Here is a 72,089-nt window from a genome sequence, read left to right as displayed (position 1 = left end):
GATGAATATATAAGGACGATTAATTTTTTTTTTGATCAAAGAAGGGCTTGCCCCTTCCGATTTTCATTACTGAAAACCACCACAATTCACAAGAAGTTCAGCACAACTCCAGCCTAACACGAAGGACTAAAAGCTACTAGATTGAAATCGCAACATCCCAAGAGGCCAACAAAGGCCAAACATCCGCTCTAGAACCCATCATTTCACAACCGACGGCACAATCCACATCCTAAACCGATTATTACATCAAAAGAAATCAGGAAACTAGTCTCCGCGGCGAGCGGCGATGATCTCTTTCGCGTCCTCAAGATGCTGCTTGAGAACATCCACGGATTCCTCCACCAGCCTTTGGCGCTCATTGCGGAGCATGTCATTCTCGTCCATAAGTTTCTTGACGATGACGCCGGTCCTCTTCAACAAGGCACTGGTTGATACGTCTCCAATGTATCTATAATTTTTGATTGCTCCATGCTATATTATCTACTGTTTTAGACATTATTGGGCTTTATTATCCACTTTTATATTATTTTTGGGACTAACCTATTAACCAGAGGCCCAGCCCAGAATTGCTGTTTTTTGCCTGTTTTAGGGTTTCGAAGAAAAAGGAATATCAAACGGAGTCCAAACGGAATGAAACCTTCGGAAACGTGATTTTCTCATTAGATAAGATCCACCAGACTTGGACCCTCCGTCAAGAAAGCCACGAGGTGGTCACGAGGGTAGGGGGCGCCCCCCCTAGGGCGCGCCCCCTACCTCATGGGCCCCTCGAAGCTCCACCGATGTACTTCTTCCTCCTATTTATATCCACGTACCCAAAATGACCGGGGACGGAGCCAAAAACCTAATTCCAGCGCCGCAACTTTCTGTATCCACAAGGTCCCATCTTGGGGCCTGTTCCGGAGCTCCGTCGGAGGGGGCATCGATCACGGAGGGCTTCTACATCATCATCCAAGCCCCTCCGATGAAGTGTGAGTAGTTTACTTCAGACCTACGGGTCCATAGCTAGTAGCTAGATGTTTCTTCTCTCTTTTTGGATCTCAATACAATGTTCTCCCCCTCTCTCGTGGAGATCTATTCGATGTAATCTTCTTTTTGTGGTGTGTTTGTTGAGACCGATGAATTGTGGGTTTATGATCAAGTCTATCTATGAATAATATTTGAATCTTCTCTGAATTCTTTGATGTATGATTGGTTATCTTTGCAAGTCTCTTTGAATTATCAGTTTGGTTTGGCCTACTAGATTGGTTGTTCTTGCCATGGGAGAAGTGCTTAGCTTTGGGTTCGATCTTGCGGTGTCCTTTCCCAATGACAGAAGGGGCGCAAGGCACGTATTGTATCGTTGCCATTGAGGATAACAAGATGGAGTTTTTATCATATTGCATGAAACTATCCCTCTACTTCATGTCATCTTGCTTAAGGCGTTACAATGTTTTTATCTTAATACTCTAGATGCATGTTGGATAGCGGTTGATGAGTGGAGTAATAGTAGTAGATGCAGAATCATTTCGGTCTACTTGTCTCAGACGTGATGCCTATATACATGATCATACCTAGATATTCTCATAACTATGCTCAATTCTGTCAATTGCTCAACAGTAATTTATTCACCCACCGTAAAATACTTATGCTCTTGAGAAAAGCCACTAGTGAAACCTATGGCCCCCGGGTCTCTTTCTCATCATATCAATCTCCATCACTTTATTATTGCTTTGCTATTAGTTTGCTTTTACTTTATTTACTTTGCATCTCTATACCAAAAATACCAAAAAAATATTATTTATCATCTCTATGAGATCTCACTTTCGTAAGTGACCATGAAGGGATTGACAACCCCTAAGCACGTTGGTTGCGTTGAGCTATTGTTTTTGTGTAGGTACGAGGGACTCGAGCGTAGCCTCCTACTGGATTGATACCTTGGTTCTCAAAAACTGAGGGGAATACTTACGCTACTTTGCTGCATCATCCCTTCCCCTTCGGGGAAATCCAATGCAGTGCTCAAAAGGTAGCAAGAAGAATTTTTGGCGCCGTTGCCGGGGAGTCTGCGCAAAAGTCAACATACCAAGTACCCATCACAATCCCTATCTCCCGCATTACATTATTTTCCATTTTCCTCTCGTTTTCCTCTCCCCCACTTCACCCTTGCGGTTTTATTCGCCCTCTGTCTCTATCCTCCCTCTCTATTTGCCTATTTTGCCCGTTTGCTCTTTGTTTGCTAGTGTGTTAGTTTGTTTGCTTGTCGTCATGGCTAGTCTCATATCTTCTCCGTTGTCTCCAAAGAATGAAGTTCTAAATTTTAAATAAAGGGAGGGAGAAAATCTAAAAGATGCTTGGTATAGAATTTGCAATGCTCAAAATAGATCTACCAGGAAGCAATCTACTTCAGTTCTTCTCTGCAATTTTTATGCAGGTGTTAATCCTTGGTATAGATATATCCTTGATACCATTACTGGAGGGAATTTATTGGGTAGCCATACTTTTGATTCTTATAATGCTATGTTAGATTTATTTGGCTCACCACCTCTTTTGGTTAATGGAACTATGTTAACTTTGGAGCATGTTATGCAAAGACTTGAAATTATTGAAAATAAAGTTGCTACTATTGAATTAATTGAAAATCTAGATAAAAAGATCCACAATCAAATTACTCAATATGGATCTAAGGTAGGAATGACTTTGAAAAATATTAAGGAAAAGGAACCCATAGTTAATGAGAAGATAAACTTAGATTCTACTAGAATTGATAAACTTGAGGGTATCATTACAAACTTGGGAACCCCTTTTTCTTCCGTAAAGAATACTCCAAGTCCTCCTACTAAAATTTCCAAGCTTATGTATGTTCCTAAAAATAAGGGTGAATCATCTAGTAAGGAAACTTCGGATCTTAAATCTATAAGTATTCATCCCAATCTTTTTGCTATCATTAAGGAACCAATTGCTACAAATGAATTTTTCGATCTTGTGCCTAAGAGTTTGATAATCACTAGAAAGAAAGAAATTCCTAAGGGAAATAGATGCCTCATTGAAGAATTGCCTACCAAAGATGGCAATACCTAGATCTATTCTTGCTTGTTATGCCTAGCTAGGGGCGTTAAATGATAGCGCTTGTTGGGAGGCAACCCAATTTTATTTTTTATTCCTTGCTTTTTGCTCCTGTTTAGTAATAAATAAATTATCGAGCCTCTGTTTTGGTTGTGCTTTTGTGTTTAATTAGTGTTTGTGCCAAGTAGAACCGTTGGGAAGACTTGGGGAAAGTCTTGTTGAACTTGCTGTAAAAAACAGAAACTTTAGCGCTCACGAGAACTGCTGTCATTTTTATTTGGAAAGATCTATTTAGTTAATTCTTTTTGCAGAGGATTAATAGATAAATTACACACGTCCATAAATTTATTTTAGAACTTTTGGGGTTCCAGATCTTGCGCTAGCTACAGAGTACTACAGACTGTTCTGTTTTTGACAGATTCTGTTTTTCGTGTGTTGTTTGCTTATTTTGATTAATCTATGGCTAGTAAAATAGTTTATAATCCATAGAGAATCTGGAATACATTAGGTTTAGCACCCATACAAATAAAGAATGAGTTAATTACAGTAACTTGAAGTGGTCTTTTGTTTTCTTTCGCTAACGGAGCTCACGAGTTTTCTACTTTACGTTTTGTGTTGTGAAGTTTTCAAGTTTTGGGTAAAGATTTGATGGATTATGGAACAAGGAGTGGCAAGAGCCTAAGCTTGGGGATTCCCATGGAACTCCCAAGATAATCTAAGGACACCTAAAAGCCAAAGCTTGGGGATGCCCTGGAAGGCATCCCCTCTTTCGTCTACTTCTATCAGTAACTTTACTTGGAGCTATATTTTTATTCACCACATGATATGTGTTTTGCTTGGAGCGTCTTTTATGATTTGAGTCATTGCTTATTAGTTTACCACAATCATCCTTGCTGTACACACCTTTTGAGAGAGCCATACATGATTTGGAATTTGATAGAATACTCTATGTACTTCACTTATATCTTTTGAGTTATATAATTTTACTCCATGTGCTTCACTTATATCTTTTGAGTTATATAGTTTTGCTCTAGTGCTTCACTTATATCTTTTAGAGCACGGTGGTGGATTTGTTTTATAGAAACTATTGATGTCTCATGCTTCACTTAGATTATTTTGAGAGTCTTAATAGCATGGTAATTTGCTTAAAATCCTAATATGCTTGGTATGCAAGATTAATAATAAAACTTTCGTATGAGTGTGTTGAATAATAAGAAGAAATTGATGCTTGATAATTGTTTTGAGATATGAGGATGGTGATATTAGAGTCATGCTAGTTGAGTAGTTGTGAATTTGAGAAATGCTTGTGTTAAAGTTTGTGATTCCCGTAGCATGCACGTATGGTGAACCGTTATGTGATGAAGTCGGAGCACGATTTATTTATTGATATTCTTCCTTATGAGTGGAGGCCGGGGACGAGCGATGGTCTTTTCCTACCAATCTATCCCCCTAGGAGCATGCACATAATACTTTGCTTTGATAGCTTCTAGATTTTTGCAATAAGTATATGAGTTCTTTATGACTAATGTTGAGTCCATGGATTATACACACTCTCACCCTTCCACCCTTGCTAGCCTCTCTAATACCGCACACTTTTCACCGGTATCATACACCCACCAAATACCTTCCTCAAAAATGCCACCATACCTACCTATCATGTCATTTCCATAGCCATTCCAAGATATATTGCCATGCAACTTTCCACTGTTCCGTTCATTATGACACACTGCATCATTGTCATATTGCTAGCATGATCATGTAGTTGACATCGTATTTATGGAAAAGCCACCATTCATAATTCTTTCATACATGTCACTCTTGATTCATTGCATATCCCGGTACACCGCCGGAGGCATTCATATAGAGTCATATTTTGTTCTAAGAATCGAGTTGTAATTCATGAGTTGTAAGTAAATAAAAGTGTGATGATCATCATTATTAGAGCATTGTCCCAGTGAGGAAAGGATGACAGAGACTATGATTCCCCCACAAGTTGGGATGAGACTCCGGATGAAAAAATAATAATAAAAAAAGAGGCCATAAAAAAGAGAAAGGCCCAAATAAAAAAATATGAGAGAAAAAGAGAGAAGGGACAATGTTACTATCCTTTTACCACACTTGTGCTTCAAAGTAGCACCATGATCTTCATGATAGGGAGTCTCTCATTATGTCACTTTCATATACTAGTGGGAATTTTTCATTATAGAACTTGTCCTGTATATTCCAATGATGGGCTTCCTCAAAATGCCCTAGGTCTTTGTGAGCAAGCGAGTTGGATGCACACCCACTTAGTTTCTTTTGAGCTTTCATATACTTATAGCTCTAGTGCATCCGTTGCATGGCAACCCCTACTCACTCACATTGATATCCATTGATGGGCATTTCCATAGCCCATTGATACGCCTAGTTGATGTGAGACTATCTTCTCCCTTTTTGTCTTCTCCACAACCACCATTCTATTCCACCTATAGTGCTATATCCATGGCTCACGCACATGTATTGCGTGAAGATCGAAAAAGTTTTGAAAATGTCAAAAGTATGAAACAATTGCTTGGCTTGTCATCGGGGTTGTGCATGATTTAAATACTTTGTGTGGTGAAGATAGAGCATAGCCAGACTATATAATTTTGTAGGGATAGCTTTCTTTGGCCATGATATTTTGAGAAGACATAATTGCTTTGTTAGTATGCTTGAAGTATTATTATTTTTATATCAATATGAACTTTTGTCTTGAATCTTTCGAATCTGAATATTCATACCACAATTAAGAAGATTTACATTGAAATTATGCCAAGTAGCACTCCGCATCAAAAATTCTGTTTTTATCATTTACCTACTCGAGGACGAGCAGGAATTAAGCTTGGGGATGCTTGATACGTCTCCAACGTATCTATAATTTTTTATTGCTCCATGCTATATTATCTACTGTTTTAGACATTATTGGGCTTTATTATCCACTTTTATATTATTTTTGGGACTAACCTATTAACCAGAGGCCCAGCCCAGAATTGATGTTTTTTGCCTGTTTTAGGGTTTCGAAGAAAAGGAATATCAAACGGAGTCCAAACGGAATGAAACCTTCAGAAACGTGATTTTCGCATCAGATAAGATCCAGGAGACTTGGACCCTCCACCAAGAAAGCCACGAGGTGGTCACGAGGGTAGGGGGCGCCCCCCCTAGGGTGCACCCCCTGCCTCATGGGCCCCTCGAAGCTCCACCGACGTACTTCTTCCTCCTATATATATCCACGTACCCCCAAACGATCGGGGACGGAGCCAAAAACCTAATTCCACCGCCGCAACTTTTTGTATCCACGAGATCCCATCTTGGGGCCTGTTCCGGAGCTCCGCCGGAGGGGGCATCAATCACGGAGGGCTTCTACATCATCATCCAAGCCCCTCCGATGAAGTGTGAGTAGTTTACTTCAGACCTACAGGTCCATAGCTAGTAGCTAGATGGCTTCTTCTCTCTTTTTGGATCTCAATACAATGTTCTCCCCCTCTCTCGTGGAGATCTATTTGATGTAATCTTCTTTTTGCGGTGTGTTTGTTGAGACCGATGAATTGTGGGTTTATGATCAAGTCTATCTATGAATAATATTTGAATCTTCTCCGAATTATTTTATATATGATTGGTTATCTTTGCAAGTCTCTTCGAATTATCAGTTTGGTTTGGCCTACTAGATTGGTTGTTCTTGCCATGGGAGAAGTGCTTAGCTTTGGGTTCGATCTTGCGGTGTCCTTTCCCAGTGACAGAAGGGGCAGCAAGGCACGTATTGTATCATTGCCATCGAGGATAACAAAATGGGGTTTTTATCATATTGCATGAAACTATCCCTCTACTTCATGTCATCTTGCTTAAGGCATTACTCCGTTTTTAACTTAATACTCTAGATGCATGCTGGATAGCGGTTGATGAGTGGAGTAATAGTAGTAGATGCAGAATCGTTTCGGTCTACTTGTCTCGGACATGATGCCTATATACATGATCATACCTAGATATTCTCATAACTATGCTCAATTCTATCAATTGCTCAACAGTAATTTGTTCACCCACCGTAGAATACTTATGCTCTTGAGAGAAGCCACTAGTGAAACCTATGGCCCCCGGGTCTCTTTCTCATCATATCAATCTCCATCACTCTATTATTTCTTTGCTATTACTTTGCTTTTACTTTATTTACTTTGCATCTCTATACCAAAAATACAAAAAAATATTATTTATCATCTCTATCAGATCTCACTTTCGCAAGTGACCGTGAAGGGATTGACAACCCCTAAGCGCATTGGTTGCGTTGAGCTATTGTTTTTGTGTAGGTACGAGGGACTCGAGCGTAGCCTCCTACTGGATTAATACCTTGGTTCTCAAAAACTGAGGGAAATACTTACGCTACTTTGCTGCATCATCCCTTCCTCTTCGGGGAAATCCAACGCAGTGCTCAAGACGTAGCACTGGTCTCCTCCTACTGGTCTGCACTTCGGACGATCTTCTCCCTCAGCAGGTCGCGCTCGGCCTGGAGCCTCTCATTTCCCTCCCTTAGTTGCCGGATGACGCCGGTAGCCTGTTCAAATGAGGCTATCATGTCTTCCTGCAACCTCGCCGAGCCGGAGATCTGATCCATCTGGCTATGGACGATCGCATGCATGCGCCTGTAAAAGTCGTCGCCTGCCCGCAAGAAATTTTCCCAGGCCGCCGCAGCGCGGTGGGACATCTCTGCTGCATTCGTGGCGCGGCGGGACATCTCTGCTGCTTCCGTGGCGCTGCCGGACCAGTCTGCTGCATCGATGGCGCGGCGGGACCTCCGTGCTGCTTCAACGGTGCGGCAGGACCTCTGTGCTGCTACTTCCGCATGGCGGGACATGTCGGCTGCTCTCGCAGCGAGGCAGGACATCTCTCATGCTTCCGCTTCCATGCTCGCCTCTCCCTGGTGGCAATCTCTCGAACTAGAACTCACGCTGGCCATGGCAGACGCAAGGGAGGGATGCTGAATGACTTGTTTGTTTTTGTGGATGAGGAGTTGAGGAGGAATGTGCAGTCATCTTGGCATACTAGTATTTATAACCGAGTACTAATACGCTCCTATGTGGGAAACCGTTTAGGTTGTGATCGGTGTGAACATGTTTGCAATTCAATATACTCTCCTTTTGTAAGGCCCCGCTTTGGAAAGGTGCATGCATGCAACCATTTCATTGGTTGCATTGAAAGCCATTGTTGTTGCTGCCATGGCTGAAAAATTAATATACTTCATGCGTGCTTTTTCATTGGCTGCATGCATGTGAGAGAGTGCATTGGGAGTGAAATGGAAGAATTAATGTGAGCAAATTACTATGTGTCTTGGTCTAAGAGAAATTGTCTTTAGGCCTAATAAACCTGGACGGAGGGAATAGCGTGGTACTAACACACTCCTAAGTGGGAAACCGTTTAGGTTGTGATCGGTGTGAACAGGTTTGCAATTCAATATAATGTGGTACTAATATGCTCCTAAGTGGGAAACCATTTAGGTTGTGATCGGTGTGAACAGGTTTGCAATTCAATATAGCCTGGAGTAATTTGCAATTCAAATTTTAGTTTTTCCATTTTATAAGGCTCAATTTGGTTGTTCCCCAACACATGTTAAGATTCCAAGGTGCATTAAATCATTGCATGCAAGTATTAAGAGAACATTGACCAACGCATGTACTTTATGCATGCATGCATTGCAATTAATGCATTGATAAACATAATTTTTTGAGAAAAACAAGAGAATTAATTAGGTGCTTTTGCAAACTACAAAAAATATTCCACCACTCACCATCTTGGTTGGTGAGATTTTTGAATTAAGCCCTATAAACCGAAAAGGAGGGAGTACTGCTGTGTACGTGCAATAACTGGCACCGTCGTATACATATCTTATGGTTAATGGGGCGTTCGACAGGAATAGTCACGTGGCGAGCTCTAGGCTAGTCTTTTTTCAGACACATTAAACCTATCTCTCGAGAATTCTCGCACGCACCATCGTGCCACCCACAAAAACTTGTACTCTGAGTTTAGTAGTACGTTATACAGGAAGAGAAGAGGTGCACGCACGCACTCGTCCTCTCACACAAGCGTCTGTTTTTTCTCGAAAAGGAGGATGATGACCCCCGGCCTCTGCATCTGGGAGTCACACACGCATCTGTAGCTACGAATTTTAGTGTTCTCAACCATCCGATTGTCTCTATCATGGATGTACCCATATACTAAAACATGTCTAGATACATCTATATTTTGACAAATGGAAGGCATGTATTGTGGAACGGAGGGAGTGCTTGTCATCAAAATGGATAAAAAGGGACGTATCTAGAACTAAAATACGTCTACATACATCTCCTTTTATCCATTTTGATGACAAGTAGTACTTCTTACCCAAAGGAACTTTATATCCAACAGACACAAAAATATCCGTTCGACTGTTGGAAATTACTGATATGATGTCGAAGTAATTGCTGCATCGCCACCAAAACCCACCATTTCTTAAGCTAAAGTAGACCAAGGTAATCCCTATATTAGCATATTACTAAGATAAACAGAAGGCACTGTAGAAACATTTAGGACGTGAGCTTGTTAATCTGAATGTGGAGGGACGCAAGCTTAGCCCCGGCCAGCAGCTTGGGCGGAACTGTCAAGAAGGTCAGATCCTGCACGTAGACGTCGTCGGGATCCTTGCTGCTTGTCACCTCCATTTCCACCTAGACGGCATCGGTCGTGCCTTTGGGCTCCCCCGGTGGGCCGTTCGCCCATAGCTTGGCCACATAGTGCGGCAGTGGGGATGCCCCCGCTCTGATGCAGACGACCGACACGACGATAGGCGCGCCAATTATCGAGCACGCCGCTGACCACGAAAACGCGCGGCAGTCCTCCTCCGCGAACAGCAAGAGCCATGGCTCTGACAGTGGCACTTGCAGCTGGAGCACGTTGTCGTACAGGATCCTGTGCACGGGCATGGGATGCGCAGTGCTGATGTGGTGGTAGAGCGCCGGCGGCGGGCCTTCGTAGCCGCAGACGGGCACGGGGCATTTGCAGGGCGCGAGCGGACACACGCTCTGGTGATCGGCGAGCTTGTGGTAAGTGACGTAGAGCCCACATCCTTCGTGCGGGCACTCCACCCTCATCGATGAAAGGACGGAGTCCACCTTCGTGTTCCGCACGTCGAAGCCATCGCCGCACTCGCACTTCTGGCACTGCCGCTGGTTCCCAGGGCGCTCGACGTGACAGTCCGCACAGGCCTGGTGCCCTCCCTTGCATTGCAGAAATCAATCGAACAACACATCAATCAAGAAACTTGCACCTTGCTCAATCAGCCGAATGGACGAGGTGTATTCGAACCTCATACACTGGAGGCGTCAAGGGGCGGAGGCACAAGGGGCAGTGGAGCACGGTGAAGTCCATCGAGACCTTAGAGAGCTCCATCGTTGGGTCCTGTTCGGTCTGCATGATCTCGCCCTCCTCGTGCACAACCATCTCTCGACTTGGGCCGGGGTATTACAAAGCTTTACCGTCACATATTTTATACTACTTCAAGGTGCATTAAATCAACACATGCAAGTACTCCCTCTGGTCCTTTGTACTCCGCACATTAGCTTTGTCTGAAATCAAAGTTTGCTAAGTTTGACCAAATTTATATTAAAAATATTAACATCTATAACATCTAATAAATATAATATGAAAATATATTTCGAGATGGATCTAATAATAAATATGTTGTTATGTGAATTTTATTAATTTTTTGTATAAATTTGGTCAAAGTTGGATGAGATTGACTTCACACAAACCTAATATGCAGAGTAAAAAGGACCGGAGGGAGTATCAAAAGGAGAGTCACGGCATGCATGCATGCGTTGTAATTAATGCATCGGTAAACGCAAATTATTGAAATATATCAAGTGCAGTGCTTTGATGTGTCGCGTCAACTCGTACATCAATGAGAAGTTTGATTGTCCTCTCCCTCACAGACTTAACTACACCTGCCTTTGGCTGTATGACAGGTTGGCCACACACCTGTCGGGCCCACCTGTCATACACGTAAAGACAGGAGCGTCCCTCCCTCACCCATGAGCGTGGTGGCTGGCAAGACTAGGAGAAGCTTTCGCTACACGCTCTCCCTCCCGCATGGGTGGACATGCAGCAGTTCAATCGGTGTCAGATGGCCAGAAGCGTACTGTACTCCTCCTCCAGTGCATTAGTACTCCATCATTGTTCGACTTCCCGAAGAGGCGAAGAGCCAAGTGCAGCCCGGACGCTCATGTGGCAGTTTCATGTGTAGAGTAGTCTAGGATAGCGTGTGCCGTGCCTGTAAGCTTAAAATCGTTGGGGTCGGCTCCATGCTATGTGGCCGTCTTGAAGTTTTTAAAAAAAAATTGAAATAGTCTTCTGGCCCTACCTGACACCCTGGTGATTGTAGTTTGCACGCTCATCTGGTCAAGATAGGAATATATATTTTAATTTGTTTTTTTCGAAAAGGGGGGACTCCCCGGCCTCTGCATCAGAACGATGCATACAGCCACATATATTTTAATTTGTGGTGGGTAAATGTTAGAGGTTACAGCAAATATATTGTACACTGCGGGTCTTTCAGCCAAGTTTAGAGGCAAGCATGTGGGGCCAGTGCTATGAAGTGTCGCGTCAACTCGTACAACGAGGAGAAGCTTGATTTTACTACACGCCTTCTCCCTCACCCATGCGCGCAATTGCTCGCAAACGAGGACATGCTTTTGCTTAGTAGTACTTCTACAACAAGCTATCCGTCCCGCTCGCGGTGGACGGACATGCAGCAGTGGATTCGACACTGTAGAAGCAGTAGTAGTAACATCATTGTTCGTCTTCTCAAAGAGGCGAAGAGCCAAGCGCAAACCGAACGTTGCAGTTGCGAACATTGGAGCACGCATATAGCCAGGCTCTTGCATGATACAAAATTGCTATGTGAGCCCACTATTGTACTAGTACGTACAACTACTTGCTAGTATTACCCCACCGCTCCAATCCATCTACTCCCAAGTCTCTGCGCAACACTGCTCACTCCAATCCAAGACCAAGTGACCAGAAGCCACAAGCACCTATGGAGGCAATGGACGCGACACTACTAGGAAAAGGGCTATAGATGATATGGCCACTAATGGCGCACCAGACATGTGGTGCGCCACTACTATATAGCAGTGGCGCACCATGAGTTGGTGCGCCATTAGTGTGATAGACACTAATGGCGCACCAGACACATGGTGCGCCACTAGTAACATTTTTTTATTTTTCCAATAATACCAATGGCGCACCAGGGCACAGTGTGCCATTACTAGTTTAACTAGTAATGGCGCACCTGCCACACAGTGCGCCACTACTATATTTTTTTGCAAAACTACTAATGGCGCACCTCAAGCTGGTGCGCCATTAGTAACCAGGGTTACTAATGGCGCATATGTGGGTGGTGAGCCATTAGTAACCTGGGACCAGCTAGATATTTTGGACAGCCACACCTACACACTCACTTTCCCCACTTTATTCGCTCCACCTCTTCCTCCAAGCTTGTGTCGGCTGCCTCCTCCTCCTCACCGCATTTGCACCATAGATTCATCCAAATTAAGTGGTTAAATTACCTATTTTTGATAGGTAAGTAATGGGAAAGCTATCTTTATGTTGTAGATCTACTTTTTTTTCTCCCTCCAACAATGTGCACATGCACTTTTTATGGCCTAGCTAGATCTATGTATGTTTGTGGTGTTGCATATGTTTGTGGTGTTGCATATATGTTTGTGTTTGCAGTTGCCAATATTTTGCCGGAATGTTGATTCATTTCTGTTTCGGCGAGAATTTTGGCACTATGCATTCTTTTTGGTCCTATTTTTAGGGAGAGTCATGCCAAATTTTTTGTTGGTTCTAAAATATTGTTTTGCTCCAGCCCGCAGGCGACCATGGTCCGCACAATGACCGACGGCATCGTGAATAGGTTTTGAGCTCCATGAAGGCCGAGATGCTTCAAAAGAAAGAGACGGAGATAAGATGTCCGTGTCGAAGATGCAAGCTGAAGAGCCTTATCGCGGACCCGGATTCCGGGCAGGTGCGAGGCCACCTGCTCTTGTGTGGTTTCATGGATGGCTATCGGTGGCAAGGTGATGAAGATGACTATGAAGTCGTCCATGGGGGCCGGGCAAGAAATGAGGAAGGGCAGCAAGATAACCACCACGGCGAGGGCGAGCGAGAAGACGAAGAATCTCCAGGACATGATCACGACGGTGATGCTGTACACAGTCATCATGTAGAAGATGCCGGACATGATGATGAGGAAGATCAAGACGAAGGGCATGATCATGAAGATGAAGATGCCGGAGCAGACGATGATGGAGGCTGGGTGCAGGACCCTCATATTCAAGAGCTGCTTCTCAAGCAGACGGATAATGCAAGAGCTGCCGCCCGAGAGAAAGCCAAGCTGGATCAACTGGAGATAAACGCGGTTACTCCATTGTATGAAGGATGCAGGCCCGAGGATACCCGCCTGAAAGTAACGCTCATGGCTCTGGAGATGAAGGTAAAACACAAAATGACCGACGCATGCTTCGACGAGAACATGTCATTCTAGCATGAACGTCTTCCCAAGGGGAACAAGTGCCCGACTAGTTTCAAGGAGGCGAAGAAAATCGTGTGTCCTCTGGATTTACCGCACGTGAAATACCATGTGTGCATGAACAATTGCATCATTTATCGGGACGAGCACACAGAGTCTACCATATGTCCGGTGTGCGGCGTCACTCGATACAAGAAGAGGAAGAAAGCTCCTCGAAAAGTTGTGTGGTACTTTCCGATCACTCCTCGTCTGCAGTGGTATTTTGCGGACCCTAAGCTAGCAAAGCTCCTGCATTGGCACGTGGATAGGGAGGAGAAGAAGCGAGAAGATGACAGAAATGATCCAGAGATAAATAAAAAAGACAAGATGCTGAGTCACCCTAAGGATGCGAGCCAGTGGCAAGCGTTGAACTTCGAACGCCCAGAATTTGGGGATGATCCAAGGAACATCGTGCTGGGCGCGAGCACCGATGGAGTCAATCCGTTTGGCAGCCAGAGAAGCACACATAGCACCTGGCCTGTGTTTGTGTGGATGTACAACCTTCCCCCTGGTTGTGCATGAAGAGGAAGTACATTCACATGAGTATGCTAATTAAAGGGACGAAACAACCAGGGAACGACATCAATCTGTATCTGGGGCTGTTGAAAGAGGAGCTAGACACGCTGTGGAAAATGCCAGCCAATACGTGGGACGCCGCAGAGAAAGAATATTTCCCTATGAGAGCCGCACTGCTCACGAGGGTGCACGACTATCTCGGTTACGGATATCTCGCGGGGCAGGTGGTCCACGGATTTTCTGGATGCGTCAGGTGCATGGATGACACAACGTATCACCAGCTAGATAGAGATCCCGGGTCTTCGAAAACCATGTTCATGGGACATCGAAGGTGGCTTCGCGACGATGACCCATGGAGAAAACGCAAGGATCTATTCGATGGTGAAACCGAACCCCGAAGACGCCCGCGTACGAGGAGCGGCAAGGAAATAGACGAGTTGTTGAAAAATTGGAAAGATTGCCCACTGCCAGGAAAGAAGCAAAAGGCGCCAGAGCCGGGAAAGAAGCGAAAGGCGCCAGAGCCGCTGCTGAAGGTATGGAAAACGAGGTCTGTTTTCTGGGACTTGCCGTACTGGAAGATACACCGTGTGCCTCACAGCCTTGATGTCATGCATATCATGAAGAACGTGTGCGAGAGTCTGCTTGGTACCCTGCTCAACATGCCAGAGAGGACCAAAGATGGGCCGAAAGCAAGGGCAGACTTGAAATCAATGGGCATCAGGGAGGAGCTTCACGCTAATGATGATGATGATGATGATGATGATGATGATGATGAGGCGAAGCAGGACACGGAAAGTCGTCGCAAAGGCAAAAAGGCCAAGAAGACTGGAAATGACTACCCTCCCGCGTGCTTCACTCTAAGTCAGTAGGAGATCGAGCAGTTTTTCACCTGCCTCGTAGGAGTAAAACTTCCTTACGGTTACACAGGGAAGATAAGCAGATACCTAGACCCAGCGAAGCAGAAGTTCAGCGGGATGAAGTCTCACGACTGTCAGTGCTGATGACACAGATACTTCCAGTTGCAATCTGTGGGATCATGGACGCGCACGTCCGTGAAACGCTATTTGGCTTATGCAACTTTTTCGACGTCATCTCTCGAAAGTCGGTTGGCGTGAGGCAACTCAGAAGGCTACAGGAAGAGTTTGTGGTGATACTATGCGAGCTTGAGATGTACTTCCCGCCCATATTCTTCGATGTTATGGTGCATCTGCTGGTCCATATCGTGGAGGATATCATCCAACTCGGGCCGACATTCCTGCACAGCATGATGCCGTTCGAAAGGATGAATGGTGTCATCAAAGGATACGTTCGCAACATGTCACGTCCAGAGGGAAGCATAGCCAGGGGCTTTCTGACCGAAGAGTGCATCTGCTACTACACGAATTATCTAGGCATTGAGAACCCCATTGGTCTGCCCGTCAACAGGCACCTCGGCAGGCTCGCTGGATGGGGTCACTGCGAGGGTCGCCACGAAATGCATGTCGACTTCGAGGGTCGACTTGCCGACTTTGAAAGAGCAAACCTAGTCGCGCTACAACACATAGACGTGGTCGATCCTTGGGTGGTAGAGCAAAAAACCTTTATTGAGAAGACGTACAATGACCGAGGCTAACAGAGGACGAACGGAGATATAATCAAAGAGCACAACTCATGTTTCACGCGTTGGTTCTAGCAGAAGCTTCTATCGTACCCTTTACATGAGGATTCTTCCGCGGAAGAACAACTCATATTCGCCTTGTCACAGGGCGCCGAGCACAACCTGATGACCTATGAGGCGTATGATATCAACGGCTACACATTCTACACCGAGGACAAGGACATGAAGAGTGATGGTTATTAGAACTCCGGGGTAACGATGGAATCCTATACCAGTAATGACAAGGACAGATACTATGGAAGGAGCGAGGAGATCTAGGAGCTGCGCTACGCTGGAGAGAAGGTCCCGATGTTCCGTGTCAGATGGGCCAAGAGCGTCCTAAAAGAAGACCGGTATTTCACCACCATGGTTATACCCGAAGCCAAATCCAAAACCGCGGGTGCAAACGTCTCCGCGAAAAATGAGCCATGGGTACTGGCTTCCCAAGTGGACCAATGCTTCTTCCTTACCGACCCGTCAAAGCCCAGTCGTGTTGTCGTGAGGAGAGGCAAAAGGAAGATCATCGGAATGGATGGAGTCGCCAATGAGCAAGACTTCGATAAGTACGGCGACCCGAAGATGGAACATGACGACGACGATGAAGTAGCAGCATACACCACAAGAAGAAGGACCACCCTACCTAAAGGACGTCTGTTCCACAGAAGAACTCCATTTGCGAAAAAGAAGGGCAAGAAGATTGTGAACAGATAGCTAGCTAAGATCGATTGTATTTAAATTGTAGCCTTCATTTCTCGATTGTATTTCATGGGCACTTTTTGAACTCATGAATATTTTTAAATTTCTCGATTGAATATTCATGAGGACACTCGATCTCGATCCCCCTCCATCTCGATCGCTATCCCCCCTCGCCAGATGCCCCTCGCCGCCGAGCACCCCCCGGACCCTCTCCCGCTCCACCGCCGTCGACGACCCCCCGCACCCTCCCCCGCTCCACCGTCACAAATGAATGCAACTAAAAATCCAAAAAACAAATTTGATTATATTTTCAAATAACAAATTTGATGATATTTTTAAAAAAATTATTACTGTTTTTATAAAAATTTATTACTGTTTCGTATTCATATGCATTTTCTAAAAAATTATTAGATGCAACAAAAAAAAAACAATAATAAATTACTTATGGCGCACCGCTGGCTGGTGCGCCATTGCTATGCAAAAAAAGTTACTTATGGCGCACCTCTGGGTGGTGCGCCATTGCTATCTAAAAAAAAGATTACTTATGGCGCACCGCTCTGGGGTGCGCCATTGCTATCAAAAAACATTCTAATGGCGCACCGCCAAGGGGTGTGCCATTAGTAATTTTCCCCCTAACTAATTCGCCCGATCCCTTCATCCTTCCCTCGCCAGATCCACTTTGATCCCCCCCTCGCCACACCCTCACACGCGCCCCCTCCTTCCGCTGCCCGGTCGTCGTCCCCGGCCCGACGCCATAGCCGCGCCACTGTGCTTGCCCTCTCGCCCTCTCCCCCGCTCGCCTTCTCCGCCAGATCCCGAGCCTCGCCGTCGTGTTAGCCGCGGCCATTGTCGTCCCCGCACCTTGGCGGCAAGTCCACGAGCTCCGCTTCGTCCTCCCCGACCCCGGCCTCGAGCTCGTCTCTGCTGCATCACCCTCATCTTCCCCCTCGGGCACTGCCACCCTCTGCTGCTACTAAGCTCTCGCCGGCCTCCTTGTGCCACCCGGTGAGGTTCCCCTCTCCCCCTGCCGCTCTCCTCTTCCACCCTGAAAATCATTTCTTCTTCCTCCCGCTGGCCGACAATGCGTCCTCAGTGTGGTGGACTGCGTCGTCGAGGTTTCCACCTGGTGCACCGTCGACATTTACAATTGAAACATGTTCAACAATTGACACAAGTTCAGAAATGTACAGTCTTTGCTAAAGTAATTCAGATGTTTGGGCCTGAACTTGGAGTAGAAAATCTATTGTAAATTCAGATGGTTACTGGATTCAGTTTGAGTTTGCTATTGTACATTGTTATTCACAGTAATCTTCAGTTTTTCCTCTTAAGTTTGCTACTGCATTCGAGCAAGATCTATAGGCTTCCTTGCAGATTAACTGAAGCAAGATCTATAGACTTTTCTTAAACTTGTAAATGCATGCCTTATTACTGTCCTAGTAGATTGCATTGACTGTTCCAACCAAGCTAGTATGGGTGACATCTGTACCTAAGTGTGCTTTGAAATATTCAGCTAACAACTAAGTTTGATAATTGGTGGTGCCTGGCTAGCTAGTACCCCAAATAACTATTCTGCTCTTAGTTCCATGTTACTAAAGTTGCGCTATTTATTTAAATATAAACCAACAGAATTTGAAATTCAAGTGCTCTTGAAGTGTTCCAGGATTCTGTTTTTTGACTTGGGGATCTGTTGTTTCTAAATAAACCAGCAGAAATCAAATGCCATTGTTATTCATTAAAAAAACTGATTATTACTCCTGATAATCATGCTTACAGTTTCTTGTACTGCATGCAATTCTAATTTTTCAACTGAGTACTGCATACAATGCCATTTTTTAAGAAACAGCAGCAACAACAAGTCCTACTCCAAGAACTACTCTTAAATTTAATTTACTGAAGAGAAGAGAAGAGAAGAGAAGAACGAGACACTAAATTCCTACACTACTGAACAAGACGAAACAAAATTTTATGTTCTATTTCATGAACTAAATAGTCTTACCTTTGAAAATATTCAGCTCAGCTTGGAGTATTACATTGTAAATCACAGTGCTATTTTGTTGTAAGGGAAAAGTATATTTAGGTCGCATCAATTTGTAGTTTGTGTTTTTATTTGTTCCTGATTTAAGGTTGTGGCCTGGGCATTGTTCTGCTCCTTACATCTATCACTATCGTATATGTCAAACTTGAGATCAAGCAAATAACTATTCTGGATACTCCTGTTTACTTCATGCTGAGAACTTCAGCTTCTTCAAGTTGCTGGACTACATGTTCATTGGTACTACTTGTGATGCTGCTCCTGTACTACTTGGGATTTTTGTCAACTTGTGATGCTGCTGCTGTACCCCGAGAGGCCCTTGAGTTTGCCGGAATGTCGATTAACTTCCGTTCTGGCAAATTCCGGTACTCCATATGTCCTATTTTCAGCAAAGGTCATGCTGAAATTTTCCGTGAATTTTAGCATGACTTTGCTAAAAATAGGACATATGGGGTACTTGCGACTAATGCATGGGCCGGGGTATCTTAGTACTTAAATTAAGTAGGATCAACTGCCCCTTTATTCTTGCTACATTAAACACATATGATGAATTCATGTGTGGACAGACGAAAAAGCAACTGCCATAGGTGGCAATAGAGCCAAGTGATTAGGCCCAACTTAGAATTCTCCTTCCCTTTTCTTGATAGGGTATATTATTAGAAGATACCCATATATATCAGTCAACCAAGGATGCCTCGGCATCGATAAACCGTAAATGATGAAAACTTAACTTAGCATTTAGGGTGCCTCAGCGTCGACAAACCCTAAATGATAAAACCTTGGCTTTTAGGGTGCCTCGGTGTCGATAAGAACCTAAATGATGAAAGCTTAGGCTTTTAGGGTGCCCCGACGTCGACAAACCCTAAATGATAAAACCTTAGATTTTAGGATGCCTCGATGTTGACAAACCCTAAATGATGAGACCATGATAATTCCTCACAAACCCTAAATGATGAGATCTTGTTCCTTAACAATAACACCTTTTTGACCAAACCTTTTTCCTATTTAGAGCGAAACATGGCCCACAACGATGAGGCCGGCGGTTCGGGCGGCAAGGCATTCTGGGAGCTATCCCATGAGATGGAGGAAGAACCTCACCGCTATGAGGATGCCGCGGAAGACACCAATCCTGACTACACAACCCCTAGTGGCGTCGGGGATGACACCACTGATGGTGCCGTCGAGGATGCCACCACTGATGATGGCAGCGCACGCACAGATGGCAGCCAACCGAAGAGGCAACGGAAGGACCGGCGCCCGAACGTGATCCTCACCGTCAAGGAGGAATTTACTGAAGTGAACTCCGATGGGCATCCAACGACGCCCAAAGAAATAGTCAAGGGGTACTCGGTTCAGCTCGGGTGCATTCTCCGGAGCACCGTCTCAATCAACACCGAGAACCTAAGGCATAAGGACCGAGGGAATTTGCGCAACCTCCTCTTCACGAAGCTGCACGAACAATACAAGTTCCCCGCTGAATTTGAAAACACACGCCTCTCAGGGAATAAAGGGAACAGTGCTGCCCTCACGACGATGAAAACGACCATGTCTACTTGGAGAAGCGCGGTGAAGAGAATGATTGACAAAGGTGATAGTTATGAGAAGATCAAGGCGAAAAATCCTTCGATCGGCGAAGATGACTACAAGGAGTTCAAGATCAGGTGCGAGAGCAGCGCAACCTCTGAATCAAGTCAGTGGGGGAAAGAAATGCAGGAGTTGAACTTAGGGGAACACAAACTCGGTCCCAGCGGTTACAGAGTGGCGGAGCCTATATGGGACAAGGAGGACGCGAAGCATGCTGAGCAAGGCCTACCTCCCCGCTTCGAGAAATACCGTGACAAGCAGACCAGGAACTATGTCAGGGCCCGGTACAGGGAGGACCCGGTAACAAAGGTGCTTACCACGGATCCGAAGACCAGGGTGCTTGAGCTTGTTCTGGTAAGGAATACACCCCTGCGTAATTAGCTCCATATGGTTGCATTCTAATTAATGAAGCCAAATTTCTAAATGGTTCACATTCCTTCCACAGGAGACTGAAAGCAGTAGCGCGGGGTCGTCTCAGAGCACCCCTTGGGACAACACTCTAAATAGGGCGTTGAACGTAATGAAAAACAAGGATAAGCTCAGTAAGCCGTCGTCAGCTGGTCGTGTGGCCGGCAAAGGCTTGTCCACAAAATGGTCGTCATACTATAACGCTGGTGGGCGAAAGGAGAGAAAGACCAGCTCGGAAAGCCAGTCGCGTGAGGTTCAAGAATTCAAGGCACAAGTGGCGCGGATTCCGGAGATTGTCCAAGAGCAAGTGCAACAACAACTGGGATCGACGCTCACCGCCATTGTGCCTACCTTGATTCAGGGGCTGACGATGTGGATTGCGGGCGGCTAACAGGGGCCGCCCCCAGTTCCCAGCTTCACGGCCAGCAACTCGCACAACGCACATGCGGCGTCATTAGTGTCTCCGGCGGAGGCGGTATTGGTGTCTCCGACGCTGGCACGGGCATTGGAGCTTAATGTACCCGGGTGTACGCCGGTCGTCACCTCGGCAGCAAGCGGCCCCTCCGTCAGTTGCACGCCCGCTGTTGGCGGTGCCTCGACATTAGCCGAGCTCGACGCCATCACGGTAACTACTTAAGCCTCTCGGCCGATGACTTCATCTCCTTGCCTTTGACTGGGCATCCCTGACGCCCTACATGTTTTCGCAGGGCGCCGCTGACGTTCCACGCACTCTCCTGCACTTCATGGGCGGCGAGTTGATCGATGTCGCCAAGGGTAGAATCGTTCAACCGGGCAACCCCATGTTCCATGGTAATCCGATGCCACCCACCGTGTATAGGGTTGAACTGGTTCAGGTGCTGCTAGGCTTCGATGAGTTGTTACCTCCGATTCGACCAGCTGGGGCCGACGAAGATGATGTGATGACCCTCAGCGCCTGCGTAAGCTGGCCCCTTCTTTGGCCGAAGAGCCAGATTCGTTTGGGGGCGCGGGACACCACCCCACAGACAACACCGCTAGTCGTGCCGGCGCCAAGCCATGGCAAGGCCGCCGCAACGCTACCGGACATGCCGGACATCCCTATGGCACAGGATCCGGACAACAACGACAACGATGATGGTACATTTACCAACGTCGATAAGTACTTTGCCGAACATGGGTACGGTGATGAATTCCTCGGGCCTCCTTCTCAAGAACCCAACCCTGAAAAAGACGACCGCGATCATGCTGGTGCCGTGGAGAAACCAAATTGCAACAGGCGTCCTCTGGCGTTCAGTTCTCAGGAGATGCCTCTAGCTGCCGCCTTCACCGAGCCTCAGATAGCCGAGGTGCCAAATATTATCAGCCCCAACACACTCAAGAAGGCGGTCTGTGAGCAGAACTCGATCCCATTACAACAGAAGAAGAAGGGACGGAAAAGAAAGAGTAACAAGGGTGCCAGCCAGCCGGCACCGAGTACGATTCATGCTCAAGACGGTCCACCTTCACCTAAGGATATCTCGAGGAGGGTGCATGTGGCGGGTAGGCCGATGCTACCGACTAATCTGCTCAATGCTGCAACCGGTGCTATGCGGAGTCTGCATGACATTGTTCTTTCTTTGGAGAAGCGGTGTCTCTCCGAGAATGATGTGGAATACCCGGTTTTCGTGGCCAAGGTGCCATAGGGCAAGGGCTTTGTGGATAACGCCATCGGGGGTACGATCGTCCTGTGGTTTGATGACATCTTCTCTATGTTTAACCTTCATCCGCTGCACTACATCTTCGTTCGGCTATTTTCGCTGACTATGGAGATGCGGATCATTAGAGACAAGACCCCGGACATCGTGATAGTTGACCCCTTGTACATGTGTGCCAAGATCTTGGGCAGCGCTAGGGACCGGCAAGTCGCGAGTTCTTACCTCGAAGGCGTCATTCTGGCAAACCTAGATAAGGATAACTTCCTCGTGCCTTACTTTCCCGAGTAAGTCATCCCCTCACCGCCTCGTAACATATGATTTCTTAGATTTTGATCATCCTTTTTTTTCTAACATTCCGTGTTTTGTGAAGTGACACACATTGCACACTCATCCTATTAAGCCCGAAATATTCCATGGCCACGTATTTCGACTCGGACAGTCAGTCAAAGAAAGACTACACAAATATCAAGAAAGTTCTTGATGATGTTCTCCCTGGCTACGCCAAATCTGGAGGCACCTTCGCCAGGCCAGTTCATAGGTATGGCAAGCACGTGTTCTCCCACACTACGATGTTCCCCTGCATCACGCAGTCGCCTGGCGGTCATAAGGATGCCTACTACGCCCTCCATCACATGCGGGCGATTGTACGGGGCCATAATCACCTTCTGCTACCAAATAATCTCAAAGATTGGGCCGCAAGATTGTCGGCAATCCAGGATGCGGACATCAAACAAGAATTCTTTCGCATCCAGTCGGAGTTTGCAGAAATCATCCATCAAGATGTCCTTCGTACCTCGGGGTAGTTCTACCTCAAATATCAACCGTCCAACAGTGAGATAGACACAACGCTACAAATGCAGGCTGACAACGCCCGCGATTTCATGACCATCACGAGAGACGGCGGCTTCATCCATGCTCCGGTCCCTGAGTCGAGTCGAAAGTAGTGATGCTATGTGTAGTTCTGAAACATCGATTGGCCCATATTGTAATTAAACTTTAATGAACTTGTATGTCTCTTTGTTTGGACAGTCGTTCAACTTATATGTAATCGATGCTATTTATTAGTAAGACCATGAATCGTGCTATTAATGTGTTGCTTTTCTCTTCCGATCCTTTTGTTGCATACTTATATATTGCTTATGTATTGTCTGTGAATTGTTACTAACGTTTTGTTTGGCTAGTGCATAGAGATGCCGTTGTTTGTCGTGTACAAGGGTAAGGTTCCCGGAGTCTACGACGACTAGGAGGAGTGTCGGAGATAGGTTCACCATTTCAGCGGTAACAGTTACAAAGGGTACACCACTAGGGCGGAGGCGGAAGTTAGATACGCGCGCTATCTAGCGGGAGAGAGGAGGAGGAACCGGATGAAGACCAGTTTCATCGCGATGATGCTCATCGTGATGACCGCAACTCTCTTCTATGTGATGGTAGTTTAGATGATCGATATCGACTTGTAATGTGAATACAAACTCGCTACTCGCGGTTTGGAGACTTGTAATGTTCTAACTTTGTTCGGTATTTTAAATTTAGAGACTAATCTGATGAATTGTATTCGGAGACTAATCTTCTATTGTATTCGATAAGTCTGCTGTTTATATGTTGTGCTCTCTATATTCTGTCCAATAATATGTTTTGTAACCTGTGAAAATATCAGACAAGAAAAAAAATCCCTAATATTCATACTAGTGGCGCACCACTCAGAACACTAATGGCGCACTGCAAAAAGGACTCTAATGGCGCATCATGCACTAGTGTGCCATTAGTATGCCAAAGCACATGGGTAAATATGCCCCCTGCGAGGCATACTAATGGCGCACCGTGGGCTATACTAATGGCGCACTGCGTGGTGCACCATTACTATACCAGATACTAATGGCGCACTAGTGGTGCGCCATTAGTAAAAAATTCTAATGGCGTGGTGCTAGTGGCGCACCTGTAGTGCGCAATTAGTAGGCAAAACAGGTGCGCCACTAGTAGGCCTTTTCCTAGTAGTGCGAGCGGCAGTCGGCTGTGCCAAATCATCCAAGGCACCGGCCTGCGGCCCCGCACCGCCCAGCGTTTCCAGACGGTGGTGGCGACCGCAGGCATCGTTCACGCGGTCATCACCGCCGAGGGAGGAAACCCACAGCTGCCGGAGGGGCCCGATCCTCTGCCCGTGTCGTTCTCTTCGACACAGCGCCGGCTCGGGAGGTCCTCCGACCCTTCTTCCTCCCTGCCGTATTGTCCGCAGATCCGACCTGCCGCCGCCGACATCCCGGCAACCCTCAGGTATAAGTTCTTCAAAAGCGGCCTTGCTCTACTGCCCCAGCTCCCCAAGTGTCTGCATGTGCATCTTTTTCTACTCCCATCAGCTCTTCCAAAGCCACCTAAATTTTTAGTATTATTAGAGGTAAAGCTACTTCATGCATTCAAATCTAGGGCTTTGTTCAAACAACAAAGAAAGGGGGGAAAGTTGTAGCATGAATCTAGGACTTGATTCAAAGAGGACATAATATGGTGAAACTAGTAGAGACCGGATACCCAACCGGTCTCTTGGTTGAAAAGGGAAATAATGGGAAAACGCAGTACAAACTGGATAAGGAACAGATCTATTATTGGTTGGAAAAAGGATAGAAAGTGGCGGCTGGTGGACAAGTCAACAGAGTATGTCCAGGATTAGATTTGCTGCCATCACATAGTAAAAGGTCTCCAGGATTAGATTTGCTGCCCTCACATAGTAAAAGGTCTCATGATTAGATTTCTGCCCTCACATTGTAAAAGGTCTCAGGATTAGATTTGTTGCCCTCACATAGTAAAAGGTCTCCAGGATTAGATTTGCTGCCCTCACATAGTAAAAGGTCTCCAGGATTAGATTTCCTGCCCTCACAGAGTAAAAGGTCTCCAGGATTAGATTTGCTGCCCTCACATAGTACAAGGTCTCCAGGATTAGGTTTGCTGCCCTCACATAGCATGAACAAACTCGGCATCACCACTTTATGCCTCCTCGTAGGTACATTGTGCTGATGCGTCCATTGTCGCATGTCCTTATACCAACCTTTTGCTATTGTTAATGCAAGGGCGCATGTAAAATGAAGCGATCACACTGTTACCTTAGGGACATGTCTAACCAGTGTTATTGTTAATCTAATGCCTCCAGTGATAAGAAGTAATTAAACTGTGTTACAAATGGCACTCCTGCTGTTTTCCCCAGTATGATAAGTAAGTTGCTCCTTTACGCTGCTGAGTGTCCTGGTGTCCCCACGGTCCCATGCCCTTAAACCAACTCTTTAGCTGCTGTTGATTTACTGTGTCTGGTAAACAAGCAATGCCACCATTAAAGTAATCCCATATTTGAGGAATCTCATTGTTGATTGTAATGCTTCTGGTAACATGAAGCATTGCTGATGTTTTAAAATTTCTACTATCCTTGCGTGATTGCCATGAACATAATTAAGATGCTTCTTTTCATTTTGTATATGTTTCGTATATTTTTATTGACCAGCAACTATTTACTTTCTATCTTTTTGTGCAGATAGGGATATCCATTTCACCTTGTTGCTATTGTGAGCTTTTGGTGAACTGCACAAAACACTTTTTTTGGAATGAGTGTCTTGTGCAGTTCAACTAAAATGTCACATGGGCAACATCTCTCAATTTTGGTGGAACTGCACAAAATGGTGATTGGAGTTTCCAAAATCTACGTCAAGTTCTGCTGGTAATCTCGTGCAACATTTTATTAGCCTTTGCAAGATGGAGCCATCACTGTCACCACAATGGCACTTTATTTTAGTGGAACTGCACAAAAGGATAAGAAAATTATAGTTGCATCTTACATGAGCCGGACAGCCAACCTTAATGTTCCTCAATTTTAGTGCAACTACTAAAGAAGAACCTGCCAGCTCACAAGAGCAAGTACTTCTTGCTAGCTGAATGATGCAATCTTTGCTTCATTTCAGGTGAACTGCAGAAAAAGGTGCATGAATTGAATCATGGAACTCCAGGCAGACCTCATCCAAGTAGAGCTGGAGGTTGAGTTCAAGGAGGATGCTATTAAAGCGAAATCATGCTCTCCTGTCTCCTTGTTTGTGCTGTGTAAACATGCTGTGCAAACAGGAATACTCAACTACAGATGTTGTGACGGTCAAGAGCATTCGCCAAGTTCTTCGATTGTATGACATGGCTAGCCGAGATGGATTTAATCCCGATATTCACTTTATCAAAAGGCTCTAATGGGTTGGTTCTGAATCTTGCAAGCTGGGAATCGGTGAGATGTGTAGGAATCTTTGTTGTACTTATTATTTGAATCTTATTTGTTGGTTCTGAATCTTGCAAGCTGGGAATCAATGAGATGTGTAGGCATCGTTGTTGTACTTATTATTTGGATCTTATTTGTTGGTTCTGAATCTTGCAAGCTGGGAATCAACGAGATGTGTAGGCATCTTTGTTGTACTTATTATTTGGATCTTATTTGTTGGTTCTGAATCATGCAAGATGGGAAACACGGCATGATGATGCAGAGGACAACAACCATAACAAACAGTTCAAACTTGGTAGTATTATCTTTGTGAAAATGCGACAAATGTGCTGATCGTGTGCGTCCCGAGAATAATAATTCTAATTGTTGTGCATGTTGATCCTTCGGCACTGATAGAACAAGCGAATGCATTGTTTGTTTTAAGTATAAATTTCTATTAAAGCTAATTAAATTTAAGTAAAGTGACCACTAACTCCTGTTATTACAGTACCAATACAGACTCGCTCGTGAACCGACGTGTGGCTGAGGGTGCATCTTCTGCCGGGCGTGCAGCGGACGAGGGAGGGGTAGTAACTATTGTCGCCTGTACACACTCAGCTTACTGTTCAATCCAGTTCCCCAAGGGCTAAAAAACGAACTGCTACCGCCGCCTACACACTCGTTCACTCGAAGAGACTCCAATGGCGATCCGAGGGGTGAGCCTGCTGGATATGGACTTCAGCAAGGAGTTCCCCTTTGAGTTCGCTGTTCAGTCCTATGGCTGCACCAAGTTGAATGTGATGTACACCAATGATACAGACTCGGTGAAGCTCTGCCTCGCCTTAGTCCTATGGCTGCACCAGGTTCTGGAGCATTCGCCCATTTCATCGGCAGTGCCGACTGCACCTTCGCTACGGTGAAGAGAAGGAAGAACGCGACGATTCGACCATCTGGTGCAACAAGCTTGTCGACATCCAGAAGCAATACAAGATCATCAGCAACGGGCAGGAGAAGGACTCCGTGGTTGACCTCGCTGAGACCATCATCGACCCTTGATACGCCAACATGAAAGAAGACGACCTGAACATGTGGGAGGTACCTCTGAATCTAGCCTACATAACCTACGCGGCCAAGGACGCATACGCATGATACGACATGTACACGCAGATCTTGGACATGAGGGCGTGTCTGCTTCCCGTAACCGATGAGTACACAGATAGCCGCAGCGTCATGATCAAGCGTGCCAGGAAGGTCTAGATGTTGTACTTTATCTGTTTATAAGCACCTTTATCATCTGAGTGTTTCATGCATTAGCCTATGTGTCGTAATTATCTGTTTTGTCCGAAATATTTCTTTTAAGAACCCATTAACCTGATTGCTTTTTTTAGTGGCTATTTGCTTATGTATGTAAACTAGTTCACTTGTCCGTAAAAAAATAGTTCACTCGGATGCCGTGCTTTGAATCTCCTTCCTCCCAACATATTCCCCTCCTCAGGTGGACCCAGTAGGTCTCTGAATTTTCTCCCACTTTCTTTTGCGATGTAAACTGAGTTTTCTCCCAGTACTTTCCCCTAGAACCAACTCAACTATCCCACATCTAGCCTAAAAAATAATAATACCCCACGTACTATTAACTCATCAAAATAAAATGATATTTTATTTCGTAAGTTGAAAGTTCTTAAAAAATAATAATAATAATTGTTTATATATAACTTGGCAAGTTAACTCCTAGTGATTGCATACATAAGCTTACAAAGATTTTACTGACGTGCAATCATGTGTTTATGTTTTTATAACATTTCTCCGTCTAGCCCAACATGATATTTTCACCCAGCCCAGCAAGTCTGCAGATTTTGAGAAAAATGCAAATGGGATTTAAACGGGCTGCATAGATGCTACATCATTGTTTCACCCAGCCCACCAAATGGACTAAAAAACTGGACTGGCTGACATGTGGGCCAGTAGGTCGAAGCCTAAGAAGGCGTTGGATTTACATCCAACGGCCGACATTCTTCTTCAATCTCTCGTCTTCTTGCTCCAGCCGCCGAAAGCAGCACCAGTCGTGCCGCGTGCTCCTGCCTCTCGTGGCCGGCTGTGATGCCGCGGAGGCCTCACCGCCCCTACTACTCCCACCGTTGGCCCAAGGTATCCGTCTACTCCCCCACCCCCTGTTATTCTGTGGCGACGATAGCCTCACGCCGCAGCCGAACCAGTGAACCCTCGTACTCCTCTCCGCGTGGGCATCCACTGTCGCGTCTTCCCCGGCTCCGCGTCGTCCCCTTCCTAGGCCTCGCCGTCGTCCACCGCCTTGATGCTCTCGGCGCGGTGTGGTCAATGTGGTCAACGGCCGACTTCCATCGAAAGAGTACTGTACGTGGAGAGGCTGACAGCTGGGTCCAGGGCCACATCCCAGTTTTTTTGTGATTTGCCAAGTTAGTCGCTTTGTCAGGCCTGTTGGGCTGCAAATCTTTCAAGACGAGGAGAGCTTCATTCGGCTGGCCGAGAAAATGGCCTATCAGTAATGAGAAATGGGATGTACATTTTTAAAACACATCAAACCGGCAATTAGTTTCAAATATCTTTTTTTTCATTTCGAGATTTTAAATTACATTAATTTTTATGCGTGGAGAATTTGTTGGATTTGATATTGATATACATTTATTTTTAAAATTAGTTTGAATTTGAGTCAAAATTTCGGGATTAAAAATAGTTCGGACCCGCACCGAAATATGCAAAATTTCGTATAATTTTTTAAGCGTGGCCACAATATGGGCTGTAATGCTAACAAAAAGAATATGGTCTCCAAAAAAACCTTAAGAATTAGCAAATGGGCTGTAAATTATTAGAAATAATGGCAGATGGGCTGTATGCTATTTTCCACAGATTTGAGGCTTTCCTAAAAAAAGGTTGACGCACAAGCAGTGATTGTTGGATGTCCATCGAACGGCCGTCGTGCTTCTACAATCTCCGCTCTTCTTGCTCCAGCCGCTCAAACAAGCGCCGGCGGGACTGCCTGCTCCCTCCTCCCCGCGGCCGGCTGTGCTGCCGCGCAGGCCTCACCGCCCCACCGTACTCCCATCGCTGGCCTAACCATCCCTCTACTCACCCCCACCTGCTGTTATTCTCCGGCGACGGCAGACGAACTAGTAAACCCTCATACAGTCGTACTCCCCTCCGCGTGGGAAACAACTGGCGAATCTTCCCTGCCTCCGTGTCGTTCCCTTCCTAGGCCTCACCGTCGTCCACCGCCCTGGTGCTCTCGGCGCGCCCTGGTCAACGTGGTCAACGACCGACATGCATCTGAAGTGGACTGTACGTGGAGAGGCCGACAGCTGGGTCCATGGCCGCACGCAAGGAAATGCCTCCTTATTACGCGTAAAATAATGATTCCTCCACCTGACATCAGGGACCCACCGGAAGGGCCTCTGTATTTCACGAAAAAACGTTATCGCCGCTGACAGCTCGGACCCACCAGCTATATCTTCGCATGCAAGGAAGTGCCTCCTTATTACGCACAAAAAAATGAATACTCCCCCTGTTAGCTGGGACCCAGTATAGTGGCAGGCTGACTTGTGGGCCTACTAAGTTGACGGGGACGGATGACTTTGTCAACTTAGTCAATATGCATGATTCTATCTCCAGTGACCGTACAATGTCCATCCAACGACCGTAGTGCTTCTTCAACCTCTGGTCTTCTTACTCCAGCCGCCCAAACCAGCGCCGGTCGTGCCTCGTGCTCCTGCCTCCCGTGGCCGGCTGCGATGCGGCGGAGGCCTCACCGCCCCCTACTACTCCCACCGCTGGCCAGGCCATCCCTCTACTCACCTACACCCCCTGTTATTCTGCGGTGACAACAGGCTCACACTGCAGCGAACCAGCGAACCCTCATACTCCTCTACGCGTGGGCATCCACTGTCGCGTCTTCCCCGGGTCCGCGTCTTCCCCTTCCTAGGCCTTGCCATCGTCCACCGCCCTGGTGCTCTCGGTGCAGCATGGTCAACGTGGTCAAGGAACGGCTTCCATCGGACATGGACTGTACGTGGAGAGGCTGACAGCTGGTCCACGGCCGCATCAAGGAAGTGCCTCCTTATTACGTGCAAAATAATTATTTCTCCACCTGACAGCGGGGACCCACCGGACAGGCCACCGTATTTCACAAAAAAAAACGTTTGCCCCTGACTGCTGGGACCCACCAGCTACATGTTCGCACGCAAGGAAGTGCGTCCGGGCAAAAAAATGATTCTCCCCCCTGACTGCTAGGACCCACCAGCTACATCTTCGCAGGCAAGGAAGTGCTTGACAGTTGGGACCCACCTGGTCGAAGCGTGCATAGCGTTGTCATTCTGACCGCAAATGTGTACGTACATATATACTGGTGGATGTAGAGGCGCACACGTGTCGTAGTAGAGGCGCGTACGTGTCGTAGTAGAGGCGCACACGTAGCATCTACACGTAGGTACAGTGGCCAGGGTGCAAGAAAGAAAATATGGCCACGTATGTGAACATATGGGCGGGGTCTCGAACGCCTACTCGCGCATACGTACGGCCAGGGCCCGTGTACATGGCTGGGTCGGAACGGAGAAACAACGTCGTCGTCGTGTTCATGGGGAGGCAACAGAATGCATCGTGTTCATGGGGAGGCAACGGAATGCCTCGTGTTCATCGGGAGGCAACGGAATGCCTCGTGTTCATCGGGAGGCAACGGAACGCGTGGGAGCCAACCGGCTGGGTCGGAATGGAATGCGTGGTCATGTTCATCGGGAGGGCTTGGACGGAACAAGCAATGGAAACGAGGCCTGGCGTACCGCACAACGGAGGAAATGGACCCCATACGTTCGGAATGGGGTCCTGTTGATCGGGAGGGGTCTGGCGTACCGCAAAACGGAGGAAATGGACCTCCTACGGTCGAAACGGGGGTCCTGTTGATCGGGAGGGGTGTGGCATACCGCAAAACAGAGGAAGCGGACCTCATACGGTCGAAACGGGGGTCCTGTTGATCGGGAGGGGTGTGGTGTACCGCAAATCGGAGTAAACGGACTTGTGTTGGAGCGCTACGGTCGAAACGGGGGTCCTATTCATCGGGAGGGGTGTGGCGTACCGCAAAATGGGACTCCACGGGATATTGTTCATCTCCACCGTCGACCTCCTCCAGCCTCCACGGGCTCCTGTTCATCCAGCCTCCACCGCGCGCTACTCCACCGGCTACTGTTCAACCACCCCTCCACCGTCTACTGTTCATCCAACCCTCCACACCACGAGATCCTGTTCAACCACCCCTCCACGGGCACCCCTCCACCGTCTACTGTTCATCCAGCCCTCCACCACACCACGTGATCCTGTTCATCCAGAGGCAACGCCACCGCTCATAGTTCATCCAAACCCCCCTGCAACGCTAACTGTTCATCGTAGAGGCAGCATCGATCGCCTTCAGTTAGCATCAGTAGCAAAGGAATCAGGTTCAGTTAATAGCCATCGATTGATCGCTCGGATTCAGTTAGAGCCAACGCCTCGCACACACGCGCGTACGTGTACGAGAGAAACGCGCATCGCTCGGCCCCTGACCTCCCACCGTAACCAGGAACTCCCCGAAATTTTCCTACCCCTCGTTTCTACCATGGTTTTTTCCGTCATGGACGGCCCAAAGAATGTCATGCAGCTGCGTCTCCATCCCGCTCAGGACGAAAAGCCCATTTTCTGTCATGATTTTTTGTCATAGAAGTAGGAGCACACCACATCTATGATGATACCGGGTTTTGTCACAATTATCGTCATAGAAGTGTCATATGTATGACAGAAAAAAAATTCGTTCGACCTGAAATGTCATGGATGTGTTTTTTTTGTAGTGCCTTACGGTGACGACACAGTGGAACTCTCAATGAAAGCACCAATGTCGGTGTCAAAACCGGCGGATCTCGGGTACGGGGTCCCGAACTGTGCGTCTAAGGCGGATGGTAACAGGAGGCAACGGACACGATGTTTACCTAGGTTCGGGCCCTCTTGATGGAGGTAATACCCTACGTCCTGCTTGATTGTTCTTGATGATATAAGTATTACAAGAGTTGATCTACCACGAGATCGTAGAGGCTAAACCCTAGAAGCTAGCCTATGGTATGATTGTATCTTGTCCTATGGACTAAACCCTCCGGTTTATATAGACACCGGAGGGGGCTAGGGTTACATAGAGTCGGTTACAAGGAAGGAGATCTACATATCCGTATTGCCTAGCTTGCCTAGCTCGCCTTCCACGCCAAGGAGAGTCCCATCCGGATACGGGACGAAGTCTTAAATCTTGTATCTTCATAGTCCAACAGTCCGGCCAAAGGATATAGTCCGGTTGTCCGGAGACCCCCTATCCAGGTCTCCCTCAACAACGGTATAATCATAGTCAGATATGTTAAGCAACAGGTGAAGTAACTGGAGAATGCATAGGGACGTGACTGATGAATACTGGAAATATTCTTGCTGAAATTAAATCAGATTATTTGAAGAATCGCATGTTCTCTTTTCATTCCAAGACCTTGTACTTTTGATTAATATGGATTGTATTTGAATTTGATAATGATGGACAAAAACATTCAAACAATGAATTGATTGATCAGAAAATAATAACAAAGTTGAGCACAAGAGAGCAATAATCTGCCTTCTTGAACTAATAGCATGCATTATCCACTTAAGAACACTGACCCTTACCCCTCATTTTAACTTATGAACATTTGAACAAAAAAAAATCGATGAACAAAATCATCCACTAATACTGAAAAATACATCTCATCTCATTTCATCTCATCTGAAAAAATACGTACATACATGGAAAAACATTGCTATGAACAAAAAAATCTTTGAAAAAAATATGGACAAAATCATCGGGGAGGGCAGGGGCTTACTGGGGCAGGGGCACGCGCGGGAGGTGACGGGGCGGCTTGGGGAGGCGACGGCGCACGCGATATCGGGGCAGGGGCGCGACGACGGCGTCGATCGGGGCGGGGGCGCGAAAACGGCGATGTCGGGGACGGCGTCGGGGTAGCTCGGCGACGACGGCGACTAGGCGAGGCAACAGCGCAGCAGCAGCAGCCTGGCGGCGTCATTGAGAGAGGAATGGCGGGTGGGGTGAAATTTGCTAAGTGTTTGGTTATATAACAACCACCTTTGGTCCCGGTTCATGCCACCAACCGGGACCAAAGGTCAGTTTTTAGCAGCCCAAAGGGCGGGAAACAGGGACCTTTGGTCCCGGTTGGTGGCACAAACCGGGTCTATGTACCACCAACCGGGACGAAAGGTTGGTGCTGCCCGGGGCCAAATCTTTAGTCCCGCCTCGCTAGCTGAGAGAGCTCAAGAGTGGTTTGTAAGCGCTGTTGCGCCCACCCTCTTGAGCTCCTCTCAACTGCACGATTGCAAGCCTAATCTGCCACTCCTCTGCCTATGGGCATACTGGGCCTACTGCGGGCCTGAATCCTGGCCCAACAAGCTGGTTGGGTTTCTAGTCGTATTCAGGTCGTGGTGACCGAGTAGGTGGCTTTTTTTAAATGTTTCCAGTTTTTTTGTTTTTTTGCTTTATTTACTTTTTTTCAACTTACAGCTAAATACTTACTTTTTTTGAATTATTCTTTTTGCTTTTAGGTCACAAAAAATTTAAAACTTTCTGTTAGTGCCATTAATTTTCAAATTTGAATAGTATAAATTTGAATTTTTTGAAATTTGTGTGAATCAGTAGTTTGTGAATAACTTTACTATAAAAATAGATTTTTGAGTGGTTCTTTTTCCTTCTATTTAATATTACTGTGTTTTATCATTATATTCAATTTGGTAATTTTTAGGTTATTTGAAATGTCTGTTTTAATCAAAAATAGATTTTGTTATTTTAGTTTGCTATTAAAGTTTCTAACAAAAAATTCCTCTGTGAAATTTCTTTTTGCTATTAATGTTTTGAACAAAAAATACTTTGATAATTTTAGTTGCATAAATTTTATATATTTTTAGTTTCAAAAAAACTAGAGGTTTATAAAAGCTTTTTAGTTGATTCCTTTCGATATTAAAGTTTTATAAAACCTTTTTAGTTGTTTTTTTTGTTATTGAAGAATATTATAGTTTTGTTTTAGTTGAATCTTTTTGCATAACAGAATATTTTAAATGAACCATTGAAAGCCACGTCATCAATTTTCAACCCTTTCAAAATTCATTTGGTATTTTTCATGCATTTACTGATTATTTTAATCTAAATGACCCTGAAATTGAAAATCACTACAAATGAATTCTGAAAAGGTTGAAAGTTGTCATGGTATCATCATTTCACCCACATAGCATGTTATAAAAAGTTGAGAGGGTTACGACAAAAAACTGGATGCACTTCGTGTACAAAACGAATAATCTCTTTCGAAGTATCAGGGTTTTGGACGAAAACTCATATGTTACAAAGGTATTTCATTTTTTGAACTTATTTGAACTCCAGACTTTTTGTGTGTTCAAAATGAACCATTGAAAGCCACATCGTCAATTTTCAACCCGTTCTAACTTCATTTGGTATTTTTCATGAATTTACTGATTTTTTAAGCTAAATGACCCTGAAATTGAAAAGCACTACAAATGAACTCTGAAAAGGTTATAAGTTGGCATGGTATCATCATTTCACCCACATAGCATGTTATAAAAAGTTGAGAGGGTTACGGCAAAAACTCGATGCACTTCGTGTAGAAAACAGACAATCTTTTTCGAAGTATCAGGGTCTTCATATGAAAACCCATCTGTTATAAAAGGCATTTCATTTCTTCACATGTAACTGTAGTGATATTCTAGATCAAAGGCATCATCATAATAGTTGTGGAGAGAAAGTCTTCACTTTTTCTTCGCTTGTGTCCTTTGCTTGTTGCGCCATGACCATGGATAATCTTCACCGTTTAACAGGATGCTTGGGTCAGCCTTGACTTTCAAGGGAGTAATTTCATAAAACTTTTCATAATCTTCAGACATGTCTATCTTACCCTTCAATCCCACGATGACTCTTTTTCCTGAAAGAACTATGTGGCGCTTTGGATCATCGTATGATGTATTAGCTTCCTGAAAGAACTCTTTTTCTCGGTCTGGTAGACATGTCCTTCACATAGAAAACCTGCGCCACATCATTGGCTAGGATGAATGGTTCGTCTGTGTACCCAAGATTATTAAGATCCACTGTTGTCATTCCGCACTGTGGGTCTACCTGTACCCCGTCTCCTGATAGATTGACCCATTTGCACTGAAACAAAGGGACCTTAGAATCATGTCCATAGTCAAGTTCCCATATGTCCACTATGTAACCATAATATGTGTCCTTTTTCCCTCTTGGTTGCTGCATCAAAGCGGACACCGATGTTTTGGTTGGTGCTCTTTTGATCTTGGGCGATCGTGTAAAATGTATTCCCATTTTTCTCGTACACTTTGTAAGTCAATACAGACGAAGATGGTCCCCTGGCCAATGAGTATAGCTCAGCACAAATAGTGTTGTCACCCTTGAGACGTGTTTGCAACCAACTGCCGAAAGTCCTAATGTGTTCACATGTAATCTAGTCGTCACACTGCTCCGGGTGTTTGGAGCGAAGAATATTGTTGTGTTCATTGACATACGGGGTCACCAAGGTAGAATTCTGTAGAACTGTGCAGTGTGCTTGAGACCAAGAATGTCCGTCCCTACATATTATTGAGTCCGCTCCTAGCGTGCCTTTTCCAGTCAGTCTCGCCTCATACCGCGATTGAGAGAGACCAATCTTCTTAAGGTCAGGAATGAAGTCAACACAAAACCCAATGACATCCTCTGTTTGATGGCCCAAGGAGATGCTTCCTTCTGGCCTAGCGCGGTTATGAACATATTTCTTTAAGACTCCCATGGACCTCTCAAAGGGGAACATATTTGAGGGATTCCTGGATTAGGGGGTCTCCGGATAGCCGGACTATATCCTTTGGTCGGACTGTTAGACTATGAAGACACAAGATTGAAGACTTCGTCTCGTGTCCGGATGGGACTCTACTTGGCGTGGAAGGCAAGCTAGGCAATACGGATATGTATATCTCCTCCTTTGTAACCGACCTTGTGTAACCCTAGCCCCCTCTGGTGTCTATATAAACCGGAGGGTTTTAGTCCGTAGGACAACATACAATCATACCATAGGCTAGCTTCTAGGGTTTAGCCTCTTCGATCTCGTGGTAGATCAACTCTTGTAACACTTATATCATCAAGAATAAATCAAGCAGGACGTAGGGTTTTACCTCCATCAAGAGGGCCCGAACCAGGGTAAAAACATCGTGTCCCCTGCCTCCGGTTACCATCCTCCTTAGACGCACAGTCCAGGTCCCCCTACCCGAGATCCGCCGGTTTTGACACCGACATTGGTGCTTTCATTGAGAGTTCCTCTGTGTCGTCGCCGTTAGGCTTGATGGATCCTACGATCATCGATAGCGATGCGGTCCAGCGTGAGACTTTTCTCCCCGGACAGATCTTTCTGTTTGGCGGCTTCGCACTGCGGGCCAACTCGCTTGGCCATCTGGAGCAGATCGAAAGTTACGCCCCTGGCCACCAGGTCAGGTTTGGAAGCTTAAGCTACACGACCGATATCCGCGGAGATTTGATCTTCGACGGATCCGAGCCCCTGCCATGTGCGCCACGCGGTCACGATGAGTACGATTTAGCTCTACCATCGGACCGTATTCAGGAGATCGCACCGGTAGCCGCACCGACCCTCAATTCAGAGCCAGTTCGCCATCCGTGGACGGGTGGATAGACCCCGTCACGGAGGCCGTACCCCCTGCGGCGAAAGAGCCAAATATCAACTTTACCCTTCATGAGAGCCGTGTTGCCAAACTACCGGATCCTTCTCCGGCCATGGACTCCGAACCGCCTGCGCCCATTCCTGTCGAATCCGGTTGGGCACCGATCATGGAGTTTACCTCCACGGATATTTTTCAGCACTCGCCCTTCGGAGACATACTGAACTCATTAAGGTCTCTTTCCTTGTCAGGAGGATCCTGGCTGAACTATGTCCGGCAGGATTGGGATGCGGATGATGAAGAAATTCGCCGCCCACCCACCACCCATTTAGTAGCGACTGTCGATGACTTAACCGACATGCTCGACTTCGATTCCGAAGACATCGACGGTATAGACGACGATGCGGGAGGCAAAGAGGAACCACTGCCCACAGGGCACTGGACTCCCATTTCTCACACCCAAAGAAAATAACGACGAGGAATGGAAGGACGCAGCGAAGGGTGGTTCCCTCGAGCAGCAGTCAAAGCGGCGGCGTAAACGCCGCTCCAAATCCCGCCTCAGCAGAAATAACGATCACATAGACCCAGCGTTAGAGCAGGGTGAACCATTGCCCGACCACGGCAACACGGAAAATCAAGCCGAACAACCCATCCCCGTCGAAGATAACAGTCCAGACGACATCACACCGGACAGGCGCCAGGAGAAACATAATGCCCACCAAAGGCTTGATGCCACGACAAGGAGCCTGAAAAAACAGAAGCAAAGGCTCAAGGCTGCACAAGACACACTCAAAATCAAATGGAGTGAAGTACTCAACACAGCAGCGAAGTACGGTAGTAATCGCCACACCAAGAGCTATCCGAAGCGAAAGTTGCTACCTGAATTCGACGAGGAGGCCTTAGATCCTCCACAATTAAAAAATAAAACGGCCATCCGGTCGGATAGACGACCTCATAGCCAACATAAAGCGGCAATTAATGCTGCACATAAACCAGTACGCGATCCACATAAGGGCTCGCATCAAAAGGACGGCCCAACCAGATCCATCTATGGACCACGCAGGCGCGCTCGAACATACAATGCGACACAACAAACATCCGAATACCATGGTACACCCAAATACAGGGGTGCCACACACCCTCTATGTTTCACCGATGAGGTGCTGGATCATGAATTTCCAGAGGGATTCAAACCCGTAAACACAGAGGCGTATGACGGAACAACAGACCCTAGGGTCTGGATTGAGGATTACATCCTCCATATCCATGTGGCTCGAGGAGATGATCTCCACGCCATAAAATACTTACCCCTCAAGCTCAAAGGGCTAGCTCGGCACTGGCTTAAAAGCCTCCCAAAAACTCCATCGGAAGCTGGGAAGAGCTCGAAGACACCTTTCGGGCAAATTTTCAAGGGACATATGTCCGACCACCAGATGCAGACGATTTAAGTCATATAACTCAACAGCTCGGTGAGTCAGCCCGAAAGCTTTGGAACAGGTTCCTCACTAAAAAGAACCAAATAGTCAACTGTCCGGACGCCGAAGCCTTAGCAGCTTTTAAACATAGCGTCCGAGATGAATGGCTGGCCAGACACCTCGGTCCAGAAAAGCCGAGAACAATGGCAGCATTAACAAGCCTCATGACCCGTTTTTGCGCGGGCGAGGACAGCTGGTTAGCCAGATGCAGCACCAGCGACCCAAGTACCTCGGAAGTCAGGGATGGAAACGGGAAATCATGACGCAGCAAGAACAAGCGCTGGAATAAGGAAGACAGCCCGAAGAGCACGGCAGTAAACGCCGGATTTAGAAGCTCTCGGCCAGGCCAGCAGAAACCGCCCTCCAAAGGCAACAGAGGCGAACTATCCAGCCTAAACAAAATTCTAGATCAAATATGTCAGATCCATAGCACCCCGGATAAACCTGCAAATCACACCCACAGAGAATGTTGGGTCTTCAAACAGTCCGGCAAGCTCAACGCCGAACACAAGGGGCGGGATACACCAAGTGAAGACGAGGATGAGCCTCGCAATCAAAGCATAGGGGAACAGAAGAAATTCCCACCAGAAGTCAAACAGTCAATGCGTTACATGTGATAAAAGGGAGAAACAAAGCGGCACCCTTAGAGGAACACACCCCAGGGCCTATCACCGCGGAGCTCTGCCGCTGGTCGTCCCAACCGATCACCTTCGACCATCGGAATTACTCGGCAAGTATCCGGCGTGCAGGATGGGCTGCCTTGGTATTAGATCCAAATATTGACGAATACCACTTCACCCGAGTCCTGATGAATGGCGGCAGCAGTTTAAATCTGATATATCAGGACACAGTCCGCAAAATGGGGATAGACCCAACAAAAATTTTCCGCAGCAATGCTACCTTTAAAGGAGTAACGCCAGGCCCGGAGGCTCACTGCACGGGCTCCCTGCTACTAGAGGTTATATTCGGCTCCCCCGACAACTTCCGCAGCGAAAATTTGACCTTCCACGTCGCTTTGTTCCAAAGTGGCTATCAAGCACTACTCGGAGGCGAGGCTTTCGCTCTCTTTAACGCAATACCGCATTACGCTTCCCTCAAGCTCAAGATGCCCGGTCCATGTGGCATCATTACAGCAAATGGAAATATTGAGCGCTCCCTGCGCGCCAAAGACGGTGCGGCCGCCTTGGCCGCCGCACACTAAACGGCCTCACCAACTCAAGCATTTGACAGGTCGTTAAGACCATGGACACGGCCAGACGAGTCTGGCTCAGCTATATGTAATTAATACAGGTTTGATGGCTATACCCCTATTACAATACAAGGGGCTCAACGCGCGCGCAAAAGTGGCAATAAGGCTCACCTTCCCTCATTTTCAACTGTATATTGTTTATTTAGTATAACTTAACTTTTGCACGACAACTTTTCAATTAAGTTCCTCTCTTTTTCAGATGACCATCGTGCTACACCCGTCCACAATACGGCACAATAGAGACACAGGCGCAGACGTGCAGCAGGGACCCGGTTCAAGGATTCTTTGGTAGATTAAGACCCTGCGTAAACCTTTTTTACTGTCTCTTGTTGATTTACATCCCTCGGATTCTCAGTACAACCGAGAAGGATGCTGATGTCTTGGCATGTGGCCACGCCAGAATAATGCACGTACCTGGACACTAGGGGCTTATTACAAAGGGTACTATTTAGACCCGGTTTACACCATAAAGACCGAATACCTTAGGGAGTGTTCGGCGTCGCGAGTTTGGCCTTATATGCATCAGCTCCGAATCATGTCTTTGGTCAAATGTTGGGTTTGCCCGGCTCCTGTGTTTGGCTGCCTTACGTTCCGCTCTATCAGCTAAGGCGGCACCAAGAGAACTACTGTGATTGTGCCCTGGTTCATCCGGACGAGCACCTCAGTAGAGAAAGCTGAAAACTGACTGTCATGATATAGCGTGAGACTGGTCAACCACTCGATGACCTATCGGAATCTTTGGGATGCCCCCGCATTAACGAAGGGATGTTTCCCGGCCAGGCATGTACGCACCTCGAACCCAGGCGAGTGCGGAGCCACCAGGGGCTATATAGTAGCCCCACTGTCAAACTCCTACGGCTAAGTGAAAGTGTTAAAGCATTATAGTCTGGTTGCCTAGTTCGTTGCGCTATCACCTCCTTACTAGGACCAAGACATTGGATTAAGTGTGAATACGCGTCTTCTGCGAACACCCCCGCATTGTATGCATGGGGGCTGAAGCCGACGACTGCAATCTTTCAGGTTATATACATAAACGGCCGCACAGGAGGCATCACAATACTTTCGGGCAAAAGTATAAACACAACCTTGATAAATTTCATAAAACATTGTTTTTACAATGGGAATACATGTCACTCAAACATAATATTCTTCAAGCACTGGGCCTCTATCAAACAAGCACCCTCAAGAACTTCTTCAAAATAGTGCTCGGCAGCCACTCGGCCTATGGTCGAACCGTGCGTCGCGACAGTGGTAGCATCCATCTCCGCCCAGTATGCTTTGACACGGGAAAGGGCCATCCGCGAGCCTCCTATGCACGCCGACCTCTTCATCGCATCAATACGCGGCACCGCACCAAGGAACTGCTGCACCTGGCTAAAATAACTGTTCGGCTTTGGCCTTTCCGGCCACAGCTGATCCACGACAGACCTCATGGCGAGTCCGGACAACCTATTGAGTTCGGGCCATTCGGCTAGCTGATCGGTTAATGGAAGCGGACGCTCTGGAACGTTAAACTGCGCCCAGAACAGCTTGTCCACTTCACAATCTGTTTGATCTCGGAAGTATTCGGCCGCATCGACAACGCTCACCACCAAGTCCAGATATGCGTCCGCCGAACTCCACAGCCGATCCAGAGAGGCATACCGCGGATCTCCGAACTTCCTCCGCAGCAAAAAGGGCTTCCCAGCCACAATATCACAAGCTTCACGCAGCTCCTCCTTCTTCGCTCTCATGGCAGAACGGGTGTCTTTGGTCGCCATCGTGGCCTTTTCAAGGTCCGTCGCCTTCGCTCGGTTTTCTTCCTCAAGGAACTGGCAACGGTCGGCAGTGTCTTTTAACCTTACTGCCATCTTGGCCATTTTCTCTTTGCTCTCGCAATGCGCGGCCTTCTCGGCTCTTAACTCATCGTCGACCTTCAAAGCAGCCACATTACTACTCCTTGCTTGTTCTTTGGCTCGGGCAAGTTCCGTCGGAAGGGTCTCCACGGTGGCAGCTCCATCTGCAGTCACAACATATTAAAGATACTAGCATCACGCTGCTCTTACTATGTGACATTCACCAGAAAATATCACTTACCATGTGCCTCGTCAAGCCGCTTGTTAACAAGCTCGATGTCGGCATCCGCCGCATCCAGTTGCCGCTTTAGTTCGGCAAACTCATGAGTCCGGCTAGTCACCGGAGCCTCCACTACCTGCACATAAAGGCGGTATGGTTATTACCTGGGACTACGATCCTCTGTTTGCCGCAGTTCTCGGTGACAACCAGAGTCTCAGGGGCTACTATCTACACAGGGCACACCTAAAAATGTGCGGTACTATCACAAAGGTATATCATTTTACGTACCTCAAAGCCCGTTAGTAGACTCATAAAGGCGTCATGCAACCCGCTTTCGACGGACGAAATCCTTTCCATCACCGTACCCATCAACGCACGATGTTCTTCCGAGATGGTCGCTCGCTTCAGCAGATCCCTCAGTACGTCCGACCACATACCAGATGGCACTGAACACTTTGGTCTGCCCTCTTCAAGAGCCGGATGCTGGGGACTTCGGGTGACTATAGGATTATCTTCTAGCGTCACCGGATCCGCAGAGGCCCTCCGCGACGACACTTCAAGGTCGCCCGCTTCTTGAGCGGGGGAGTCCGGGGAGGCGTTTCGCTCTCCATCATCTCCGGAAGAAGGTCCCCTGAAGACGAGCTCTGTTGAGAAGGGCTAAGATCCGAACTGCAAGATAAACACTTCGGTTATTTTCCTCGAAAGTAAGGTAGAATATCTCTACTATTAAGTAGATTTTTATTACTTATGTCTCATTAGAGGGTTGGTACCCGCACGAACTTTGTGCGGAAAGAGCACCCTCCGAGACGGGACCCTCTGGTGGAGTTTTCTTCCCCGTTTGGAAACCTTGGTTTCCGGATCATCAGAGGTAGTCCTCTTCCTCCCCCGGGGCGAGGGAATGTCAGATTCCTTCCCTTGGCTATCCTCCCTCACGGCGGCGCCCGTACCCTCGGTTGGAACAGGTAGCAGTGGAGGCCCGCTTTGGCCCTCTTTATCCCCCCCCTTCATCTTCATTTGAGGGCACCACGCAAGGTGCTGGCTCGAGCATCTTTTCCAGCACCGGATTGTCCAAGCCTTCGGGAAGGGTAGCCGAACACCGGATCATCTTCGCCTTTATTATCCACTCCTGGTCATAGAGCGATTCTTCAGAATGATGTCATGATAAAAGAAAGACAGTGTGTTCGGTTAGAGGATTACTTACTTGGGCCGCGGTGCGGTTGCTGCTCAGGACCACCTCCTCGGAGGTGTCCGGACACTCTATCTGGGGTCTGAAGAACGACTTGTACATCTCCTCGTGCGTCGGGCCGAGGAAATTCTGAATAGCGCACAGTCCTTCTGGGTTGAATTCCCATAAACGGAGGGGTCGGCGTTTGCAAGGCTGGACTTGACGAACCAACATGACTTGCACTACCATAACCAAACTAAAATATCCCTCTAAGAGATCCCGGATGCGGCTCTGCAGTATGGGCACATCCTTGGCTGGACCCCAGCCCAGCCCCCTGCTGATCCATGACATCAGTTGTGGTGGAGGGCCTGAGCGAAAGGCGGGCGGAGCCACCCTCTTGGCACTTCTGGGAGAGGTGATGTAGAACCACTCCCTTTGCCATAATCCGGACACCTCTGGAAAGGAACCTTTTGACCATGGAGCTCCAGCAAATCTTGCTTATTAATGCACCCCCGCACGCTGCATATTGCCCCTCGACCGTCTTCGGCTTCACATCAAAGGTCTTGAGCCACAGGCCGAAGTGAGGGGTAATGTGGAGGAAGGCCTCACATATGACAATAACTGCCGAGATGTGGAGAAAGGAATCCGGGGCTAGATCATGGAAATCAAGCCCGTAATAGAACATCAAACCCCTAACGAAGGGATCTAGAGTGATGCCTAGTCCTTGGAGGAAGTGGGAGATGAACACGACGTCTTCATTGGGTTTGGGAGTAGGGACAACCTGCCCTCGGGCGGGCAGCCGATGCGAGACTTCGGTGGTCAAGTATCTTGCCTCCCTCAACTTCTTGATATCCTCTTCCGTGACGGAGGAGGGCATCCACCGGCCCTGGAGGCTGGATCCAGACATGATTGAAGGTCCGAAGCACCTAACCTGGGTTTTGGGTGTTAGAACTCGAGGCGGGGAAGGATTCGATTGAGCACGGGAGGAAAAAAGTAAAAACCTTGACCCTTTATAAAAAGGGTGAATATCAAGCGTCCTCCTCGTGGCCGTTTGGGACTTGCCTAAAATCTAGGAGTCCTAGGCGTGGTTGGGTTACCCACGCCCGTATTGATGAGAATCCCGTAATAAGGGGGACACGATCTCTGCTTTGACAAGACGTTTCAAGAAACTGCCTCGCGTTATGTGCGGGGCTAGTTAAAGGAACTATTCGAATAATCACCGGGCATGGCATAATGTCATGTTGCCAACACGTGTCAGCAGATTAGATTTGTGGAAATATTACTCTCTCTATGGTGGTATGTGGAACATATTTTACAGGGTCGGACACTATCCTTGTATTCAAATTCTTCCGTGGTGTATTCGGAGGAGGAACCCGCCTTGCAATGCCGAAGACAATACTGCGCGCCGGACTCGTCGTCATTGAAGCCTGGTTCAGGGGCTACTGTGGGAGTCCTGGATTAGGGGGTCTCCAGACAGCCGGACTATATCCTTTGGCCGGACTGTTAGACTATGAAGATACAAGATTGAAGACTTCGTCTCGTGTCCTGATGGGACTCTACTTGGCGTGGAAGGCAAGCTAGGCAATAGGGATATGTATATCTCCTCCTTTGTAACCGACCTTGTGTAACCCTAGCCCCCTCTGGTGTCTATATAAACCGGAGGGTTTTAGTCCGTAGGACAACATACAATCATACCATAGTCTAGCTTCTAGGGTTTAGCCTCTCCGATATCGTGGTAGGTCAACTCTGGTAACACTTATAGCATCAAGAATAAATCAAGTAGGACGTAGGGTTTTACCTCCATCAAGAGGGCCCGAACCTGGGTAAAACATCGTGTCCCCTGCCTCCTGTTACCATCTGCCTTAGATGCACAGTTCGGGACCCCCTACCCGAGATCCGCCGGTTTTGACACCGACAATATTGTATAGAAATACAGGGCCCAGAATGACAATCTTGTCTACTAGATGAACTTGGATGTGCATCATGATATTGAAGAAGGATGGTTGGAACACCAGCTCGAAACTAACAAGACACTGCGCCAAATCACTCCTTAACCTTGGTAGGATTTGTGGATTGATCACCTTCTGAGAGATTGCATTTAGGAATGCACATAGCTTCACAATGGCTAATCGAACGTTTTCCGGTAGAAGCCCCCTCAATGCAACCGGAAGCAGTTGCGTCATAATCACGTGGCAGTCATGAGACTTAAGGTTCTGGAACTTTTTCTCTGCCATATTTATTATTTCCTTTATATTCGATGAGAAGCCAGATGGGACCTGCATACTAAGCAGACATTCAAAGAAGATTTCCTTCTCTTCTTTGGTAAGAGCGTAGCTGGCAGGACCTTCATACTGCTTTGGAGGCATGCCGCATTTTCCATGCACACATTGCTGGTCCTCCCATTCCTCCGGTGTATCTTTAGTCTTCCCATACACGAACAAGAAGCCTAGTAGGTTCACGCAATGATTCTTCGTCATGTGCATCACGTCAATTGTGGAGCGGACCTCTAGGTTTTTCCAATAGGGTAGGTCCCAAAATATAGATTTCTTCTTCCACATGGGCGCGCGTCCCTCAGCTTCATTCAGAACAGATAGTCCACCGGGACCCTTTCCAAAGATTACTTGTAAATCGTTGACCATAGCAAGTATGTGATCACCAGTACGGACGACGGGCTTCTTCCGGTGATTTGCCTCGCCTTTGAAATGCTTGCCTTTCTTTCGACATTGATGGTTGGTCGGAAGAAATCGACGATGCCCCAGGTACACATTCTTCCTGCATTTGTCTAGATACATACTTTCGGTGTCATCTAAACAGTGTGTGCATGCATGGTATCCCTTGTTTCTCTGTCCTGAAAGGTTACAGAGAGCACGCCAATCATTGATGGTTACAAACAGCAACACATGTAGGTCAAATTCCTGCTGGACTTGCTCGTCCCACACACGTACACCTTTTCCGTTCTACATCTGTAAAAGTTCTTAAACTAATGGCCTTAGGCACACATCAATGTCATTGCGGAGTTGCTTAGGGCCTTGGATGAGAACTGGCATCATAATGAACTTCCACTTCATGCACAACCAAGGAGGAAGGTCATAGATACATAGAGTCACGGGCCAGGTGCTATGATTGCTGCTCTGCTCCCCAAAAGGATTAATGCCATCCGCGCTTAAACCATACCATAGATTCCTTGTGTCACCTACAAAGTCCCCCACCTTCTCTTGATATTTCTCCACTGCGACCCGTCTGCGGGTGCTCTCAACATCCCGTCTTTCTTATAGTCCTCTCTGTGCCATCCCATCAACTTGGCATGCTCTTTGTTTCTGAACAGACGTTTCAATCATGGTATTATAGGAGCATACCACCTCACCTTGGCAGGAACCCTCTTCCTGTGGCGCTCACCGTCAAGAAGACGAAGGCACCGAGGACCTGGAGAGGTGACGTGCGCGGTACGGGCCGCGAGCCAGAGCTCGATCTCTTAGGTTTATCAGCGTTGCAGGGACGGATCCGAGCACAAGCGCCATGCTAGCATGTGTAGCCCCCGTTGTAGGATGAGTAGGAGGCCGGTCAGCGACGCGGGAGGCCGCGAAGGGCAACAGGCAAGCAGGTGACAGCATAAATCATCTTATGGAAGGAGATAAAGCTAGTTCTGATAGATGCAAGAACGATACATGCCGCAGGGACAGACCCATGTGGCCTGGGGATGATGCAGCCCGAGGGGCGCCCCCAACCAGGTAAAACAAAGATTCCAAAGGATGCACGTCGCAGGGACAGGCCCATACGACCTAGGGATGATGCAGCCCGAGGGGGCGCCCCCAACTGAATAAACTGGAAAATGTCACCTGGCACCGTTGCTGAGGAGATGTTGAAGCAGTTGAAGATGTGCGCTGAAGTAGTCACTCCTCACGAGTCGCCTGGGTACTGAACCTCGTGAGGCTCGTGAAGAACCATTGCCACCTCTGCTAGGACAACATGGTGCCTGGACTCCTGAGCCGCGAGAAAGCTCCACAGGCAACGCTGGAAGGTAACAGCCGCATTCGGCAGGCCAAAAGACATGCGAACATAGTTGTGAGGGGGGCCCTCACACCGACCAACGTATGATGGCCAGAAGCACTCCTGAGATGCGGCCCTATTGAGCCCTAGAATGTTGACGCAGACGCGCAGCTCGTTGTCCTCGCCAGGACAAGGAGTCGCGCCAGGTGGTGGGCGGCGATCGCCGTGCATGGCTCTCGCCTCTCAAAGCTCTTCGGTCGCCTTGGTGATGAACTCCTGAGCACCTGGCGCCTCGTGACTTGTGCCCTCGTGAGGGAAGCGTGATACGTCTCCAACATATCTATAATTTTTGATTGTTCCATGCTATTATATTATCTGTTTTGGATGTTTAATGGGCTTTATATGCACTTTTATATTATTTTTGGGACTAACCTACTAACCCAAGGCCTAGTGAGAATTGCTATTTTTTTTGCCTATTTTAGTGTTTTGCAGAAAAGGAATATCAAACGGAATCCAAATGGAATGAAACCTTTGGGAGAGTGATTTTTGGAACAAACGCAATCCAGGAGACTTGAAGTGGACGTCAAGGAAGCAACGAGGCGGCCACGAGGCAGGGGGTGCGCCCAGGGGGGCAGGCGCGCCCCCTGATGACCCACAAGTGTAGGGGATCTATGGTAGCCTTTTCGATAAGTAAGAGTGCCAAACCCAACGAGGAGCAGAAGGAAATGATAAGCAGTTTTCAGTGAGGTATTCTCTGCAAGCACTGAAATTATCGGTAACAGATAGTTCTATGATAAGGTAATTTGAAATGAGTAGCAAGTAATAAAACTAAATAAGGTGCATCAAGATGGCCCAATCCTTTTGTAGCAAAGGACAATCCTGGACAAACTCTTATATAAAGGAAAGTGCTCCCAAGGACACATGGGAATTATCGTCAAGCTAGTTTTCATCACGTTCATATGATTCGTGTTCGGTACTTTGATAATTTGATATGTGGGTGGACCGGTGCTTGGGTACTGTCCTTACTTGGACAATCATCCCACTTATGATTAACCCCCATTGCAAGCATCCGCAACTACAACAAAAGTATTAAGGTAAACCTAACCATAGCATGAAACATATGCATCCAAATCTGCCCCTTACGAAGCAATGCATAAACTAGGGTTTAAGCTTCTGTCACTCTAGCAACCCATCATCTACTTATTACTTCCCAATGCCTCCCTCTAGGCCCAAACAATGGTGAAGTTTCTTGTAGTCGACGTTCACATGACACCACTAGAGGGATGACAACATACATCTCATCAAAATATCGAACGAATACCAAATTCACATGACTACTCATAGCAAGAGTTCTCACTCAGGAACAAACATAACTACTCACAAAGCATATTCATGTTCATAATCCGAGGGGTATTAATATGCATAATGGATCTGAACATATGATCTTCCACCAAGTAAACCAACTAGCATCAACTACAAGGAGTAATCAACAATACTAGCAACCCACAGGTATCAATCTAAGGTTTGGATACAAGAGATGAACTAGGGTTTGAGATGAGATGGTGCTGGTGAAGATGTAGATGGAGATTGACCCCCTCCCGATGAGAGGATCGTTGGTGATTACGATGGTGATGATTTCCCCCTCCCGGAGGGAAGTTTCCTCGGCAGAACAGCTCCGCCGAAGCCCTAGATTGGTTCCCCCAAGGATCCGCCTCGTGGCGGCGGAGTTTCGTCCCGTGAGCAAGCTTTTGATTTTTTTCTCGGACGAAAGACCTCTTATAGCAGAAGATGGGCATCAGAGGGCCACCAGGGGGCCCACGAGGTAGGGGGCGCGCCCAGGGGGTAGGGCGCGCCCCCCACCCTCGTGGCCAGGGTGTGGGCTGATACGTCTCCAACGTATCTATAATATTTGATTGCTCCATGCTATATTATCTTCTGTTTTGGACATTATTGGGCTTTATTATCCACTTTTATATTATTTTTGGGACTAACCTATTAACCGGAGGCCCAGCCCAAAATTGCTGTTTTTTGCCTATTTTAGGGTTTCGAAGAAAAGGAATATCAAACGGTGTCCAAACGGAATGAAACCTTCGGAATTGTGATTTTTGGAACGAACAAGATCCAGGAGACTTGGACCCTACGTCAAGCAACCAACAGGGAGGCCACGAGGTAGGGGGCGCGCCTACCCCCCCCCCCCCCAGGCGCGCCTCCACCTTCGTGGGCCCCCTGTTGCTCCACCGACATACTTCTTCCTCCTATATGTACCTACGTACCCCCAACCGATCAGAAACGGAGCAAAAACCCTAATTCCACCGCCGTAACTTTCTGTATCCATGAGATCCCATCTTGGGGCCCGTTCCGGAGCTCCGCCGGAGGGGGCATCGATCACAGAGGGCTTCTACATCAACACCATAGCCTCTCTGATGAAGTGTGAGTAGTTTACCTCAGACCTTCGGGTCCATAGTTATTAGCTAGATGGCTTCTTCTCTCTTTTTGGACCTCAATACAAATTTCTCCCCCTCTCTTGTGGAGATCTATTTGATGTAATCTTCTTTTGCGGTGTGTTTGTTGAGACCGATGAATTGTGGGTTTGTGATAAAGTTTATCTATGAACAATATTTGAATCTTCTCTGAATTCTTTTATCTATGATTGGTTATGTTTGCAAGTCTCTTCGAATTATCAGTTTGGTTTACTAGATTGATCTTTCTTGCAATGGGAGAAGTGCTTAGCTTTGGGTTCAATCTTGCGGTGTCCTTTCCCAGTGACAGTAGGGGCAGCAAGGCACGTATTGTATTGTTGCCATCGAGGATAACAAGATGGGGTTTTCATCATATTTCATGAGTTTATCCCTCTACATCATGTCATCTTGCTTAAAGCGTTACTCTGTTCTCTTGAACTTAATACTCTAGATGCATGCTGGATAGCGGTCGATTTGTGGAGTAATAGTACTAGATGCAGGAAGGAGTCGGTCTACTTGTCTCGGACGTGATGCCTATATACATGATCATACCTAGATATTCTCATAACTATGCTCAATTCTGTCAATTGCTCAACAATAATTTGTTCACCCACCTTAAAATACTTATGCTCTTGAGAGAAGCCACTAGTGAAACCTATGGCCCCCGGGTCTATCTTCATCATATTAATCTTCCAACACTTAGTTATTTTCGTTGCTTTTATTTTACTTTGCATCTTTATCATAAAAATACCAAAAATATTATCTTATCATATCTATCAGATCTCACTCTCGTAAGTGACCGTGTAGGGATTGACAACCCCTTATCGCGTTGGTTGCGAGGATTTATTTGTTTTGTGTAGGTGCGAGGGACTCGCGCGTAGCCTCCTACTAGAGTGATACCTTGGTTCTCAAAAACTAAGGTAAATACTTATGCTACTTTGTTGCACCACCCTTTCCTCTTCAAGGGAAAACCAACGCAAGTGCTCAAGAGGTAGCATGGCCCCCCTCTGGTGCTTTCTTCGCTCAGTATTTTTTATTAAATCCAAAAATGACTTCCGTGAAGTTTCAGGACTTTTGGAGCTGTGCAGAATAGGTCTCTAATATTTGCTCCTTTTCTAGCCCAGAATTCCAGCTGCCGGCATTCTCCCTCTTCATGTAAACCTTGTAAAATAAGAGAGAATAGGCATAAGTATTGTGACATAATGTGTAAAACCAAACCATAATGCAGTAAATATCAATATAAAAGCATGATGCAAAATGGACGTATCAACTACCCCAAGCTTAGACCTCGCTTGTCCTCAAGCGAAAGCCAATATCGAAAAATATGTCCACATGCTTAGAGATAGAGGTGTCGATAAAATAAAATACGGACATGAGGGCATCATGATCATTCTTAGAACAGCAACATATATATATATATTGTCATATGATATCTTATGCTAAAGTAACAATTCAATCACAATTTCAAGTATTAATCATAAACTTCATTGAGAACCAACAAACTCTAATCTCAAGCATTGATGCAATTGCAATTTATCATAACATAGGAAAGAGTCAATATAAGAGCTTTTCAGCCAGTCCACATACTCAACTATCATTTAGTCTTTCACAATTGCTAACACTCACGCAATATTTATGGGTATGAAGTTTTAATTGGACACGGAGAAAGATAGGGGCTTATAGTTTTGCCTCCCAACTTTTTACCTCAAGGGTAATGTCAACAATCATAGTTCATGAAAGCTCACATCCAATTAGCTATATATATCAGGATCTTTCCAACACATTGTGCTTGCCAAAGGATAAAATGTAAAAAGGAAAGGTGAAAATCACCATGACTCTTATATAAGGTGGAAGATAAAAATAAAAGATAGGCCCTTCGCAGAGGGAAGCAGAGGTTTTCATGCGCTTTTATGGTTGGATGCACAAAATCTTAACGCAAAAGAATGTCACTTTCTATTGCCACTTGTGATATGGACCTTTATTATGCAGTCCGTCACTTTTATTTCTTCCACATCACAAGATCGTATAAATCTTATTTTCTCCACATTAATAGATCGTACATATTAGAGAGCAATTTTTATTGCGTGCACCGATGACAACTTACTTGATGGATCTTACTCAATCCATAGGTAGATATGGTGGACTCTCATGGCAAAACTGGGTTTAGGGATATTTGGAAGCACAAGTAGTATCTCTACTTGGTGCAAAGAAATTGGCTAGCAAGAGAGGGAAAGGCAAGCTCAACATGTTGGATGATCCATGACAACATAATTTATCTCAGATGTAAGAAAACATAACCCATTACGTTGTCTTCCTTGTCCAACGTCAACTCTTTAGCATATCATACTTTAATGAGTGCTCACAATTATAAAAGATGTCCAAGGTAGTATATTTATATGTGAACCTCTCTTTCTTTATTACTTCCTATTAATTGCAACGATGACCAAAACTATTTTTGTCAACTCTCAACAACTTTTATTCATCATACTCTTATATGTGAAGTCATTACTCTCCATAAGATCCTTATGATCTCTTTATTTCTTTCTATTTCTTTTCCTTTTATTTTGTTCCCTCAAGATCATAGCAAAATAATCAAGCCCTTGACTCAACACTAATCTTTACTATATATAGCTCACGGACTCGATTACATAAGAAGATCATAAAGCAAAACTCACAACTAGATCATACTAACACTTTATTCTACTAGATCAAGATATTATCAAAAGGATCGAACTAAGAAAAACGGTAAAGATAAAAGTGATGGTGATACGATACCGGGGCATTCCCCCAACCTTGGCAGTTGCCAAGGGGAGTGCCCATACCCATGTGATTATATCTCTTTTGTCGGTGAAGGAGATGGAGTTGTTGATGATGTAGGCTTGTCGTCCCTCTTCCAAGGCATAGGCTCACCATCATAGAAGGATGATCGAGTCTCCGGGATCTTTAAATCTATAGCCAAACTCATCCTCTTGAATCTATATTCATACTCACAGTTTTGATTTTGCGGGTCATAGATCCGGACTTGGAGGTGTTCGATCTTCTCAAGCTTGAAGATGGCTTCCCCAATGTCCTTGGCGTCGAGCTTGTGGTTGTTGGTGAACTCCGTGATCATTATGTGATTGGAGTCGATTCCATGCTCCACCATCTCCTGGCACTTGAAAACTTGTTGCTCCATTGCCTCGAGCCTTGTCTCCACGCTTCCGGTCCTCCTTGGTCCCTGAACATCGCGGATCTGCAGCAACCCCTCACGCATCTCAATGGTTTGGGGGTGTTGCAGCACCTCCGCGAGGTAGGGGCTGATGACCTTCTTGAAGAACTTGTCCTTGGGGGCACTTGAAGACGCCATGGCGATCTAGATCTGTCAGAAAAACAGCTCGAAACAAAAACAGGAGATATTTGCATGATACGGTGGTCAAAACCTTCGGGAGATTATATAATAAATTTTTACTAACCAAAAGAAGTATCATGCAAGAAAACGGAGTTCGGAGAGCGCACGGGGTGACCACAAGGCAGGGGGCGCGCCCAGGGGGTAGGGCACACCCTCCACCCTCGTGGAAGCCTCGTGTCCTCCCCGGACTACTTCTTATTTTCCTATTTTCTTAAATATTCCAAAACAGAGAAAATTGCCATTAGAACTGTTTTGGATTCGTTTTACTTACCGTACCACATACCTATTCCTTTTTGGAGTATGAAACGTTCCGAAAAGTGTCCCTTATGTATTCCTCCCGGGTTAACGTTTCAATAATATTAGTTTTAACATTTATGGGATTACATGAGATATAATGTTTGATTCTTTGTCCGTTCACCACCTTCGGATTTGTTCCTTCGAAGTTGTTGATTTTATCATTGTTAGTACTCCCGATCATGAATTTCTTAATTTTAAACAAAGGGAGGGAGAAAATCTAAAATATGCTTGGCATAGAATTTGCAATGCTCCGAATAGATCTACTAGGAAGCAATCTACTTCTGTTCTTCTTTGCAAATTTTATATAGGCATCACTCCTTGGAAAAGATATATTCTTGATACCATTACCGGAGGGAACTTATTGGGCAGCCATACTTTTGATTCTTATAATGCTTTGTTAGATTTGTTTGGCCCACCACCTCTTTTGGTAAATGGAACTATTTTAACTTTGGAACATGCGATGCAAAGGCTTGAAATTACTGAAAATAAATTTGCTACTATAGAGTTGATTGAAATTTTGGATAAAGAGATCCACAACCAAATTACGCAATACGGATCTAAGGTAGGAGTTTCTTTTAAAAATTTTAAAGAAAAGGAACCCATAGTTAACGAAAAGATAGATCAAGATTCCATAAGAATTGATAAACTTGATGATATTATTACCAACTTGGGGTCTGCCTTTTCTTCCGTGAAAAATACCCCAATTCCTCCCAATACTAAAGTTGCCAAATTGATGTATGTTCCTAAAAATAAAGGTGAATCTTCTAGTAAAGAAAATGCAGATCTCAAATCCATAAGTGTTCACCCCAACTTTTTCGCTATTATTAAGGAACCTTTTGCTACAAACGAGTTTCTTGATTTCTTGCCGAGGAGTTTGATAATTAAAAAAAACAAGGAAGCTCCTGAGGGTTATAAGTGCTATTTTGAAGAATTGCATACCAAAGATGATAATACCTAGATCTATTCTTGCTTTTATGCCTAGCTAGGGGCGTTAAACGATAGCGCTTGTTGGGAGGCAACCCAATTTTAATTTTGCTTTTTGCTTTTTGTTTATGTTTAGTAATAAATAATTCATCTACCTTCTGTAATGATTGTGTTTTTATGATTTAATTAGTGTTTGTGCCAAGTAAAGCCTTTAGGATCTTCTTGGATGATTGTTGTTTGATCTTGCTGTAAAAAACAGAACGTTTGCGCTCACGAGAATAATTTTAATGTTTTACCGGAGAGTGATAAAATACTGATTCCAATTGCTGTAAATATACGTACAAATTATTGAGGTCTTACTAATTTTTTAGAATTTTTGGAGTTACATAAGTATTCGAAACCTACATATTACTACAGACTGTTCTGTTTTTGACAGATTCTGTTTTTCGTGTGTTGTTTGCTTATTTTGATGAATCTATGGCTAGTATCGACGGGTATGAACCATAGAGAAGTTGGAATACAGTAGGTTTAACACCAATATAAATAAAGAATGAGTTCATTACAGTACCTTAAGTAGTGGTTTGTTTTCTTATACTAACGGAGCTCATGAGATTTTCTGTTGAGTTTTGTGTTGTGAAGTTTTCATGTTTTGGGTAAAGATTTGATGGACTATGGAATAAGGAGTGGCAAGAGCCTAAGATTGGGAATGCCCAAGGCACCAGCAAGGTAAAATTCAAGGACAACCAAAATCCTAAGCTTGGGGATGCCCCGGAAGGCATCCCCTCTTTGGTCTTCATCCATCGGTAACTTTACATGAGGTTATATTTTTATTCACCACATGATATGTGTTTTGCTTCGAGCGTCTTGTATGATTTGATTCTTTGCTTTCTAGTTTACCACAATCATCCTTGCTGTACAAACCTTTTGGTCGTGACACACATGAATCAGAATTTATTCGAATACGCTATGTGCTTCACTTATATCTTTTGATCTAGATAGTTTTGCTCTAGTGCTTCACTTATATATTTTAGAGCACAGTGGTGGTTTTATTTTATAGAAATTATTGATCTCTCATGCTTCACTTATATTATTTTGAGAGTCTTTTAGAACATCATGGTAAGTTGCTTTGGTTATAAAATTAGTCCTAATATGATAGGCATCCAAGATGGGTATAATAAAAACTTTCATAAAAGTGCATTGAATACTAAGAGAAGTTTGATACTTGATGATTGTTTTGAGATATGAAGATAGTGATATTAGAGTTGTGCTAGTTGAGTAGTTGTGAAATTGAGAAATACTTGTGTTGAGGTTTGCAAGTCCCGTAGCATGCACGTATGGTAACCGTTGTGTGACAAATTTGAAACATGAGGTGTTCTTTGATAGTCATCCTTATGAGTGGCGGTCGGGGACGAGCGATGGTCTTTTCCTACCAATTTATCCCCCTAGGAGCATGCATGTAGTGCTTGGTTTTTGATGACTTGTAGATTTTTGCAATAAGTATGTGAGTTCTTTATGACTAATGTTGAGTCCATGGATTATACGCACTCTCACCCTCCCATCATTGCTAGCCTCTTCGGTACCGTGCATTGCCCTTTCTCACCTTGAGAGTTTGTGCAAACTTCGCTGCTGCATCCACCCCCCTTGATATGATACACTCTATCACACATAAACCTCCTTATATCTTCCTCAAAACAGCCACCATACCTACCTATTATGGCATTTCCATATCCAGTCCGAGATATATTGCCATGCAACTTTCCACCGTTCTGTTCATCATGACACACATCATCATTGTCATATTGCCTTGCATGATCATGTAGTTGACATCGTATTTGTGACAAAGCCATCATGCATAATTTATCATACATGCCACTCTTGATTCATTACCCATCCCGGTACACCGCCGGAGGCATTCATATAGAGCCATATCTTGTTCTAGTATCGAGTTGTTATCATTCAGTTGTAAATAAATAGAAGTGTGATCATCATCATTATTAGAGCATTGTCCCATGTGAGGAATTAAAAAAAGAGAAAGGACAAATAATAATAATAATAATAATAATAATAAAAGGCCCAAAAAAGAAAAAAAAGAGAGAAGGGGCAATGCTACTATCCTTTTTCCACACTTCTGCTTCAAAGTAGCACCATGATCTTCATGATAGAGAGTCTCTCATTTTTTCACTTTCACATACTAGTGGGAATTTTTCATTATAGAACTAGGATTGTATATTCCAAGAATGGGCTTCCTCAAATGCCCTAGGTCTTCGTGAGCAAGCAAGTTGGATGCACACCCACTTAGTTTCTTATGTTGAGCTTTCATACATTTATAGCTCTAGTGCATCCGTTGCATGGCAATCCCTACTCCTTGCATTGACATCAATTGATGGGCATCTCCATAGCCTGTTGATTAGCCGCGTCAATGCGAGACTTTCTCCTTTTTTGTCTTCTCCACACAACCCTTATCATTATTTTCTATTCCACCCATAGTGCTATGTCCATGGCTCACGCTCATGTATTGCGTGAAAGTTGAAAAAAGTTTGAGATTACTAAAGTATGAAACAATTGCTTGGCTTGTCATCAGGTTTGTGCATGATGAGAGCATTTTTGTGTGACGAAAATGAAGCATAGCCAAACTATATGATTTTGTAGGGATAAGCTTTCTTTGGCCATGTTATTTTGAGATGACATAATTGCTTAGTTAGTATGCTTGAAGTATTATTATTTTTATGTCATTATTAAACTTTTATCTTGAATCTTTCAGATCTGAACATTCATGCCACGATAAATAAAATTACATTCAGAATTATGCTAGGTAGCATTCCACATCAAAAATTCTGTTTTTATCATTTACCTACTCGAGGACGAGCAGGAATTAAGGAGGGGATGCTTGATACGTCTCCAACGTATCTATAATTTTTGATTGTTCCATGATATTATATTATCTATTTTGGATGTTTAATGGGATTTATATGCACTTTTATATTATTTTTGGGACTAACCTACTAACCCAAGGCCCAGTGCAAATTGTTGTTTTTTTGCCTATTTCAGTGTTTGGTAGAAAAGGAATATCAAACGGAATCTGTTGGGGACATAACTATTTGGTATGACCCGCCCAGGAGGGGTCGGGTTATACCTATAGCGATTCATGAAGCCCAAGACCCAAAGGTGACTCAAGGCCCGTAGAGATAAACCGCCATATGTACATAACTTGCATTGTAAGGAAGGAATAGTTAGAGACCGAGCCGAACACTGTTTATGAGCCAGCCGGGATTCTATGAGTCGCCGGGGGCAGCCTCTGTATATAAAGGGATGACCAGCGGCGGTCCAGGGCAAGTAAGATAAGATCGAAAGCTAGGTCAAGCGGATTCCCTCCCTAGTAATCGAAACATAAGCAATACCACCTCAAACTGGACTAGGCTTTTACCTTCACCACAAGGGGCCGAACCAGTATAACCCTCGTGTCCTTTGTCCTGTTTTAACCCCTTTAAGCTTCCTAGTTGCGATGGCTCCATGACTAAGTCCTTCCACTAGGACATGTGCCATGACAATTCCACGACAGTTGGCGCCCACCGTGGGGCCTGCACACGGTGGATTTGAGTTCTTGAAGGGCAGCTTCGAAGGGCTCAAGGGTTACGTTGTGGGCCGGATGACCAAGAGTCGTCACAGAAAGCTCTACATCGACGATGCAGGTTGGGGCCCCGACGCCGGCTGAATTGAGTACGGGTACCAGGTCCCCTTCGGCGGAATCCATGTCTTCATCGGCCAAATCGGTGAGCCGGGCCCTGAGCCGGACATCTGCACCGACATCATCGAGACGGCTCAGCGCGCGAGACCCGCCCGGACTCAGCCCGCCATGAAGCATGCCTTCGTGGGATGCATCCATGGAGGAGAATTTTCTGAAGGATCTGTGTCTAGCGGTGAGACGACCATCTACTTTGATGGTGGGTCGTCCACAGGTGAGACGAATTCATTGTATCAATTGCAAGACGTTGGGCTTGGGGTTGTTCCGATGGCAGCAGTATTTCGGACCCCTTTGACCCACCAAGCAGGGCAGGGATCTTCATGACTGGCACGCAACCCGTTCAAAACTCTACGGCTGCGGCAGTGATAACCTCCGGGTCAGCGGCGGCCGGGGCAGGAGGCCCTGCGCGCCCGCCGGCTCAGGTATTGATGGATCTCATGGATAGGAGGACAACCCTGTTAACTGTCGTGGTTAACCCGGTGGATCAGGCTCAACATGATGCAGAAGTGGCATGGTTACGTGAGGAGGTAGCACAAGCCAAGGAAAACCTAGCAGCGGAGGACGTCAGGATGGCCGCGGAGCAGGCGGCTTTGGATGCTCGAGCTCAGCAGATTCAATTAGAGGCTTTCCAACTTATGATGGATCTGAACGCATCAAATGAGGTCATGAGGAGAAGACACTAGAAGGATCAATCCCGTTTGCCTCTGACTTATGATCCTAGAAATCTCTTCCGCACACCCGGTGCAGTCCCTAGAAACCCGCTGGAGGTAAACCGGGTTGCAACGCCCGGGGCTAGGGCGCTGGTTCATCCACGGGTGGTGGAACCTCCTTGCATGAATACTGCTCCACCTCCTTATGTACCAACACCACTGGGTCATTATTCTAACCCTTTGGAGAACATGATCGCTGCGGCGGCGCGATTGGCGGCTCTCCCAGCAGAGGGTGACTCTCCAACGGTGATTGAAACCCGAAGGGTCAGAGAACTTCTTCAGACAGCTCTGGTGCAGCAGGAGGCATATTACTATAGTCGATACATGGTTCATTCGACCCCTTGCCCAAGCCGGAGCCCGAGTTATAGCAGGCACATAGATTCAGCAGCCGTTTCAAGCAACGCCCGGACCCGTGACCAGTCGTGCGGGCATGACCCGGCTTGTGATGGAGCTCCTAACTTGGTTGACCAGGACAGGATTCGCCAAGAGGTTATGCGGGCGGCTCAACAGGTAGCTGAGCAGGCGGCTCAGCAGGCGGCTCACCAGTCTTTTCCGGTTCATCCGACGACCTCTATTGAGGCAGGCGTGACCACAAGGACTAGAGGTGTCCCTTGCTTGGTATCGGCTCTATGTAATGAGCGTTTTCCCAAGGATTTCAATGGGCCTCGAAAGGTGCCTAATTACACGGCCGATTTACAGCCAGGGGCATGGATTGAAAGCTATGAGATGGCCATGGAACTACTGGAGGTCAGTGACGCGGCAATGGCCAAGTACTTCACCATGATGTTGGATGGAACGGCCCACACTTGGTTGAAGGGGCTGCCACCCAATTCCATTGGTTCATGGGTAGAATTAAAAGCCCGGTTTATCCAGAATTTCAAAGACACATGCAAGCAGCCCATGTCAATTGTGGATTTGACTAATTGTAAGCAAGAGGAAGGTGAGTCCACGACCCATTGGGTGCGCGGAGTCCACGACCCATTGGGTGCAGTCTTAATGTTGGAGAAAATTGCCGTTTTACGCCTCTAAAACAGAAGCTGGGACGGCTCAAGCGCGATTGTAATGACATGGGCCAGTTAATGGCGGCTCTAGTCAAGTACGCCGACTCTGACAGTACCAAAGATCCCTAGTCTAACGATGAGAAGACAGGGAAGGGGAAGAAGAACGGCAATGCCAAGGGTCATCAGCATAACCCGGCGAATCAAGGAGGCAATAATAAGCGTAAGGTTGACGGTAGCTCGGAGTTTGTGGCTAACACCAATGCACAGGGCAACAATTAGTGACATAAGGGGAGGCCACCTCCTCGGTCTGGCGGGTCAGGTCCCACTCTTGAGCAGCTGTTAAATGAACCCTGTCCACGGCACGATACTCAGTAGAAACCGGCCACTCACCTATGGGAGGATTGTACGATCATGAAGGCTTTCAAGAACTCTAACATGTTCAATAGCAATCATGGGCCGGATGGTGGCTTAGGTGGCAGCGGTTTTCATGGCCCGACGCGATTCAAATTCCAACTTTCAAGGCTCTCAAGGAAATCAAGGTGGCTATAATCAGCAATCTGGTCAGGGAGGTCAGCAGCAGCAATCTGGATATCAGAGCAATCCAAAGAAGTTGAATAGTGGACAGTATCATGTGTTCACCACTAGTTTGTGCAGACGGGACCAGAAGCTTCATAAGAGGGCTGTGAATGCTGTTGAGCCGGCAGTCCCTCGTTATTTGAGATGGTCTGAGCACCCTATTCTATGGAGTAGGGAAGATCACCCTCCCCGGGTTGACAATCCGGGTCACATGGCCTTGGTGGTGGCACCTCAGGTTGGTGGATATAAATTCACTAAAGTACTCATGGACGGAGGTAGTAGCATCAACATCCTCTATTATGAGACTTTCCGTCGCATAGGGTTGACTAACAAAAATCTTAAGATGTCCAACATTGTTTTCCACGGAGTGGTGCCTGGTAAGTTGGCGTACCCAGTGGGTAAGATTGAATTGGAAGTAGCCTTTGGAGATGAGCATGATTCTAGGGCCGAGAAGTTAACTTTTGAGGTGGTCAAAATCAAGAGCCCGTATCGCGCCCTGTTTGGACGACCGGCTTATGCCAAGTTTATGGAACGGCCGTGTTATGTTTATTTGCAGCTTAAAATGTCGGGTCATAAGGACACCATCACACTGCATGGGAGTCGGAAGATAGCCTTGGAATGTGAGGAAGGCGATGCTGCTTACGCTGAATCTGTCTGTGCAACAGAAGAGCTGAAGTTCTACAAGGACAATGTTGACCCGGCGGACATGACGTCTTTGAAAAAGCCGACTACAAAACATGAGCCAGTGCTGAAGTTTAAATTGGCTGATGTCACCAAGCTTGTCGATTTTGTTCCAGGTGACTCATCTAAGCAGTTTAGTATCAGTGCTAATCTGGATCCCAAATAGGAAAGCGCGCTCATCGAGTTCATCCGCGAGAACCGAGACATCTTTTCATGGAAACCTTCTGACATCCCGGGTGTACCAAGAGAACTCACTAAGCACACTCTCAATATTGACCCAAAATTTAAGCCGATCAAGAAGTTTCTTCGGTGGTTCAATGAGGTGAGGCGCAAGGCCAGTGCTGAGGAAGTGGCATGGCTATTGGTGGCCGGGTTCATTATTGAAGTTTTTCATCCAGAGTGGTTGGCTAACCCGGTGCTCGTGCTTAAAAAGAACGGCACCTGGCGTATGTGTGTGGATTACACGGACTTAAACAAGGCTTGTCCGGCTGATCCTTTCGCTCTCCCTCGTATTGATCAAATCATTGATGCTACGGCGGGTTGTGAGCGTTTGAGCTTTTTGGATGCTTATTCTGGTTATCATCAGATCAAGATGGCAGTTATGGACCAAGAGAAGACGACTTTTATTACTCCATTTGGAGCCTTCTTCAATCTGTCCATGCCTTCTAGGCTTAAGACTGCCCAGGTGACTTATCAGCGATGTGTGCAGAACTGTCTTCACAATCAGATTGGGTGCAATGTTCATTCTTATGTGGAAGATATTGTGGTGAAATCCAGAGAGAAGGAGACTTTGATAGATGATCTGAAGGAAACCTTTGATAACCTCCAGGTCTACAAGATGATGCTTAACCCGGCCAAGTGCGTTTTTGGAGTACCAGCGGGCAAGCTTTTGGTTTTCTGGTTTCTAACAGAGGCATCGAGGCTAACCCGAAGAAGATCAAATCAATCACTACTTTGGCTAAGCCGGCGTGCATCAATGATGTTCAGCGTTTAGCGGGTCGTATTGCTGCTTTAAGCCGGTTCATAATCCGGTTAGGTGAGAAGGCCATACTGTTGTATCAAATGATGAAGAAGACAAACGATTTTGTCTGGAGTGATGCTGCTAATGCCGCCTTTGAAGATCTGAAGAGACAGCTCGCTGAGCCGTCGGTCCTTATTGCTCCTATTGATAAGGAGCCATTATTGTTATATGTGGCTGCTAACACACGTGCGGTCAGTGTGGCCATTGTAGTGGAGCGCAAAGAGGCTGGCAAGGAATATCCGGTTCAACGACCGGTTTACTACGTCAGTGAGGTGCTTAATTAGTCCAAACAGAGATATCCACATTGGCAAAAACTTGTTTATGGGGTGTTCATGGCAAGCCGGGAGTTTAAGAACTATTTTCAGGGTCATCCCATCACCGTGGTTAGTTCTGCTCCTTTAGGAGATATCATTCAAAATAGAGAAGCCACAGGATGAGTCACCAAGTGGGCCATTGAGCTTGGGCCTCATGGTTTAAAGTATGTGCCACGCACTGCTATCAAGTCTCAAGCACTGGTGGATTTCATCAACGATTAGACAGAGCTGCAGATGCCTGAAGAGAAGCCAGACAACACATATTGGACTATTCATTTTGATTGGTCAAGGCAATTAGAGGGCTCGGGGGCTGGAATTGTTTTAGCTTCCCCTCGAGGTGAAAATTTTTGTTATGTGCTACAATTGATGTTTCCCTGTACTAACAATGCATCTGAGTATGAGGCCTTGCTCCATGGTCTTCGGATGGCTAAGGAGATGAGTTTGAGCCGGGTAAGGTGCTTTGGCGACTCAGATTTGGTGGCTCAACTAGTATCAGGCAAGTGGGATTCCAAAGATCCTCTCATGGCGGCTTATCGCCGTGAAGTTGATGCCATTGCTGGACACTTCAAGGGTTACCAAGTGGAACACATTGATCGTAGAAAGAATGAAGCGGTTGATGCTTTAAGACGGCTGGGGTCTCAGCGTAAGCCGGTGCCACCTAACACTTTCTTAGATGTTCTGCATAACCCTTGTGTCAAGTTGCCTATGGAGGAAGACTTGGCTGTTCTAGACCCGGAAGCACAATTGGTGGCGGCTCTTCACGTCATCCCAGATTGGACAGTGCCATATTTGGCTTATATGACCCGGGGCGAGTTGCCTAAGGATGAAACCTTGGCTAAACAAATAACCCAGCGGTCTAAATCGATGACAATTGCCAATGGTGAGTTGCATCATCGCAGTGTCACAGGGGCATTTCAATGATGTGTCTCTCCTGAGGAAGGTCAATAAATTCTTTGTGAAATCCATGAAGGATATTGTGGCCATCATGCTAGTTCAAATTCCCTTGTAGCCAAAGCCTTCTGTCATGGTTTTTACTGGCTGACGGCTCACGCTGATGTGGAGGATCTGATCAGTAAATGTGATGGTTGCCAGAAATTCTCATGACGCGCAAACGTGCTGGCTCAAGAATTGTGGATGATTCCAATTACTTGGCCATTTGCAGTCTGGGGGCTCAACATGGTTGGACCTTTCAAAAGATCCAAAGATAAAAAGACACACCTTTTGGTGGCAGTTGACAAATTCACAAAGTGGATTGAGGCAGAGCCGGTTAGTAAGTGTGATGCAGCCACGACGGTTCAATTCATGAAAAAGGTGATCTTATGTTTTGGCTTTCCACACAGCATTATAACTGACAATGGTACTAATCGGTCCAAGGGTGCTATGGAGGAATTCTGCCAACGTGAGCATATCCGGCTTGATGTTTCATCAGTAGCTCACCCCCAATCCAATGGTCAAGCTAAAAGAGTTAATCAGGAAATCTCAAAAGGTCTCAAGCCCTGGCTTATGGTTCCTTTACAACGGACGCCGGGTTGTTGGGTTGAGGAGTTACCCTCTGTGATATGGAGCATCAATACTACCCCTAACAGGTCTACGGGTTATACGCCTTTCTTCATGGTTTACAGAGCTTTAGCAGTCCTACCTAGTGACATCCGTCATGACTCGCCCCGCATGGTGGCTTACATTGAAGCTGATAACGAACAAGCCCGTCGGGATGCAACTGACCTATTAGATGAAAAGCGTGACTTAGCAGCAGCCCGTTTGGCGATTTGCCAACAGGACCTGCACTGTTATCACAGCCATCGAGTTAAGTCTAGAACATTTCAAGAAGGTGACTTGGTGCTCCGGCTTATCCAGGATCAAACTGATGCACACAAGTTATCCCCACCTTGGGAAGGACCTTTTGTGGTCAGCAGGAACTTGAACAATGGGTCATACTACCTTGTCAATGTTCGAGAGCACAAAGACTCACGTAAGTCGGAGGAAGAGACCCGCCGGCGGTGGAATATCGCTCATCTTCGGCCTTACTATACTTGAGCCACCGGCTATTATGATGTACATACTTTGACGTTGTATATATTATGATAAGTAATAAAGCAGGACCTCTGTCCTTTTCATCCTCAATAATCACATGTCTTCATCATTATAATTTCAAAATGACCAATTGGGGGCTGATTGTGTTCAAATCTAGTTTAACCCTTTGGTCCAGCTCATGGTCGTATTTGAATCTAGCCGTTAAACCATATGATCATTTGGGGGCTTCCTCTTCAAACATAGGTCTTATTCGAACCAAACAGAACATAGATGTCGGTACCCTCTTGATCGGTGCAATGCCAAACTCACTAGAGGGCTTCTTGATTGTATTCGAATCATAGCTTAACCCCTTTTGGGTCCGACTTTGATCGTATTCGAATCAGAGTCGTTAAAAAATTCTCAAGGTCATTTGGGGGCTTCCTGTTCAAACATAGGTCATATTCGAACCAAAGAGAACATAGCTGTCAGTACCCTCTTGATCGGCGCAACGCCGAAGCCACTAGGGGCTACATGATCGTATTCGAATCCTAGCTTAACCCCTTTGGTCCAGTTTACTGATCGTATTCGAATCAGAAGCCTCCAAATTTTTCTTTATTTGACTTACGTTTTTGAAAGACAATCTTTGTTTTTTCTGCGGCTTTTCGTCTAGATCTAAGTATAAGTATGCTTTCAATTTAACCCGGCTTGATTTTTTGATGATAAATCGCTAGTGTATGACAATCATCATACATATGGAAGTGTTGGCTTCTAAAAGATTGGGTTATCACCCTTACTGTCGTGGTTTTGTCACGGCAGATGTCCTACAGAAAGGACTTAGTCGTGGAGCCATCGCGACGGGTTAGCTTGAAGGGGTTAAGGCGGACGCAAGGACGCAGGAGAGTTTATACTAGTTCGGCCCCTTCAAGGAAGGTAAAAAGCCTACGTCTAGTTGTGATGGAATTGATGGGGTTTCGATGACTAGGGAGCAAACAAGCTTCGCCTATGTCTCAAGTTGTTGTCTGTTCTCCTTGAACCGCCGCCAGGTCGTCCCCTTATATACACGGGTGATGCCCGTCGGTTCACAGAGTCCCAATACCGGCTCATAGATATGTCCAGTTTGGTCTCTACTTATTCCTAACTTACAATACAAGTTAACTACTAACGCCAGTTTACGGCTACAGGCCTTGAACCGACCATGGGGTTTGAGCCCTCATCTGCCTTCTTGGGCTTTAACATACTTAACTACTGACGAAGTTAACCCAGCCTAGATAGGCCAGTTTACGCCCAGTAGTAATATCCCCAACATTAGGCCCCAGATTGATTTGAACATGTTCATGTCAATCCTTTAGGAAAAATCTTCATCTTCAATATCTTCTTGTAGTTTGTTGAACCGCCGTGATGTTATCTTCTCTGGTCATTGTAAACCGGCGTGACGTCACTTGTTATAAAGGACCTTAATAGGTCTGCGACAATTAAGGCGACATCTTCGTTTCCAAACCCTCGGTCCCTTGATTTTCGCGCCTGACTCCTGTCCCTTGCCTTATAAATAGGACCGAAGGGTCATTTATTTTTTCCCTCCATGCCCTTCTGCTTCGTCTTCCTCGCGTTGCCCAGCTTCGGAGCTCCGCCGCCACCGTCAACCTCTGCATCAACCTTGGCTACTGCATCAACCTGGGCGCACCAGAGTAGCGCGGCAACCTTCCGCGTCTTCCTCATCTCCAGTAAGTCTTCCGTTCTTTTCAACACAGATCTGTTCTAGGGTTTCATGTTCTTCTAGTGTTCATCGCCTGTTTCGTGTTCATACAATAGCTCCTAGATGCCTCTATGAATCCTTGCTCTGTGTAGCGGTAGGTTTTAGCATCCGCCTTCAGTTTCATGCCTCAAGACCATAGATCTATATGTATCTCTGCCCATTGATTCAGTACTGTTCTATTTTGAACCTTGAATATTTTCCTTCTTTTCTGAACTTGCTTCAGACCCGTTGCTGTAGAGAAGTCTTGTGAAATCTGTTTCTGTAAACTTACTCATCTACTTCAATGTTTAGACCAGGCGGTTTAACTTTGTAGAAAAAATTGCCAAACCGGTATATACCATTAGTCCCCTTGTTGAACCGCCAGATGTTGTTGCTTCATAAAACTCCGGTTTAGATAGATCTGTCTCCGGTTTAACGTTGCACATACCAATGTACCTTAATCAATGCATTTTTGAACCGGGATCATCTACCTTGTAGATTTCATCATGGCCAAGCAAGTATATGAGTGCAATTGGGTTCCTTCTCGCGTCACAGAGGCTCAACTGGACGATTTAGTCCTGGTCGGCGCCTTAGGCAGCAAAGATACCATCCATTGGAGGGCTCCTGGCAAAGAATGCCCTCCCACACCTCAAGAAGGAGAGGTCGTCGTTTTCATAGATCACTTAGCCCGGGGCTTTAAGCCGCCCGGTTCTAAATTTTACTGGGACGTTTTAGCCGATTTTCAACTCCATCCACAAGATACTGGCCCCAACTCTGTTACAAACATGTGTCACTTCCAAGTGCTCTGTGAGGCGTTCTTTCAAGAGGAGCCCACAGTGGAATTGTTCAGAGACTGTTTCCATCTAAACCGCCGTACTGAGTTTACTGACGGCTCCAATACAGAGTTGGGTGGCGTGGCTCAAAAAAGGAAAGAGGTCACATACCCTCACGCCAAACTGCACAGCCATCCCAAAGAGTGGAATCAAACATGGTTCTATTGCAAATACACCTCCCCTGCTGGTGAAAATCCCTTGCCTGGCTTTCGTCCGGAGCGGCTCAGCAATACACACCCCTTTCCACAAAGGTTGACTGCCCAGGAGAGAAGCAAATATGCTCCTCAACTGTCGAAGCTCAGAGCCTTTATGGCCAACGGTTTAACAGGGGTTGATCTCGCCCGCTGTTGGATATCATGGAGCATACTGCCCCTTAGTCAGCGCTCTGGTTTGATGTGCGAGTATACTGGTCGTGTTGATGACCCACTGCGACATTCCAACATCCATCTCACCGATGAAGAAATCACAGAGGCTGTGAATAAGATGCTGAATGAACCGGAACACATCTGTGCTAAAACTGGCCTGCTTCCCTTCTATGCCACCAACAAACCGCCAGCTGTAAGAGTTTGATTTTTCTTTTTGCTAAATCTGCTATTGATATATCTAGTTATTGTTTAATATCAGTGTCTGTGTAACCAGGGAAATGATCCGTTTTGGAGCAAGAAATTGCCGCAGGAGAAACCAAAAAAACCAGACAAACCGGAAAGAGCAACCCGGCAAAAGACTAAAGCTATGAAGAAGACTGCCCACAGGAAAAGAACAACTGCATCCTCTAATCTAGCCCCTGATGATGATGTGGATAATCCGTACCTTGAGGTAGGGCTTGACTCACTTGGCTTATTTTTCATGCATCTTATTGATGATGATATTTGTCAGGATGATGCCGAAGCCAGCCATGCTGATGCTGCAGAGGTAATTATTCTCTCTTCCGATTCAGAACCTTTGCCTTCACTAAAAATCCGTCAGGCAAACCGGAAAGTTAAATTTTCTCATCCTCTTGCTTATTTGGATCCCAAATTTCTTATGAAGACCCAACAGCACGAAGCTCGTCGCACAACCCGGCACAGCGGCCAGGTAGTTACCTCCGCCGGTTAACCGAATAGTCCGGTTCGGAAACGCCGTTCAGAGGTCTCTAATTTGCTTGTCAATGCTTGTCCTAAAGCGGGCTGCTTTCGTCAACCTCTTAATCCGTCTGACTCCGATTACCAGGTTACTTCCCACTCATCCTCTGGCGAGTCATCGGCTACTCAGCTGCCACCGCTCAAAACGGTGCTTGGGTAAGCTATACTTATCATAATATTTGCAGCACATCGCCTTGGAACATATGTTGTATTTGATTTTGTTATTCCTTTCAGGGCCAAGCCTAGGCCAAGCAAGAAGGCTCGTCTGGACAAAGAGGCCGAAGAGGATGCCGTCCTTGAACCGGGCAAAACACCAGATCTTGAAGCGGCTATTCCTGAGGATATACCCAATGATCCACTACAGCAAGACGACGATCTTATTGCTGAAGAGAGACCTATTGATACCTCAAGTCCTGTCAATCAGCCCACAATCCGGATTGAGAAATCCACCGGTCCAACAAAGCCTACTGACAAGCCAACAGCCCCAGTGCAAACCGACGATACCAAGGATGATGAGGTTGTCATTACTGGCATTGGCCATACAGAGCCAAGCAATCCCGTCGCTTTGTCCAAACATTCTGCCAAGGAAGAATTTGCTGCCTTTGGCAAAGGCAAGTGGAATGCTGATCTGGCGACTTACGCTGCTCTGAACGCCCAAGATATCCATTCCGGCTACCTGAACCAGCTGTATACCAGTCGTGACTATGAAGCCGGTCTGGTTAATATGATGAAAGATAAATATGAGGTAACTTCCATATGCTCTTTCCTGCTTGTGCATTTCAATTCTTGTTGACGCTCCTAGCCCCCGAGGGCCGTTTTGTAATCTTCTTTCAAACTGGGACTTTCTAATATAAATCTTTAATGCTTTGAAATTCGCTGATGTAGTCCCCAAGGGCTGGTTCAACTTAGCGTAGTTAAACCGGGACTTTAAGTAATTGAGATCGCCGCATTAGAATATATACGAGCAAATAGCCATTAGCCCCCAAGTGCCAAGTTGAATACTTGTATTGATCTTGGGACTTTGTAAGCAATTGAAAGATGAAGATCGAATATGCATTAGCCCCTAAGTGCCAAGTGCATAACTTGTTATGTGGTTGGTACTTCAATCCTTGTACCGTTTTGCTGAATCATATAACTGTCTGCATGCAGGCTGAGCTGAAGACGAAAGACAGCCAAGTCGCCGATCTCCAAGATAATCTGAAATCCCAACAAGCAGAAACCTCCAAAGCAAAAGAGGAATTAACCAGCGCTTTAAGCGCCATTGAACAGCTTAAGGAGAGCTTCAAGAAGAAGCGGGCGGATTGGGCCACTGAAAAATCTGCTTTAATCAAACGAGCAGAAGATGCCGAGGCTGCACTAAAACCGGTGGCGGATGAACTGACCAGCATAAAGCGGCACGTGCGTGCCATGACCACTGCTATCTTTGGTAAGCCAGTTTGACTTCTGAATTGATTCTGCCGTCTTACACGCATTGGTCACTTGGGGTCAGATGTGCGGAAGAAATTGAAAGCCGCCTACAGGTGGTCGAACAATTTACACTGGTGCACAGCGGATCATCTGTACTGCATCCCACAACAAGCCGGCGCCCACTTTGATTCAGGACACTCTGATGAAACTGTCGGTGCTTCCTGCCCGGGTTGAAGAGCTGAAGAAATCTGCTGCTCGAACCGGTGCGATCAATGCCTTAATCCGGGCAAAAGCTTGGGTGCCAGATTTTGATCCGATTGAAGCGGCTCAGGGCTATCCCAGCTTGAAGGAAGACGGGTCAGAGTTTAATGAAGCGGATCTGCGAGCAATAAACCAGGAGGTGCGTCCGCTAGCTTGTCAATTGGCTGAAGAAGCAGACTTATCTCATTATCAAGCCCAATATGACAATCAAAACAAGCGAATAGCTGCACCAATTCATGAAGCGGAAAATCTTATCCCTCCAATCCGTAAGCATACTTACGCTCCCGATATTGACCCATCGTTGCTGATCCATGATGAAGCTGTCTTTCAAGCATTAATGGGAATCGACTGGACAACTGTTGATTTCCAGCCGCTGGGTAGAGAAACTGAAGCTGAAGCGGCGCGGGATGATCCACAACCATCAGGCCAGGTTGGTGACCAAGCTTGAATCGGAAGCCGGTTTAAAACTGCTTCTCCCTTGCGAAAAACAATGATCTTATTGTGGGCACTGTGTTGCCTTGTAATAGGCTAGCTGATACTTTTGATGTTGATATGCCTTCGTGCATAATTACTGCAACTTGCTCTTCCTTTGGATGATGAACTTTTCCAAAGTACTTTCTGCAATAAAAAATCTTAAAGTGCCACCGCGGTTGTACCGTCAGGCAGAATATGATGTCTGCATACATGAAATCAAAACATCCGAAATTTTTAAGTATATGACCAAACTTTTGAGATACATAATACCTGCCATCGTTGAGCATGAAGTTGGCTTGGCCAATCTTGAAGCAGAGTTTTATAAACCCACACTGTTGGAGGAGATAGCAGCTCCTATATATGATGCCGGTTTACCATGTAAACCGTGCCGGGTTATAATAAACACCGTGTTACTCCATAATAGGATGTTAACAAAAAAATCAAACCGGGCAAATAGTCTCCGGATTAAAATAAACCGTGTTCCGTCAATTGACAGTTTAAACCGGCTTAAAACTTTGTAGGTTTAAAAAACACAATAAAAAGAAAGAAATATCTTTCAAAGAAAAATGTGAAGCAAAGGCAATGACAAAACCGTTTGCAAAAAGAGGCTTATTTGAGCTGATCAAATGGCGTTACCATGGTCGAACACGACCAAGCTCCCGATAGGTGTAGCTATGGTTCAAGTCAGCCAGGTCCCCAAATGAAACCGTGGCATTTATGCCGATCAAGTGGCATGGCAATGGTTCGGGTTTGACCAAGCCCCCAAGTGATTCTGTGGCCTTAGGCCGACCAAGAGGCATGACTGGTTCAGACGTGACCAAGTCCCCAAGTGATCTGGTGGCTCTCGCCTATCAAGAGGTATTGCATTGGTTCGGACACGACCAAGCCCCCAAGTGATATAACATGGCGCTTTTGAAAAGCTAACTCAAGGGGTAAACCGGAGGCCGCTTTAGAATACTCCGTGTAACCACACATGATGTAAAAGAACAGATACCCCGCTTTAGCTGAGGTTCCGGTTTATTATATGTAAGCATAATATATACATCGTCGTAATATGTACATAAGTAGAGCCAATGGCTTAGGTATAGTAAGGCCGAAGATGAGCTATATTCCATGGCCTGTTGGTCTCCTCCTCTGATGTACGTGAGTCTTTATGCTCTCGAATATCGATTAGATAGTATGACCCGTAGTGCAGATTCTTGCTGACCACGAAAGGCCCCTCTCAAGGTGGGGATAGCTTATGCATATCAGTCTGATCTTGGATGAGCCGAAGCACCAAATCTCCTTCCTAAAAGGTTCTAGTTCTGACTCGGCGACTGTGATAACGACGAAGATCCTGTTGGTAAATCGCCGAGCGGGCAGTTGCTATGTCACATTCTTCATCCAACAGGTCCAAAGCATCTTGCCGTGCTGTCTCATTGTCCGCTTCAACTTAAGCCGCCACACGGGGTGAATCATGACAGATATCACTGGGGAGAAACCGCCTCCGCTCCATAAACCATGAAGAACCGTGTGTATCATGTTGATATGTTGGGTGTAGTATTGATGCTCCATAACACAGATGGTAACTCTTCTACCCAACAACCCGGTGTTCTCTGCAAAGGAACCATAAGCCGGGGCTTGATGCCTCTCAAGATCTCTTGATTAGCCCTTTCCGCTTGACCATTGGACTGTGGGTGTGCCACCGATGAAACATCGAGCCGGATGTGCTCCCGTTCGCAGAACACCTTCATGGCACCTTTGGACAAATTGGTACCATTATCTATGATGATACTGTGTGGAAAGCCAAACCGGAAAATCACTTTTTTGATGAACTGAACCGCCGTGGCCGCATCACACTTGCTAACAGGTTCTGCCTCCACCCACTTTGTAAACTTGTCAACCGCCACTAGGAGGTGGGTCTTCTTATCTTTGGACCTTTTGAAAGGCCCGACCATATCCAGCCCCCAAGTCGCAAACGGCCAAGTAATTGGAATCATTCTCAATTCTTGAGCCGGCACATGAGCACGTCTTGAAAACTTTTGGCAACCATCACATCTTCTGACCAGATCCTCCGCATCAGCATGA

The 72,089-nt window shown here is 46.1% G+C and overlaps 2 protein-coding genes across 2 annotated transcripts; one reads left to right on the top strand and one right to left on the bottom strand.

Moving 5' to 3' along the window:
* Nucleotides 1-9,746: 9,746 nt before the first annotated feature.
* Nucleotides 9,747-10,467, bottom strand: LOC147992362 (putative E3 ubiquitin-protein ligase SINA-like 6). The gene is made up of 2 exons (XM_087539012.1): nt 10,384-10,467; nt 9,747-10,295 (listed from the first exon to the last, which is right to left on the bottom strand). Exons 1-2 carry the CDS (start codon nt 10,465-10,467, stop codon nt 9,747-9,749), a joined length of 633 nt encoding a protein of 210 aa, XP_087395138.1.
* Nucleotides 10,468-19,545: 9,078 nt separating this feature from the next.
* On the top strand, nt 19,546-61,518 carry LOC147992361 (uncharacterized). The gene is made up of 3 exons (XM_087539011.1): nt 19,546-20,362; nt 60,834-60,965; nt 61,436-61,518. The coding sequence occupies exons 1-3, from the start codon at nt 19,546-19,548 to the stop codon at nt 61,516-61,518; spliced, it is 1,032 nt and encodes a 343-aa protein (XP_087395137.1).
* Nucleotides 61,519-72,089: the final 10,571 nt, after the last annotated feature.

The sequence above is a fragment of the Triticum urartu genome, chromosome 1A (assembly GCF_056163025.1).
Source record: "Triticum urartu cultivar PI428250 chromosome 1A, HENAU_Tu73, whole genome shotgun sequence".
In the NCBI taxonomy this organism is placed as follows: Eukaryota; Viridiplantae; Streptophyta; class Magnoliopsida; order Poales; family Poaceae; genus Triticum; species Triticum urartu.
This window is presented reverse-complemented; position numbering and strand designations above follow the sequence as displayed.

What these genes read in the sequence shown, in the direction of transcription:
- LOC147992362 (XM_087539012.1), bottom strand. Translation starts at nt 10,467, where the DNA reads ATGGAGCTCTCTAAGGTCTCGATGGACTTCACCGTGCTCCACTGCCCC. An exon ending in TGACGCCTCCAGTGTATGAG is followed by an intron (nt 10,296 to 10,383) that starts GTTCGAATACAC and finishes CTGCAATGCAAG; the next exon opens with GGAGGGCACCAGGCCTGTGC.
- LOC147992361 (XM_087539011.1), top strand. Translation starts at nt 19,546, where the DNA reads ATGGCCCACAACGATGAGGCCGGCGGTTCGGGCGGCAAGGCATTCTGG. An exon ending in TCCCCGCTTCGAGAAATACC is followed by an intron (nt 20,363 to 60,833) that starts GTGACAAGCAGA and finishes TCTGTGCAACAG; the next exon opens with AAGAGCTGAAGTTCTACAAG. An exon ending in GCTTGTCGATTTTGTTCCAG is followed by an intron (nt 60,966 to 61,435) that starts GTGACTCATCTA and finishes GGTTATCATCAG; the next exon opens with ATCAAGATGGCAGTTATGGA.